Source organism: Benincasa hispida, chromosome 12, assembly GCF_009727055.1.
Source record: "Benincasa hispida cultivar B227 chromosome 12, ASM972705v1, whole genome shotgun sequence".
Lineage (NCBI taxonomy): Eukaryota > Viridiplantae > Streptophyta > Magnoliopsida > Cucurbitales > Cucurbitaceae > Benincasa > Benincasa hispida.
The window spans coordinates 57,704,210-57,776,298 of NC_052360.1; the positions used below are offsets into that span (position 1 = coordinate 57,704,210).

A 72,089-nucleotide genomic window follows, 5' to 3' on the forward strand; every position below is an offset into this window, starting at 1 on the left:
GAACTCGTCATAACATGAGGTAGTGGTTTATGCTTCTAACTCGAGTTCCTCCGCCTTGATAGGAAGATGTGGACTTAAGCAAAACTAACTCTTCCGATGATTAGCAGGTCATGCAGTCAGTAGAACCAGAGTTGCATCCAACATAAACTAGTAACATAAACGTAAAATTGGACTACAAGGGTGCAATCATACATACCCTACTAGCCCTGGAAGCATAACCTATACCCAAATAAAATTTGATCTTACCATAATCATAAACAAACATAATGCATGGAGTCCCTTATAGAGAAACATGCTCTTAAATATATAATGCAAAAAATAATAATAACGTAATAATGCAACATAACAAAGGTACACTACCATAAAACACTTAAAGAGAATATGAGATAAGCTACTTACCTTGATTATAATCTGATTTATTGCTAATTATTGCTTGTGGTTTGTTCCTATATATTACAAAGGAAGCACTACAATTGAAACTAATTCATATGTTTGCATGACATAATCTCATATATGTCTATGTTGATTGGAGTCTCGTAATTATGTGAAAAGATCCTCGATAAATTTAATTATGAAGTACCTAAAATTATATGAAAAGAGATTTGAATCTATACTTGGTGTTTCACTTGAAGTGTTTAATATAATTGAAAAGAAGAAAATAAAATACTGAAGTATAAAAACTTATTTAAGATAGCCAACACCTCAAGCAATTGGTCTCCAATTACTCTTCTTCCTTTAAAGACTTACCCCCCTTTACCTATTCATAGGTGATCTCCACCGCCTTAAATAGATGGTCTCCACTGCCTTAACCATTTATTTTATTTATTATTATTACTAATTCTTAGACATAACTGACTTTCCCCTCTTTTTCCTTCATCATTATCATCATCATCATCATCATTATTTACTTTACTTTCATACATATACACACTTATATTATTATCATTATCATTATCATTATTGTCATTTTTAGAGGTGGACAAAAAAATGACTCAAACCGAACCGATTTATAAGAAAAATCGAATTTTTCGGTTTGATGTGGTTAGTTGGGCGGTTGAAACCGAATTTAAACGGTTCGGTTCGATTCAAAGCTTGAAAATCGATTTCTAAACCGAACCGAACCGTTTATATATAAATATATATAAAATTATAAATATATATATATATATAATTATTTATATTTATTTAATAATAATATAACTTAATTTAAACTCAGCGACTCGAGCACTCCCTCTGCCTCCACCCTCCTCACGCATTCGCATTTCCATTTCGCAATCGCCTTCACCAATCAGATCTGTACCAACCAGGGTTTCTATCGCCGTTCTTTTTCGTCGACCAGACCGCCTTACGAAATCAGATTTGTACCTCACGGACGTCATTCACTTCTTCTTTCGTGAACTAGAGTTCTTCTTTCGTCTGGTTCTTCTTCATCGACCAGATCGTTTGGTCCTTCTTCGTTGACTAGGTCGTTCACTTCTTCTTTCATAGCATCATCGTGAACACTGAACACGAACAGAGGTAAATAACTAAATAAAACTCAAACCGATTCTTGAAACCGAATCGAACCGAATCACAAATGGTGCGGTTCGGTTTCATGTATAAACAAAAGCGGTTCAGTTCGGTTTGGCCATCAAACCTAACCGATTCCACCCTTAGTTATTTTCTTAACTGACATACTCCTATATATAATTTTTATTTTATTATTTACTTATTTTGTTTTCAAACGTACTAGATTTTTCTACTTAAACATCTTTCTATATCATCATTATTTTATTTCTTATATAGTTACGTACTTAGATATTTGCTTAATTAGTATTTTGTTTGCCAATTATTTAAAGGCTAATAAAATTTATAGCCAATTAATCATTTGTTGTTTTAAATTTCAAAAATTGTCTAGACTTAGAACAATTCAATTTTAATTTTGAACCTTAAATTCAACACGTAATTTCCTAATACATTTACATACAAATTTAGAATATTACAAGGATTGGTTCCGAGGGTTGAACAATGTGGCACCACATCCTCTCCTGGCCCGAGAGGGTTCGATTATAGTTGGACTATAACTAATTGTTCATTAGAGGGGTTCGATTATAGTTGGACTATAACTAATTGTTCATTAGAGAGGTCAATGGTACTTATGGATTTAGATGTAACTACAGCACAATACGTAATTTTGACCCGACTGTACTTACGGGCAATTTGTGAAGGGTCAACATGTAGTTGATAGTTATATCTAATGAACAAAGAAATATATTTATAGTGCAAAAAATGTAGCTACCAGTCTTTAGTGGAGTGACCGATAGTTAATGGAAGTTGATTAATTTAGTTAAAGAGTTTAATTAATTAATCAAGTACCATTAGAGCTTCAATTTATAGGTCCATAAGGTCCCTCGTTAGCTCAATTGGGATGAATGAGAATCGAATTAATTTTGGATTAATTTGAGTTGTTCAAATTAATTGAAGGGAATTAATTATATAAGATATAATTAATATGGTATATGTGATGCATCATAATATAAAGTTTTATTTGAGAGAAATAAATATAATATGGTTCAAATATTGATTATATAAATGTGATTCATATTAAAAACTATAAGTTAAAATTAATATGAATGTGACTCATATTAAATACTATAGATTAAATGAGAGAATAATAAACTATAAGTTATATTAAATGAGAGAATAATAAACTATAAGTTATATTATATGTGATATAATATAAACTACAAGTTATGTATTATATTAGATATAGCATATGGTTTAATATATGATATATATTAAATTAGTTATTATATATATATATACACTAAATTAAATTAAAACTGTTTTTTTATTTAATTAATACAATTATTAGGAGGGATAACTCCCCCCTCTTGTTTAACATGGATTGAGGTAGAGGATTTTTTTTTATCTTCTTCTTACTGTAGTTTCTCTCAAGAGAACACAGAGAACTCTCGGTCCAAAATTTATTGCTCTAACAAAAACCATCCTTCTCCATTTCAAAAATTAATTATTGAAGCCCACAAAACTCTCAATCGATTCTCAACCTTGAGAATGTCGAAGACTCTTCGTGATAATGTCTGAATTTGGGTTTTGCATTGTTGTGTCGTCAGTTCGAAGGGAAGTTTAAAGAGTTCGATTTGTTCATGACTTAGAGGGAATGTGAAGAATTTTGGTCTTCAAATGTAAGTATTCATAATCCTTTCTTCCTCTCTAAATTTATGAGAATTACACACTTAATTAGATTTGTGAATCCTAATTTTTGTCCTCTATTTATTTAGATGTTCTGTAAGATAAAAAATGGGAAATGATCCTTCTCCTGCGGGTAGTCACCTACTCATTTTGAGTCCCAATTTTTATTTCCAAACACTAATTAGAGTTATGGTGGGTTTTGGATTCTACATTAACAAATGATGAATGTGGTTTTGCACGTTTGGACATTTTCAGGATTTGGTTTTTTTTTAGAATTCTACTGTTTAATTTTGATTCAATTTGTAAGAGCCCATTGTTTTTTGGCATAATTATATTGCAATCAAGTTTGTAATTCATGTCTTGGTCGTTCATTAGCTTTTTTTCGGTTTCAATTTAGTGAAAAACCTGTGCAAAAATAGAGGATTTTGACTGATCGGGCGAGGCAGAGCAACCTTTCTGCCTTGGAGCGTAGGCTGCAATGTAACAACGCTCGCCTTAAGCTACAAGGCAGAGAGCGTAGTGTTGCTACACTCTAGACACTGTAGGGCAACGTAGCGTTATGCTACAGCAAGGAAAGCATCGTAATGACGCTGCTGTCGAGCGTCGTTACACTTTAGACGTGAGGCGTGAGTGGGAGGATTGGTCTTGACTGGTGCTTCGAGCTTTCCAGGTGGTTCAAGCAGCGATTTTCGTTGTATTTTTATTATTATTTGTAATAATTAAGAATTTTGTTGTTTTTTTTCATTAATTGGATTAATATAAAGTGTTATACTAATTTAACTAATGTTTTAGGAAACCAATCTCGGTCCAAATGTTTGCTTATAATTATACATGTGGAGTATGATTTTTTTATTATTATATGTCATATAGAAAAATCCCACCATAAGATAAACATTTATTCATGCATCATCTTAATATAATTGTTATATTATAAAGTTGTGTGATTTATTAAGCATGTTTATGCATCATATTGTTTAAATGTTATAAAGTATGATTGCATGCATAACTAACATTTCCATGCGTCATTTATATTATAAATGTTATAATATATAGTTTAGATATATGAATGTATGTTGTTTATTTTTTTATTACCTTATTATATAATTTCTATGTATATAACGTAATGAAAAAGGAAATGAATGATGCATAATACCATTTTAGTAAATTATAATTGTTGTTATAATTTTAAAGTATGTCATTAGATGCATGATTAGATTTTAATTGTTCCATTTAATGTTTATAATTGTTATAAATTAGATGAAATTAGAATTGAAATCTACAAACATAGCTTAAATCGGTTTTAAGTAGTTTAAAATTGGTTTCATATTAGCCTATGTTAAAAAAAAAATCTAATAAGATTAGAAATATGTTTAATCTTTTAATTCAATTTAATAGGATTAAATTGGATGTGCATAAAAGATTAAATTTATAACAAATTTATCTATAAGGAACCTTTTATCTTAGTATGGTTTAGTTTAGGCTGGGGTATTTAAGCTGACAAAAATGGAATACCCCTACCTGGAAACTAACCTGGAAGGTGAATTAGATAAATTTGTTATAAGCATGTAATGAGTGAATAAGGTTTATTAAAGTGTTTAATGAACATAAATCAACGTTGTTAAACTATCTAACGTAAATGTTATATTGGGCAAAGTTAACAAAAATTTAGTAAAAATTATTAGACGAATTTTTCTAAGTTAATCAACCCTAGGTAAAACACTCAGTGGGAGAAAAATGTTGTATATGATACTTCAATTTCCTCTTACGTTTCTTCTACTTCCTTCGACTTCTTTAGCCACTTCCGAATCTGTTGTATTCAAGAGAGCTCCAATTTGATTCGAAGTTTTTTAAGAAATCGATCTCTAAAAAGACTAGAGTTAGACAAATCTCGAGATCAACAAAGGAAGCTTGCTTAATCGTCCACTTGTAATTCCTCAGACATGACAATTGATCCCTCTTTCTTGATCCAACTTCATGACTCTGATCGACCTACTTACTGCTTGTGCTTGGCTCAGGATATCCTCCTTTTTTCAAATCAAAGATTTCTACTCAAGTGAATTTTTAGCACATTTATACAAATAAGTTTTTCTTTTTCTAAAAGCATAAGTAGTAAATTTGACTAGGGTTCCCATACATGCAAACATACAAAAGAAAACCAAACAAAGATAGTTATAGCTCACACTGTGAGATCTATGCTTGGTCTTGAGACACCTTTGCTTGTGTTTCCTTACATGTGGTGTTTGCGTAAGTCAATAACAAGGTGCATGAGGAGAGTGTTTATAGTAAGTGGAAGAGAGACGTATGTCAACACATTCCATGGTCTCCTTCATTAATTTGCAGTAAATTTTCATGCTTGGCCTCAAGACACTTTTTCATGTGTCCCCCTATGGATGGTGTTTGTATGAATTTTTACTCAAACTCCAGAAATGGATAGGATTACTTTAGTTTTTGACCCAATAAGTTTTTTCCTATGTTGGCTCATTGGGACGGAACTCTACAATTTAAAATGATGGGTTAAACTTACAAGAAAATGTTTAGTAAGTTAACAATTTCTGGACTAAACAATGGTGACTAATAGTTATAGGAATAAGAGTTATTCAGGTATAACTATTAGTTAAGATTGTCTCAATTCAGTGAAGGGGTAACTGATCACCCTACGATGGCTTTTATTCTAACTCACTGAAGCATCATTGCAAAATAGATGTCATATAAAGTACATTATAATTTTACTAAATTGATTGGTTGTTTAATTGGGTAATTCATATATAACTAATATAAATAATTGTATGGTTTCAACAATTTCATTATAATGAGCATTACACTTAACTTGCTTTCCGCTTATAAGCTTAATGGCAATAACTACACTAGATAGAAAAATACTATTAATACAATGCTTATTATCGATGACTTGAGATTCGTCCTGGTTGAAGAGTGTCCTCAAGTCCCAACTGCATATACAGCTCAAACTGTTCGAGAGGCATACGAGTGATGGGTCAAAGTGAATGAAAATGCCTGAGCGTATATCTTGGTCAGCTTATTTGAAGTTTTGGCCAAGAAGCATAAGCCCTACTCACAGCCAATGATCATGAAGTCCTTGAGGGGAATGTTTGGACAACCGTCCACACAGCTCAGATATGACACTCTTAAGTACATCTTCAATGCTCGTATGAACATTTTTTTTGTGAACAGTTTTGAACATGATGGTCCAATTTAGCACGGCAGAGATGAACGTGCTTGTCATCGATGAGGTCAGTCAGGTTAGCTTCATCTTGAAAACTTTACCTGAGAGTTTCCTCAAGTTTCGTAGCAACACTATTATGAACAAGTTTGACTACAACATCACCATTCTGCTCAATGAGTTACAGACATACCAATCCTTGATGAAAGTCAATGAACAAAAGGGTGATGCAAATATTGTCTCGCCCTCCAAGAAGTTCCACAGAGGTTCGACCTCTGAGACAAAGTCTGCACCTTCTTCTTCCGACATTAAAAAATGGAAAGAAGAATAAGGGAGGTCAAGAGAAAAGCTAACCCCGCGGCTACCGAAAAAGGCAAGAAGGACGAGGTTACAAAGGGAAATTTGTTTCCATTACAACTAGAAGGGACGTTGGAAGAAGAATTGTCTCAAGTATTCGGAAAAAAATAAGAAGGCCAAACAAGGTAAATATGATTTACTCGTATTCGAAACTTGCTTAGTGGAGAGTGATGATTCAGCCTGGATAATAGATTCAAGCGCCACTAATCATGTTTATTCTTCCTTCAGAGAATTAGTTCCTGACGACAGCTGAAGATTAGCGAGATGACAATGCGGGTTGGAACTGGGCACGTCATCTCGGCTACGACAGTGAGAGGACTTTGTTTAGTTTTACAGAAATCATACTTATTATTAGATAATGTGCATGTAGTTCCTGATTTGAAAATGAACTTGATTTCTGTAAAATGCATACTTGAACAAAACTATTCTTTAAATTTTAATGTAAATAAAGTGTTTATTTACAAGAATAGTGCTTTTATTTGTTTAGTTAATTTCAAAGATAACCTTTATGTGCTAAAGGCATTAGCATGTAAGGCCCTTCTTAATACTGCAATGTTCAAACTTGTGCAACTCAAAATAAAAGACAAAAAAATTCTCCTAAAAAAAATGCCCATCTTTGACACTTAAAATTATGTCACATTAATCTCAATAGGATTGATAGATTGATTAAGAATAGACTTTTAAATGAGTTAGAAGAAAATTCTTTACTAGTATGTGAACCATGCCTTGAAGGCAAAATAACTAAGAAACCTTTTACTGGAAAAGATCACAGAGCCAAAGAACCCTTAGAACTTGCGCATTCAGGCCTCTATGATCCTATGAATGTTAAAGCAAAGGGAGGGTTTGAATATTTCATCACCTTTACAGATGATTATTATTCAAGATACAATTATGTTTACCTAATGCAACATAAGTCTGAAGCCCTTGAAAAGTTCAAAGAATACAAGACTAAAGTTGAGAATTCATTAGGTAAAACAATAAAGACACTTTAATTTGATTGAGGTGGAGAATATATGGATTTGAAATTCTAGAACTATTTGATAAAACATGAAATTTTATCCCAACTTTCAGCACCTAGTACACCTCAGTAGAATAGTGTATCAGAGAGGAGAAATCAAATTTTTTGGACATGGTTCGGTCTATGATAAGTTACGCTCTTTTACCTAATATTTCCTAGAGTTATACAGTACAGGCTGCAACCTATACTTTGAACTGTATTCAATCCAGAATACCTTTAGAATTATGGAATGTCCGTAAAGGTAGTTTACGTCATTTTAGGATCTGGGATTGCCCAGCATATGTGCTTGAGGCTAATCCTAATAAATTGGAACCTTGTTCAAAACTATGCCTATTAGTAGGCTACCCCAAAGGAACAAGAGATGGTTACTTCTACGATCTTAAAGATAATAAAATGTTCGTGTCGACAAACGCTACATTTTTATAAGAGGACCATATCAAAGAGCACAAAACCGCGCAGTAAGATAATATTAAATGAGCTTTCCAATAAAACTACTAAACCTTCAACAAGAGTTGTTGAAGAGCCAAGAAGATCCATTTGAGGGAGTTATATCCAGGTTGTAGATAGAGATGAATGGTTATTTGTATATATACTATTAATTTGTATATTGTGTTGTCGTACTGTTATATCAAAACTTCGAATAGTACATTTCAAATATACTAACAAAACTTAATATATTTCATATACTGATTAGAATGTTTTCAAACACCTAACACAATATTTTAGGGTATATTTAAAAATAATCATGAATCCATGGGGAAAAAATGCTTCATACGTGAAAATAGAAAAAATAAATTATGAAATGTATGATATATATTGCGATTTATATTGAATATTGAGTCAATTTTTTATTTGCATATTGTGATATACTTCAAACACTTAATGCAATATTTTCAAACACTCGACGAAAAAATGTTGTCATATACGTATATTTTGATTTCAAACAAAATCTACCATTTTAATTTTGTTTTAAAAAATAATGTTAGATGTATTTTCTCTCTCCAATTAAATAAAGGAATAAAATCTCAATAAATAAATGAATTTTTTTTCTCCAACATTAAGGATGTTTAGTAAATATAGAAATTTTTTCCTAATGCCACATTCTCTCTCCAATTGCCCACCACAAGTCAAGGTTATTTTTGTCCGAAAAATCCATTAAATCTTATATACAAAAATATCAAGAAGTTGGACATTTATGAAAATAACTTTTGAAAAGGGATTGAATCTTTGAATATCTATTTTTTTTTCCCCTTTAAAAAGAAAAGAAAGGCCTTAAAAGAGTAAATTTGGGCTTAGATGGATGATGTCGCGTTGCTAGAATTTATGGGCCAAATCATGGGCGGACTAAATAAACTGTAGTACTGGGTCGAGCCTCTCACAAAAAAGTGGGCTGAGTATTTGGGCTTTTGGTTTATGGGCCATTTTGGTCCTAATTAACCGGCCCACAAATTCGAGTTGAAGGAAAGAAAAAAAAAAGGAACGTAAGGATCCAATTGAGAAGGTCCGAAATTTCACGCCTAAACTGGAGATCAAAGTGGAAGATTATTCCCTGCAAATCTTCGTTGTGAATTCAGAGGAAACTTACAGAGACAAAGAGTAGGTAATGGTGGGGGTAGTTAATTCTTGTTGTATTTTCCATTGATGGACGAAGATCAAGCATTGAATTCGATATTGAGATTCGACTGCAATTTTGTTTTTAATTTCGTTTTTCTAGTGGCAAAAACCTAGCCAGGAAATCTGGCAAACCTTGGAGGATTGAGGGCTCGGTTATCGTTGAAGCATTCCGTTTCTGATCACAACGACGACGAGGAAGAGTGCAGGCCTTGGCGTCGTAGGCTTTCTATGGCTTTCACATGGCGCTCCGCCCTCAAGATTACCGTCTTTCTTCTACTTCTTGCTGCTGCTGTAACTGCCTGTTTCACCCTCCCAATCGAGAAGGTATCAATTTCTTCTTTCCATCAATTCTCTCCACTGCATTCTTGTTACATTTCCGTTTCCGCGATTTTCATCTGTTCTTGAATTGTGTTTGGACTATCTGATCAAATTAATGCTCTGACGTAATTTCATTTTGAGGTCAAATTAAGGTATTTTGAGTTTAAATTTTGAGGTCTGGACCTACTGCACGTTGATTTTTTTCATATGTCATATCCATTTTCATCTGTTCTTGAATTGTGTTTTGAGTTTAAATTTTGAGGTCTGGACTATCTGATCAAATTAATGCTCTGAGGGAATTTCATTTTTCCTTCCACGAGAATTTATTGGTTTACGTGTTCGTGAATGTTTCAATGTTATATACCATGTTTACTTTGTGCAACTGATGAACTATGAGGCTGGAAGATTTATGAAGAATTACTCGTGTCTAATATGTAATTTAGTGTCAGAAGATTTGTATCGATCATATATTTGAAATTTAACACCGTTGCAGATTCTGAAGGACTTTTTACTATGGGTTCATGAAGATCTCGGTGCTTGGGGTCCACTTGTGCTGTAAGTCGGTGTAGCCTAATCCCTTGTAGAACCTTTCAAGTTGCTTTTAAATTATGTCTGTACTATCGCTTTCCCTTTCTCTCATTACGGGAGATATATTGTTAGGTCTGTTGCATACATTCCTTTGACAGTGCTGGTAGTTCCTGCCTCAATACTTACTGTAAGCATCAAATTTAATGCTTCTTATACCTGGAAAAGATATAATGTGTTGTGATGAATGCCACTGGAATGGACTTATTTGAATGACTTTGAGGTATGCATTTTGTCTGTCTTTCAGCTTGGTGGTGGCTATCTATTTGGGTTACCTGTGGGCTTTGTTGCTGATTCCATTGGTGCAACGGTTGGGGCTGGGGCAGCTTTCCTTCTTGGACGAACTGTATGATTCGAATCCTTCTGCTTGTCTGTAAATCATATTAATTCCGCGAAGCTTTGTATTTGAAAGTAGAATTATTATTTGCTAAGTTCATTATTTCATTTGTATTATATAATTATCATTATTAGATCAAATATGTATGACTGCTAGTTTGATAATCCTTTTCTGGCATTCCTTACAGATTGGAAAGTCTTTTGTTGTTTCCAAGCTGAAGGATTATCCACAGTTTCATTCGGTTGCAATTGCTATTAATCGGTCTGGATTTAAGGTTTGTCCATTTTGCTTTCAATTACCTTGTGTATTTACTGGTGTTTGCATCTTATATGGATTTGACGTTCGTCCATATGCTTCTTTCCTTTCTTCTTATTCAATCTAAAATCACTTGTTTCTTCTGTTCCAATGGAAGAGAAATAACACCTCGTATGTGTGGGTTTCAGTTCATTTTCTTCTTTACTTAATGTGAATGAACAGCATTGGATGTTTCGTTGATACCAGTTCTTGTTTATATCATACGTTTCCCCATGAGCATCATATATCTATGAAAAATGTCTCTCCTTACATTGCTTGATGAGAAGCATACAGAGCTGTAAATGAAACCATAAATTAAATTTTGAAATGGATTCCCGGAGGTGAGAGATGATTCCAAAATCCAATGCATTTATTGTGCTAAACTGAAATATATGATTCCTATAAATTGTGAGTAGGCAGCCCAGCTGGGCATTTGCCAATGAGTGGAAATTGATGTGAAATATTTGGCTATTTAGACTGTTTTTTTTATGCTTAGCAGAGAAGTTAATTTGCGTCTCAGTTCCTATGAAGAATGCTATTGATAAGAAATAAATTGTTATTTTGCTTTCATTTGATTGGCATCCCTGGTATTTGTATTTGAAACAACTGAGCATGGTATCTGTTCATACTTTACTCAATGTATATATATCTCTCTCACTTGGAAACGATGAGAAATAAGTTACACAGCTGTTAGTGATCTAAAGTTTTCACTTTTGCAGATCGTTTTGCTGCTCCGACTTGTACCTTTACTTCCGTTTAACATGTTGAATTACCTGTTGTCCGTGACTCCTGTTTCACTAGGGGAATACATGTTGGCTTCATGGTTGGGAATGATGGTACCTTCTTTGTCACGTTCTTATAATATCAATTCTGATCTTTTGTATTTCAGATCACAAATATGGCATAATTTGTATGTTTATGTGAGTGTTTTATCCGGCCAAGCACAAACTGTTGGTGACTTATGTTTCATTTGTGTAGTCACGCCTTGTTGCAAAATTTATTAAATTTGTCTCTCCAAATTTTAGTTGTTGTAGTGCTTGGATAGGCATATTTTTATGTTGCAAAGAGTGATAACTTTTAACTTCATTGATTTTTCTGAAATGATCAGCTAAATCAACATCGTAGTTTCCAGCCCTTTTGGCTCTTGTTAGTTCATGATGATAACTTCATTTATTATGAAGGCAAATATCATATAGGATTCTGGAGATAGTTTAAGAGGGCCGAAGAAGAAGTCTGTTAGGAAGAAAAATGGCAAGGTGCCAAGTAAAATTCAGATAGCCTTCTGAGAGGACAAGCTCAATCTAGCTTACTCTTAGTTTACCTCATATTGGCCACAATTTTGATCGGCAGAAATACCCTCCTAGTCATTACTAAATGTTGTTCTCATTCCCTAACATTAATCTCAGAAGGCCTGTTTGTCCTTCTAGATAGATATACCTTGCTCGTCCAATGGCCATATTCTGTGTTTTAGACTTCTTGGGTTAGCATTTAATATAGAGGAGGGGCCTAGCATAATGGTTATCAATGTGTGGTTTTTGTTGAATGCTACGATATCTTGGTAGACATTGTTCTTCATCCAGGAGGAAGATGGAAAATTTTCAAGTTAGCTATTCTTCGTTTTATTTCTTTTCTTCTGCATGTGAGCATGATTCAGAATCTCCATGCTCTAGAATCAAGGAATTATGTCTTTTCTTTTAAAATATCTAGATATATCAACCTTAGTTACTAATTTTAATTACAAATTTTGATCTTCACCGTCTCTGTTGCAGCCCATCACCCTTGCATTGGTATATGTTGGAACCACACTCAAAGATCTGTCGGATGTTACACATGGTTGGGGAGAACTTTCGAAGACTCGTTGGGTAAGTTTGTTTGTTCGTTTCATTTCCTCCTTTTCTCCTCCCTTCTTGTTGTTGTTTTAACAACAGATTTTATTTAGAATACAAGCAGTGGTGGATCTGGAAGTTAAAGTAAGGGGGCTTGGTATATTTTAATATTAGTTTTTTCATAGTTCAATAATTGCGGGATGGGAACTTAAACCATCTACATTTCAAATTGGTGTCTCATCCACAAACTATGCTCAGATTGACTATTTTGATATTAGCTTCTTTTTTTTTTTTTTTTTTAATAGAAATATTATGATGTTAGTTTGTTTAATGGATAATATGATTGAAAAACTTTTTGTTGGAGGACATGATATATTTTGATATTACTTTATTCATAAAAAATAGAACTGATAAAATTTATCTTACAAGAATTATAGTTTAGTTTTATTTTCTAACATTTAAAAATATTTTTATTCATTTTCATTTATATTTGATACCATGAAAAAAATCATATTGAAAAGAAAAGAAAACTATATATATGATATATTTATGAAATTTATCAACTACTGTAGAAGAAAAGTTTTAAAGATTTCCTATAAAAAAAATTTAATTTTTTTTTTAAACTTACATTTTATTCATTCTAAATTGTTTCTTTCAAATGGGAAAAAAACACAAAAAAAAAACAAAAAAACAAAAAAACAAATTTCTTAAGCAAAAATTCAGCAGCAAGAAATTTTGAAACTTTGAACTTGGGGAGACTTCGAACCTGGCGTTCCAATGTGGGGGGCCTTCAGGGCGTGAATGCCACTAGAGCTTGGTAAAATTTTGAATTATATGACATATTAAATTCAAACCCACAAAAATATGTTCCAACTAGATAAATGTTGCCTAAAGACTAATTATACAAAATTTGTTCGAAGTCGAAGTGCAAAGAAAAATATAGATCTCACCAAGGATTAAACATCACAAGGGTCCGTCTCCACACCTCTAAGAACTCAGTTATTTCAAGCCCCAAAGATCCCATGACAAAGTACACACCCCAATACATCATAAAAAATGGCCTTTCTTACTAAATGTCGGATGCAAGGTGAACTTCCTGATCAAAATGTTCTTTATCTCCTCTTTTATGGCCGTTGAGTATAAGGTTCTGATGGCATGTTTCATAGACAGTCTAAATCTAATCTCATGAACTATGAACATTCATTTATCAATGTGGAAGTACCACTGGTTTTTTGAAGAGCATCAATTTCAACAGTGTATAATATAACCTTTTGTTCTTTCTTGTCTGACACAAGTCCTTTCCTTTATTGTGGATGCAGGCATTCATAATATTAGGTCTTGTGGTATCTGGTAAGTTAATATTATCTGCAGAAACTTGTATCCTTTTGTTTTTGGGTTCTATTTTCTTGTTTTGTTTTCGGCAGGCAACTTTTCCATGAAGATCAAAAGTGGACAATAGTTCTAAGAACTTTTCGTTTTTGGGTTTTAAAAAATGGAAAAAGGTTCTTTTAGTCTTATCAAAATAAAGATTTGTGTCTTGTATGCAGCCATCTGCTACTCATCAGGAAAAATCATTGAGCATCTTTGTCGTCGTAATATATAATATGTCACTTAAAAATAATTAAAATAACATTGCATGTTTCAGGTGGAGGAAGGGAAGAGTACTCAAAAATTAAAACAACATTTGATAGTCGGCTTTAATTTTATAGTGAAGTGTGACATTTAGGCTTTTTCTGACATTGATTTGCATGCAGTGGTTCTGGCGTACTGCGTGACCAGGGTTGCTAAGGCTGCTTTAGAAAAAGCTTTGGCTGAGACTGGAGATGGTGCTGTTGATTATTTGGGTCTCTCCTCGCAGCTACCCATTGTAGCTGCTGAATCGCATGCTGTTGATCTTAACCAGCCTCTCATAATCAAGATTGACTCTCCTCAAGATGATGATCGTAAATGAAAACCAACTCTTTTCACATGTAAATTCTTCATTCTCCTCCTTCAATAGGCCAGGCTTCCCTAAAACATTGGAAAATTTTTATTTTTGATGTATGTACAATTCATAATCCTTAACATAGAATCTAGTTTTTTTATTCTAAATTAAAGCATGTATTAAAGTGTAGCTGCTTATGTTTTTTTTTTTTTTTTTTTTTTTTTTTTTTTTTTTTTTTTTTTTTTATAAAATTGACATTCCTATTGTTTTGCATTCTTTTAGTTTCTTTATGATCTAAAGTGATTTCTGGCACCGAGTCCAATTTATTAATCAGATCATCCTTGGTATATATATATTGAGTTCAACGTTTGGGGGTGAGATTTTGAATTTCAAACTAGTTTAGTTAATCTCATGCTGGCAAATCGTCATATGAGTATTGTGGTTGAACAACAAATAATGATCCCACTTCAAATTATGTAGTAATATTTTCCCGTCCTTGATTAGAAAAAGAAGAGAATGTCAATTAAACTAAACCCAAGGCGATAGCTTTTGATTCCCTACTTTCAGATTTCAGACGGCATTTGAAGACGTCAAGGTTTGGATTCACTGGTTGCTTGCGGCGGTGTTGCTGGCGTTGTTGTCCGTCAACTGCAGGCAAAGTGGCCTCATTATAGATGAGCTTATCCTAAGCATGGTTCAGTTGAATTTCTCTGTCTGCAATGATAAAAGGCAGATTGTTAAGCCATCAAACTTGATGATTGATTGAAACAGTTATTATTGTTCACTTGAATTCATAATTTTTAGGACAACCGCCTTTGAATGAATCACTAGTTGATTGGGGTGATTATTATTAGTTCACTTGAATTCTTAATTTTTCCGATAAAATCCTTTGAATGGATCGCAAATTGAATGGAGAACGAATGATTATTATTTGTTCACTTGAATATATTCTTATTTTTTTTGGATAATATCCTTTGAATGAATCACCAAGATTTGGAAAAGGGATTCAATTTTCAAATGATAGAAATTTGAAACATAACCTTTTTGTTCTGAAGTTGCAGTTTTGTATAGGTATGAACTTTACAGATTCATTAAGAATATTCAATGGCTTGGATTGTGGGCAACTAACTGGTAAGCAAGATGAGTTTAGAAGAAATATCTCTACATATTCTTTCTTACTTTGGATTCATTAAGCATTTTTTTAAAAAAATTTACTATTCCTTTCTTTACTTTTTTATTCGTCTCTAATTAATACTTTTGACTTCTCTTTCAGAAAATCATGAGCTTGGTTGGAGAGACTGCTTTTAAACAGTCTTCTGCTTTTGTTTTAAAGTGAAAATATGTTCAGGTAAATTTCTCAAAAGTTACTTCAATTATCTTTTAGAGACTGAGCTTGTTTTTTATTTTCATGTTCTAAGAAAACAAAATTAGAATAAGAAATTATATTGAGGAAACAAAACTGTAAGTCCATGATTGAAGTGAATGAATTATTAGAGTGCTTTTTGATAAAATTTAGGCATTGAAGCAGTAAATGGAAAGACCTTGTGTCTGTCAGAAACTTGTAATCCAAAATGTATTGTCTCATTGTTGTTTGTGGTGAAGAAGAAATTGACATGAAGGTGCTTCCAATATTGTTGATAATCTATCATAGGATATTATTCTTCAGATAGGTCTGTAGAATTCATTAGCTGCCATGGTAGGTGGATAGAACACACTGCATATGAGGACCACTCACAAATTAAGCCTTTTTATCCCTTTTTTTTTTCTCTTTTTTCCCCCTTACTGTCTAAATTTCAAAGTTCCTATAATACATTCATTATCTAATTACTTCTTTTGTGTGCTTTGTTAATCAGCTGCACAAATAAAGATCAGAAACCATGTGATTTGGGCATGCTTGTAGGTGAGAGATTTTAACCCTTATTGTTTTCGAGTTCAATAATTGGTTGGTGTAGAATTGAATTGTTGACCTCTGGAAATGGTAATTAGTGTCATATTCGCTAAGTTATGCTCATGTTTGACAATTTTAACTCTTAATATTTATTTCATCTTCTTATCTATCTCTTTCAAGTAGGGGTGTTCAAGGTTCGGTTCGATTTTAGATATATATATATATACACACATACAGACAGTTCGCTTTTATAATTCAATATTATATAAATGGTTTGGTTTTAATTTCGGTTTTCAAATTCTGATCCAAAAATTCAGTTTAAAAAAAAAAAAATAACTGAATCAAACCAAAACTTCGGTAAAAGTTGAATTTTTTGTTCGATTTCGTCGGTTTGAATAAAAACCCCTACTTTCAAGTTTGAAAACATAACATGTGGTGCTTATTGGCACCATCTGCACTTATAGAAATGCCTATAGAATTATTACGGAATCTCTTCTCTTTTTGTTACTCAAACAAAAGAGCACGCTTAATCAAACCCGAATCTAGGCAAGGTGAACTCCCTGGCTCAATCATATATAATAGGTTCATTAAGTGTAATTCTTTTTCATATTATTAGACTAGACAATGAAGTGTATGAATCAGCCGATTTGTTTGGATGTATGGATAGAGGAAGGAACATAGTTTTATGGGGTTAAATTTGGTTGAAATTTGGTTTGCAAACCAGGATACCATTGGTGATTAAAATAAGATTGGTCTTTTAGCTTAAATTAAGGGAAGAAAAGGCATTTTGTTTAGGTGTTTTGTCACCATTGAATTGGCTTTTTTACGGGTAAAGGGGGACCTCTTCAATGGAAGGGGGAAAGGGGAAGGTTTCAGACTTTTAAGGAGGTCAGAAAATGATTTGTTTAGGAAAGAATAGTATGTTGTTGGGGGAAAAAAGATAAATTTTGTTGCATGAACTTAGTCTTCTACATTCTTGCACGAGTTTAGGACGCTAATAGGAGCATAGTTCAACCGATTAAGTTATGTATTTTCGACCAATAGATCAGAAATTTGAATCTCTTTATCCACACTTATGAAGATTTGATTCTATCATACATACTAAAATTAATCATTAAAAACTCTAAAATTATTTTTAAGTTTGAAGAAAATGGATTAGATATTATGTTAAGATTTGAAAAAGATTACATACAATCTCGATATTTATCTTAGTCGGAGAGTCTAAAACAAACGATAGTTTGAAAGCTATTTATGACAATTTCCTCTAAAAAAGACTACTCTAGCTTGGGGGTATGGCTTTCACCCACCTAATTGTTGTTAAAAGCAAAAGCTTCATTAACACAAAAGAAAGGGCAAAAAATAACTTGATTGCATCAAAACTTCTTTCTACCCCTCTCTTTCTCTCTCTCGTGTCTAAGATGGTATGGTACACCAGAATTCTCCTCTCTCTCTCCCATGCAACATTGATTGGAGTCAATAATTCATTGTGAAATATCGTATAATTTAATGCATATACACATTCCAATACTTGTATACTTTAGATCCTATTGGTTAAGATCTTATTTGGTAATCATTTAGATTTTTTTTTAAAAAAATTAAATCTATTTCTTCCATGTTTCTTACACTGATTTGCATCTTTCTTAAATACAAAAGTTGAATTCTTGTCAAATTTCAAAAATAAAAAATAACTTTTTGAAAGGGTTGTTTTTAAATATAAAAAAATGAACCAAAATATTTATAAAATATAACAAAATTTTATAATTATCATTGATAGATCATGATAGGCTTCTATTAATGTCTATCACTGACATTGATAGACACGAATAAAAGTCTATCCGTGTCTATCAACGTCTATCATTGATAATTCTATAATTTTGCTATATTTTGTAAATATTTTCAACGGTTTTATCATTTGAAATAACTTCCCTTTTTGAAATCTACCTTTTTTAGTTCTCAAATTTTGGTTTGGTTTTTTAAACTATTGGTAACAATGAAAGAAATTTAGAAGTGGAAGTAGTGTCCATAGATTTAATTTTCAAAAACAAAAACCAAAATTGTTAACAAATAGGATCAAAATATTTGATTTTTTGTTTTTTATTTTAAAAAATTAAGTTTATCTTTTACCCACGAGTTTTTATGTTTGTGTCCACATTGTAATTTTTTTCAAAAACTAAGTTAAGGTTTAATATTTTTTTAAAAAAAAAAAAGACTAATTTTTAAAGGTTTTGTTTTCATTTTTAGAATTTGGTTAGGAATTCGAGTATTTTCTTATCAATGGTGAAAATCATAATTAGGAAAAATGAAAAAGAAAAACATAAATTTCAAAAATTAAAAATGGAATCATCATTACAAATGTGGGAAGAAAATTTACTCTTACGATAAAGATATCCACTAATACTTTAGCGGTTGTTTATATGAACACATTTTTTAAAAAACAAGATTGTAAAGGTCGCAATTCAAAATTTTCACCTCTAACGAAAATTGCTGGTTTTTAGACGTGTTAAGTTTTTCTCAAATTAACATTTATAAGCATGTACTTGGCTATTGTTCATTTAAGCTTAAGATTTGAGATTTTAGGGTGGAACTGATAATAGTATATATGATATAATTATGGCATGCTTATACTTATTTTATTTCAAAATTTGGGATAGAATTGATTGACCAACTATTTTTAAAATTAAAGCATAAACAATTAGATTTATGACACTTTAAAAGAAGTTGAGGGAGAAATCTCAGCCAAAATTTGTTCTAAAATTGCACCCTAAGTATTCTAAAATAGTTCATCTTACTTTTTAACACCAATTCCTCACTGTTTGACAGCTAAATCAACAATATTTAGAAGTACTTGAGAGTTTGTTTTTCCTTAAAATATTTGAAAGTTACTTTTTCTTTTGTCTTTTAAAAAATATTTTTAGACGAATTCTTCCCTCTATATATATTGTTACACTAAAAAAAGAAAAATTATTTTAAATGTTGAGTTACTGAAAATATTTTCAAATATAATAAAATGTTAAAGTTTATCAATGATAGACACTATATAAATGATAGAGGATAGTGATCAATGATATTTTATTATATTTATAATTTTTTTGTTTAAATCCTATTTTAGTCTCTGAATTTTGAATCTGGTTCTATTTTTGTCCATAAACTTAAAAAAAATATATATTGTTTTAGTCCCTAAGCTTTTAAACAATGTTTATTTTAGTCCTACTACTAAAATTATGTTAACTCTTCAACGGAAATGTGATAAAGCTTATATTTTTAGATGACTAGACTCAAGATCATGTATTGAGCAAGAGGAGAATCAAAATGCCAACAACCAATACGTCAAATTACTGAATGATCAAAATTTTGAATTAAAAATATCTTTTAAATTCTCTTGCTTTTCCATCTTATTCAAAAATTGAAGTTCTACCGTTTTTAGCGTAATTAACTTATTTGGTAGTATGGTCATCCAAAAATACAAATCACCTCGCCATTTTGTTAAATAGTTAACAAAATCTGACTATATCAACGACCAAAATAAGAATTTAAAAAAAACAAACATTTTTTAAAGTTTTAAAGATAAAAAAAAAAACCAATATTCAAAATTTAAGGACTAAAACATATATATTTTTTAAATTTAGAGACTAAAATATAATATTATCCAAAATTCACTTATCAAAATAAGTTTTTTTTTTTTTTTTTTTTTTCTATTTTCGATATTTGAAAACCGCTTTTAAAAAAATGTACTCGGTAGAAAAACACGGTTTCATATAATAATTACGAACAACTCAGAATAATTAAATTTGCGAAAAAAGGAATGACACAAAAAGGAAGTTCATTAAATAGGGTTATTAATGAACATAAATCCAAGTTTAGGGAGAGGAAATTCCGCACAAAAGCTGAATTTTACAGCCCACTGTTATATTATAACTTGTAAGAATTAATAAAAGTTAAAATTACCATTTTAGGCAATTTCATTCCCATTTTATTTTAGTCCTTTTACTTTCACAAACTTTCAAATCTAGTCCTTCTATTTTATCTTTAAATTAATAATACCAATTCCTATGTAATAAAAAATAATGTGAATATCTTTTTTTTTTTTTAAATAACGATAATGTGAATATATTTTCAAAATATATTAAGGTTAATAAAGTTTTTTTTAATTGGTAAAGTTGATATTATACCACATTGGTTAGGTTAAATTAGGAACTTCTAAAATTTTAAAATCGATGATTCTAAGAAAAATTAAAACTTTATTGATCTACTAAACTCAAAATTGAAATTTTAGCTTCACTCAACATAAAACTCAAATTTATACCTATACATCAATTAATTTTTTTTAAAATCTAAAATTGCCAGGAATTTATTATACGTCCAATTGAAAGTGCATATATCGATTAGACGTTTGTTAAAGTCCAATAATTAAATACAACGTCATTTTTAAAAAAGAAAACTTGATTTCATTAAAGCACCAACTAACGACAAACAAGGTCCTCATTAATAGCGAAGGACACCCAATTAGGGAAGCAAGAATCTCACAAAACGTCATGGTCTTCAATGCAAAAAAAGCTCGAGTATCAATAATAAAATTTTTAAAAAAAAAGTTAAAAATAACTCACGCGAGAAACTAACAACAGAATTACACGAACGATTTTATTTGTCATCACTCACTTGACTGATAATCTCAACGTACGTTTCAAAAAGATGAAGGACTAATCTTATAACTTAATCAAAGATATATTAAAAATACATGCATTAAAATAGAATGATATCAAAGTAGAAGGTCCAAGACGATAATATAAACCATTATTTAAAAAACTATAATAATGATTCAAAATGCCAAAAATCTGAATTCTCAGAATGAGTGAATGCATGTATGAGAGGCTTATCATGAAGCCGAGCCATATTCATGAACCGAAGCCGAGCCGAATGTGGTTGAAATTTTGGAGCATTCTTCACTTACTTTGATTTTTATATTATTTTTCATTTTCTTTGCCTTTCTTACTTTTTTTTTAAAAAAATTATTATTATTATTATTATAATTATTTTCCCTTCCAAACACTCACACTTCACTCCTCTGCTTCAACTAGAAATGGGAAGAAGCAATCTAAACTCAACAAAGTAGAAAATATATATATTGTTTGTAAAAAGCAATAAATATTGAATAAATAAATAAAGCCCCAAAAGAAGATAGACTGATAGAGTAAGCCTTTGGACAACCTCTCTCCTTCTTCCATTTCTCTCTCTCTCTGGTTTTTTTCTCAAGCATTTGATGACTGTGGTCCTCAAACAAGGTACCAAAATCAGACCCCTTTACAAATTTTTCTATGTAATTAACCTTTCTTCTTCTTCTTCTTCTTCTTCTTCTTCTTCTTCTTCTTCATCTTGTTTTGCTCTTTATTGTTCTGTCAGATCCACAACCATTCATTCCTCTCTTTTCTCCTCCATTATTATCACTCTGTACTCTCCTCTGTTTCTTCCTTCTGAGACCAAGCAATGAGTAAAGAAGAGTTCTTAAAGATCCAGGTAACCCTTTTTCTCTAACTCCATTTTTCCTTTGTGATTTTTTGCAAGAAATATGAAATCTCAGTTTGGATTTGTGTGGAGAAATATGATGTTTTTAGTTCTATATGATGATCATACTCGTGCTCTATTTTGGTGGGGTTTTTCTGTTTTGCTCCGTTTTTTCAGAAATGTGTTCTTAAAGTGAATATACACTGTGATGGGTGTAAGCAGAAGGTTAAGAAAATCTTGCAGAAAATTGATGGTGGGTTCTCTTTTTCTCTCTGTTTCGCTTTAATTTCTTGTTCTCTGTTTGTTTGTTTTTTTTTTTTTTAATTGTTTTGTTCTTTATTTTAGGGGTTTTCACTACGGAAATAGATGCAGAGCTAGGGAAGGTAACAGTTTCTGGAAATGTAGACGCGGCTACTCTGATTAAAAAACTCTCGAAATCAGGGAAATATGCAGAGCTTTGGGGAGCTCCGAAGGTTAATCCCAACAATAACAATGGCGGCCAACAAAACCATCTCGCGAATCAGATGAAAAATTTGCAGATTGAGAATGGTAAAAGTGGGAGTAATAACAAACAGGGGCCTCCAAAGGGTGGGAACAATCAGCCGAAATCGGGCGGCGGTGGCGGCGGCGGCGGCGGAGGTGGAGGTGGTGGTGGGGGTGGGCCACCGCAGATTCTGCCGCAGCAGCTTCAAACAGCTGCAGCAATTGCAGCAGCAGATGAATGGGTTTCCGTTTCAAGATCCGAAGATGTTGCCACCGCAGTTGAAGGGTGTGAAAATGCCGCCGTTTAAAGATCCGATTCCGGCAAATCAGAAGGCAGTGAAGTTCGATTTGCCGGAGGATGGTGATCTGACTGATGACGATGATTTGGATGATGAGTTATTTGATGATGACGAGTTTGATGATGATGAACTTGAAGATGATTTGGATGATATTCCTCTTCCTCCGAGTAAAATGAAGACGGTCATGGGTGGTGTCGGCGCTGGCGTCGTTGCCGGAGGTGGCGGAGGCGGAGGCGGAGGCGGTGGAGGTCAGATGCCAAACATGACGATGATAAATGGGAATATTAATATGCAGCAACTAATTAATGCTCAGAAGGCTGCTGCCAATGCAGCAGATAAGAAGGGCGGCGGTGGCGGAGCTATGCCAATGCCAATGCCCGTGAATGGAATGGGCGGTGGAAACGACGGTAAAGGCGGAAATGGAGGGAAAAAAGGTAGTGCCGGCGGTGGCGTGGTGGGGAGGCGGCGGTGCTGGCAAAAATGTGGGGGAAAAACGGTGAAGCCAGAATGGTAATAACAATGGTGGGTCTCAAAAGAACGGCGGCAATAGTGGCGGCGGCGGCGGTCCTATTAATAATGGCAACGGCGGAAAAAAGGCCGGTGGTGAAATTGCTCACGTAATGAACGGTGGTGGTCCCCATGGTTTTCCGGGCATGGGTGGTCCTCACGGGTTGTCAGCAGGAGGAATGGCCGCCGGGGTGCTGGCGGCCGGCCGATGAACATGAACGTGCCAATGGCACAAATGGGGAACATGCAAATGAGTCAAATGGGTTCCATTCCGGCCGTCCAAGGCCTCCCGGCGGCCGCCATGAACGGCGGCGGACCCGGCAGCCGTATTTTCAAGGAGCTCCCGGACCAGCGGAGGCAATGGGCGGCAACCCATACCAACAGCAACAGCAATATATGGCAGCAATGAATCACCAACGCGCCGCCATGGCAAACCAAGCAATGATGTACGCGCGGCCACCACCCGCCGTGAACTACCTGCCACCGTACCCATACCCGTATCACCAGCCGCCACCGGCCGGCGACAATTACACCCACTTTTTCAGCGATGAAAACACTGCAAGTTGCAATGTAATGTGAAAAAAGAAAAGGAAAAAAGGAAAAAAAAAAAACTCAGCCAGAATTTGAAGAGCTTTGCCACCATAATTAGAGCTCTAATATTATGGTGATGAAATTCTGGTTTCTGGTTTTCATGACAGATTAAAAATGTTCAGTTTATAGTTTTCATCAGGAGAGCTTAAAAAAAGAAAAAAAATTAGAAGTTTGATGATGTTGTTATCATAATATACTTGGGAATGGTTTTTAATTTTCAGTAAAATCTCTCCAATTAATCTGTTCTTTCTTTTTCTATATTTTCCTAAGTAGCCATTAGTGGGAGTTTCTCTTTTTTATGGGGTTGTGGTAATATGATAAATAATGGAAGTTGAGGGGGTTCTTTCACAATATGGTTAAAAAAAAAAAAAAAAAAAGAAGGTAGAATGCAAAATTAAGAAAATTACAGAAGTGCCCTCATAAACTATCCCAATTGCAAATGGTTCAGTGTTCCAATTGGGATTTACAATCATGATTATTATTATTATTATTATTATCTCTTTTGTTATTGCATTCCTTTGTGTGAGAAGTCTCATGTGCTTTTGCTTCCTCTCTTTTGTAGATTTCCCAAAAATTAAAAACCTTCACTGTTGGCTTCAATGCCCATGGAGTTTTGTGAGGTGGACCTCACACTATGAGTTGGGATCCTCTGTGGATTGTCCCACTTCTCCTTTTTCTCTCTACCATTTTCATTGGTTCCAAAACAATTCCCCATCTATGAATTTAGAGTCATTTCTATTCAATTCATACTTCATTTCCAAATTTACTACTTACATTACATCATTCTATTATTTCATTCATTTCATTCAACAAAATATAGTATGGGTTTCTCAAGTAGAGTTGTTTTTCCTTTAGGAGGCATTTGGCGCACTGAGTTGAGTTGGTAATTATTATAGGAGAAGAATAATTAGGAGAGTTGATGCGAATAACGAGGTGAAAAATGTGAGTTAATGTGAATAACGAGATAATAAACCTCTTTAATAATTGGTGAACCAAATGATGGGTGGGTTCTTTTTGCGCACCCAACTCAATCCAATTTGGGAAGAAATAGTTAAACTGATATTTTAACTAAAATATTATAAGGATTAAAATCGAACAAATTTCAAAATACAGTAGTCAAACTGATATTTTAACTAAAATATTATAGATATTACAATTGGAACATAAATGAGATACTATTGAAAAATTCCTATAGTTTGATTTGTATTAGAATTTTATTATTGAAAGTATAAGGGCTAAAATTGAAAAATTAATATATTTATTATTGTGTTGTATTATGACATAAAATAAAATGGGTTTCAAGAGGTTTTTTAATTTTTTAAGTGGAAGAAATAGTTAAAAACTATAGATGGATTTGAGGTGGACTTCTTATGACTTGATACAACCAGCCATTTGAGTTGATTCATAAGATGGATTGTATTGTTGACATTTATCATTTTGATGTTTTGAATTACTTTGTACAATGATTGTCAATGGAAATTGAATTGGATGACCAAATTTCTTCAAAACAAATAAAAAAAAATCTAAGACTTTAATCTTTACTTTGATTTTCAACTCTTAATGGTATTTCTTTAAAAAAAAAAAAAAAAAAATCGCAAAAGTAATATATATATCGTAAAAAAAGATGTAACTTTTAATATTACTAATATTTATAGACGGAATACTATCTAAGAAAATTGATCAAAGCTTAATTTAGTTAAAATAAAAGATTTGAACTCAACTTATATATAAATGAAGTTAAACATCACTCAGTTTAACATCATTTTCACACATCATAAATGAGTCTCCCATTATCATCAATTCAATTCAACAGAATCATTTCAACCTTTTTTTTTTATGGAAACGTCAATATCAAAAGGGTATATATGTTTTCATCTCCTTTAATAATTTTCAATATCACATAACTAAAAGATCCATTAATCTAAGGTTATTTTTAGAATGCAATGCATCCAAACAAGAAAATTCATTAGACCCTCCACAAAAAGATGAAAAAAATATATACCAAACTCGAGAGAAGAATTTTATTTATTTATTTTCAAATATAAATAAAACATGAAGATTCAAACCTTTAATCTTTTAATAGATAATATATATCTTAACTAGTTAAATTATTTTTAAATAAGTTGATTCATGATTGGGAAGGGGTCGGCAAAACCTCCTATATCTGACCCCAATCAACAAAATGGAAATAGAGTATAGATGCTAGAAATCTATCATCTTGTTCAATCACAAGCTCCAAAAACAAACTTCATAGTACATCTTTGATATTGACCACGTAACTAAACTCTCTCTCTCTCTTTCTTTAAAAAAAAGGAGTTTAAATAAAAATTTGGAAGATCCAACGGTGGAGATTGTTTGATGAAAATAGTCTAGTCTTGTCAAATGGAGCCCACCAATCAAAAGCCTCCCATCTGCTGATCATCATAACCAAAGATTAAACCCTTCACCCATGTGTCCAATCACAGGGCTTATTGATGTGGAGCCCTATGTGAGATAGGCAACACCTGATCATTTCCCAGTGGTTTTTGTTCTGTGTGACGCGGCAAAGCAGATCTACTGCGGACTCGGGTTCTGATCCGTTAGATAAAAGGAATATTTCGAGAAAGTCAATGATGTCAGGACTTTGTGATTTGTACGGTTGTCGACTCTAATGAAATAAATTTCACACAAACAAACAACCAACAATTTAAATTACTTCTCAAAATATTTTTTAAAAAACTCAATTTAATTTATGTTAATTCTCGTACTTCTATCTTGATCGTTTAAACTTTCAATGTCTACTTTATTTAACTTTTAAAATATCTGTTTTAATTTTTGAATTTTATAAAAACAACTAATTTGATCTTGATTATGTTATCTTTTCATCTAATAAATTTAGTAGGATTTGTGTTTATACTTGCAACTCGAGGAATTATTCAACAAAGTCGTCACAATATAGTGTCAAAACAATTTTTCACCAAGTTTAAATTTTGAGAGTATTTAACTAATATCTATCTACACTACACCCATTACGTAGTAAAAGTATATGGACTTTTATTTATATTTTACGAGAGAATATATTAGAAATTATTATGATCAGGAACGGAATAAGTGTCAAATAACTCAATATAGTTATTAGCATTCCTCAATCTATAAACCAGATGATGTTCTAATTAAATTTCGAGAAAATGATTATCAAAACTCGTTCCCTATATATTTCTTTTTTTAAAAAAATCAAACATAAAAATTATGTTTACACAATAAATACGATTGAATACAAAGGGGTGACAATATTATTGGAATGATTTATTAAGTGTAGTGTAGTATTAATGGGTGTGTTTGGCAATGAGTTTAAGGTAATCGGAGCGTGGATGGATATTTAATTAATATTAAAACGGGTTGGGAAAAAGATCCGAAAATGGAAACGGAGGATTGTGAGTTGTGCAAAGGTAAAAGAAAAAAGGAAAAAACAAAAAGGAAAAAAAAAAAAAAAAGAGAGAGAGAGAGAGAGATTCAAAATATACTGCTTACTCTTTGTAGCTTTCACTTTAATTCTTTGTTCTTCTTCGTTACTTGTTAAACAGGTTTCTCTTTTCACACCATTCCAATTTTACAATCAAAATTTTTCAATCATTTGTAGGACATGTGAGACAAACTCTTACCCATTTCCTCTCTCTCATCCTTTTGAGGTTAAATTATAAATTTTTTTTTTTAAAAAAAGAAAATTTTGAATTTATTTCTATTATATTCTACCTCTCTAACTTAATTTTGTTGGGTATTTATTGTCAACCTTACTTAGGTCTTGAATCACTAACTGACCTAAAAGTTAAAGCTGGTGAATAAAGTTTAATTTGATTTTATATAATCTAACAGTAGGTTTGATTAAATAGCACTTAATAATTTGATATGATGTGTTCTTGAAATTAGTTGAGATCTGTGAGAGGTTTCTTTACCCTCCATTAGACTTGTATGACTCTAACATTCATGTCAAGAAGGGAAAACATAGATAGGAGGGCCGATGCTACTCTAACTCATCTTAGTATCACTTCGGTTTAGGTAACTTCTTACTTGCATGACAATCAATCAATCTATTAGACAAATTCTCGCATCAACATTGACCATAATTCAATTGGTTAAGACATTGTAACTTCCACCAAAAAGTCAAAAATGTAAATTTTCCTCTCGTCCTATTGTGGTAAGGTTGCATATATACATTATTGAACTCATGTCCTAAATAATTATTCTCATTATTTGAATCCACAAGATTAGATTAATAGGAATGACTTTTAAAGCCATCCAAAATTTATGAACGTAGTTTTTGAACTAAATAGACACCAAAAGGGCATCATAAAGGTTGGAAAGATAATATTTAGGGTAAATATCAAATTTTATCCCTAAACTTTGGGAGTGGTGTCAATTTAAACCTTGAACTTTCACAAGTGTCTCAATTTGAACCACAAACTAATAATTATATTAATTTAAACCCTGGATTTTCATAAATATATTAATTTAAACCCTCTATTATATTTTATTTAAATACATTTATGAAAGATCGATGTTTAAATGGATATACTTATGAAAGTTTAATAATTAAAATGATTTACTTATGAAAGTTTAATATTTTAATTGATACAATTATTAGTTTGTGGTTGAAATTGATACACTTCTAAATTTCAAGATTTAAATTGATATAATTATTAGTTTAAAATTTAAAATGGTACAAACTCCAAAATTAAGACGTATAAATTGATATAAGTCCTAATATTTATAATTTAACCTAATAAATAAATAAGGGTTATTTTTTTGGGGGGGGACTAGACTTTAAAAATGAAGGAGCAATGAGAAAGTGAAAGTTGAAGTGGGGCCTGGTGTTTCCCTATTGGGTGGTACTGAAATGAATGTCATTTTGTGGTATCCAATCTCTCTTTGACACGTTGCCTCTTCCACTATTACTCTACTCTAATACTCGCCGCCGATTTTTCTTTTCCACTTTTTATCTTTTCTAGAAAACCCAATTTTTTGGTCGAAGTTTAGAAAATTTCTAATACTATTGTAGATACTACTCTTGTTAATTATTAATATGTCGAAAGTTTTTTTAATAATTACGTAGAGTTTAATAATATTAAATAATTATATATATATATATATATAAATTGATGTGAACACGAAGACTAAGTGTTATAGAAGTACTAGAAAATTTTCAAATTTACATAGTTTTAAACACTTTATTTTCAATTTTATTTTGGTATTCAAACTTTGAATCTTGTTCTATTTTGGTCCCTAGACTTTAAAAAACAGCCGTCATAGTCTCTAATTTTTTGAAAAGTGATTATTTTGGTTCTTGCGATTAAGATTATGTTAACTCTTTAAATATGAAATCTGTTTAAGATGAAATTGCATCTAGCACAGGTTGAGCAAGACAAAAATGAAATAAAATATCAACAACCAACATATCAAAATAGTGTACGGCCAAAAACTTGAAGGCAAAATGACTTGAGATCTCCTGTAGAAAATCGCTCTACCACATTCAAAATTAAAACCTTAAATTTTTTAGCATGGCTAATTATTTGGTAGCCCAGTAATCCAAAAATACAAGTCATCTCATCATTATGTTTAAGAGTTAAACTCAATCCTCAACCCTCGAACGGAACTAAAACATTACCACAAGAGTTACATTAGTATTCTCGGTGTGAGAATCCAGCAGTTGTGGCTCTATGTGACTTTGGATAGAGGAATAAAGGAGGTAGACGATCGTGTAAGTGGGAGATGGAAAAAATCTATCGCATACACTAGATACTCGATCGTGTAGTAAGAAGAAGCCTATCGTGTAGACTTGCTACTCGATTGTGTAGCAACGAGTAAATGAGTAACTATCGTATAATAAACTCAGTACTCGATCGTGTATGCTCTCTATGCTATCCTTTAGTAAAACACTTTTACTCGATAGACTTTTTGTGAGACCAATCCGAATGAATACATCAACTTCTGAATTTTGGAAAACTATTTTCCTTTTATCTCAAAGTTATCATAAAACTTCCAATAACCTCCCACTCAATTTGGTTATTAAAGAAAAAGATTAATTAATTATCACATAATAAATATATTATAAATAAATACAATAACCAACTTATCATATTATATTTATAACCTATAGTTTTAATATTTCATCATATGAAACATATAAATTATAATTCTTTTTCTATTTTATGGTATTTAAATTTTATTATGAATCATATTTATATTAATTCCTCCAATTAATGTATCTAATACATCAAATCAATTATATCACATATAATTGAATCAATTTAATTCTATCACATATAATCAAATTTTCTCTTATTAATTTGAACATTTCAAACTAACCCAAAATCTGATTTTCCATTGAGCTACCTAAGGGACCTTATGAACTTGTAGCTTGAAGCTCCAACGGTACGTGAATAATTGACTAAACTCTTTAATCACGAGATCCACCATCTGTTAACCGTTAATTACTACACTAAAGGTCGACAGTTGCATTCTTCACACTACAGATATATTTTTGTATCCATTGGATATAACCAATCAACAGTACGATGACCCTTCACAAGTTGCTCGTAAATACAACTGGGCCAATTTACCGGTTTGCCCCTATAGTTACATCTAACTCCTTAAGTACCACTGATTCCTCTAATGAACAATAAGTCATAGTCCTACTATGATCGAGTCCTCTCTTCCCAAGAGAGACCGTGACTACTATGTTCAAGACCCGGAATCAACCCTTAAGGGAGCAATTTATCTACTAACCCCTGCTTCTGGGAAGGAGTGAATTTCGTCTTGTGTAGTTAAGTTCCCAGCTCCCTAATCATAAAAATCCCCAAAATGGTAGGCTTGTTGAATTGACAATCTCACCACTCTTACCCATACAAATCAAAGGACCGCTCTCATGAACAGGAGTTCCCAACTCATATTGGATTAAGATCATATAACCTATGGCCATCCTAGTGAAATGTAAGTCACAATTATGGACGACGTTATATAAAGAGATGAATCATTTCATGGTCTGATCTTATACAAACCCTTTGTGTATGATACCACTGCTCGTATGTCTCCACATGAATGGTTAGGATCAAACCATTTGTAGCACTTTAAACACTTGTAACATCTACAAAGCCGACCGTATCCACAGTGTCACAAGGATAAGGTATTCCTCTTTTTACTTAAGACCATTTAGGTTATTACTTAAGGCATAATCTGAAGGATCTCTTACTGAAGAGTTTCATGAGCGCGTTCGGATCGCTCCAATTTCACAGTGACCAAAATACATCAAATATGTTCAAACGCACAATTATGCAAACGTACAGTCAATTAAAGGCATGCTTTGAACAAAAATAAATGAGGGAGAGAGTTTTCGTACCAGTTGAAGACGTTCTTCAAACTTCGAAACTCAACGCAGCGGAAACCTCTACCCGATCAACCAACCCCCAGCAGATGCGTCGACTGCAACAGCACGAACAACCGCAAACTCACGTACGGAACGGGGACGACACCACCAGAAAAGAGCCCCAGGTATTCTCGGAGTGAGAACCCAAAGCGTAGTCTTTGGTGAGTTTGGTAGAGAAAGGAGAAAGAACAGATCGTGTAAGCGATAAGCAAGTGGGAGGGAAAAAGATGTTATCGTATAACAAGATGCTTATTATTGAGGAGAAACTACACGATCGTGTAGATTTTACTGAACGATTTTTTAGGAAAAGGTATACGATCGTTTAACAAACACGACACATTATACGATCGTTTAGGACTTAGTGTGTGATCGTTTAGGTATGAGGTGGACGATCATTTAGGTGCAGAGCGACTATCGTATAGGCTCTCGATTTTAAGCGATCAATTACGATTTCACCAACGCACTCTTCTATCTCTTTTCGCACGAACGAACGATTCAAAATGAAACCAATTTCATTTTTAATTCATTGGTTACAATAACTGACGCATTCCTACTATGCACGTTTGAATGTGATTTTGGGTTAATTATCATATAATTAACCAATTAAAATATTAATAAATATAATCATATTATATTTTTAACCTATAGTTTGATATCACATATCTACTATAGTAATTTCTCCTCTACTTGATATAAATCATATTTATATCTAATTTTCTCCTTAATAATGTATCTCATACATTTAATCAATTATATCATATATAATTAACCAGTCCAATTATATCATATATAATCGAACTTCCTCTTGTCAATTTGAATATTTCAAATTAACATAAACACTGATTCTCAACTTTATCCAAGCTACCCAAGGGACCTAATGGACCTATGGCTCGAAGCCCCAACGGTTCTTGAATAGCTGACTAAACTCTTTAGCCACAAGATCCACCATCCGTTAACTGTCAGGCATTCCACTAAAGACCAATAGCTGAACTCTTCTTACCACAGATATATTTCTGTGTCCATCGGATATAACCAATCATGAGTACGATGACCCTTCACAGATGCTCGTATGTACAGCTAGGCCAAATTATCGTTTTGTCCCTGTAGTTACATCTCACTCCTTAAGTACCACTGATTTCTCTAATGAACAATACAACATAATCCAACTATGTGTGAACACCTCTTGGGCCAAGAGAAGGTGTGTGGTGCCACATCATTCAAGCCCCGGAATCAGCTCTTAAGGGAGCTATCTATTTACTTACCCCTGCCTCAAGGAAGAAGTGAATTCCATCTTGTGTAGCTGAGTTCCCAGCTATCCCCAAAATGGTAAGTTTTAACCGGCGACCTGGCCATTAGCACCCATACAAATCAAAGGACCGCCATCAATGGCAGGAGTTCCCAACTCACTCATGATTGAGATCATGTTACCTATGGTCATCCTAGTGAAATGAAGTCTCTGTCATGAATGGTGTTATATAACGAGACGTTAACACTTCGTGGTCAGGTTTTATACAAACTCTTTGTATAGGACGCCCCCGCTCGCATGTCCCCAACACGAATGATTAGGATTAGACCATCTGTGACAAGTCACAACATTTGTGACCATTCCACAAAGAGGGACGTATCCGTAGCGTTACCAGGATAAGGTTTCCCTCCTATATCCATATATTACAGACCATTTTGGTTATCACTCAAGACATAATCCACTTGTATGTCACCACATACATGCTTGAGTCACATACAGATAACCAGGGATTTTATGTTTATTAGTTTGTGGTAAAGCAAATAAAAAAGGCAACTGAGCAAAATACAAGATGTGAAATAAATAACATATATTATACAACACAAGTGTTCTTACAAGCTATTTACAAACAACAGGACACGAGACTTTAGGGCATCAACCCCAACATGATCCACTTGTATGTCTCCACATACATGCTTAACTTACATAAAATAACCTTGGATCTTAGTTTATTGGATTGAGTAAAAGCTTATAAAATAACACTTATTTTATTAATAACAATATGTTTACAGAATGTTTACAAACTACGAGACTACCATGAGAATTAGGACACCAATCCCAATAATCTCCCACTTGTCCTAATGCCTTGGGAGATTAATGTACAATACAAAATAGAAGAAAATACAATAAACGAGGGCATACCTATACATCAGTATAATCTCTCACTTGCCCTAGACAAGGTGCTGCATATCCCGTAGACCCAGACTCTCCAGATGACCTTCGAACATTTAGCCGTGAGAGCCTTTGTAAACAGATCAGCAACATTGTGCTCCGACGCGATCTTCATGACAATCATCATCACGATGCATAATCTCCCTGATTAAATGATACTTCCGTTCTATATGCTTGCCTCTTCGGTGACTCCGAGGTTTCTTAGAATTTGCCACAGCTCCGCTGTTATCACAATAAAGTGTAATCGGCAAAGACATATTTGGAACAACTTCCAAATTCGTAAGAAACTTCCTAAGCCAAAAAACCTCCTTAGCAGCTTCATAAGCGACTACATATTTGGCTTCCATAGTGGAGTCCGCGATGCATCCCTGCTTGATGTTTTGCCAAACTATAGCCCTTCCATTCAGAGTGAATATTGACCCTGATGTCGATTTTCGAGAATTTATCAGTTTGAAAGTCAGAATCTGTGTATCCTGTAAGAATCAAATCCTTATCTCCATACACGAGCATATAGTCCTTCGTTCTCCGAAGATACTTGAGGATTGTTTTGACCGCCGTCAAGTGATCTAATCTTGGATTGGACTAATATCGACTGATGATCCCTACTGCATAGCAAATGTTAGATCTAATACATAACATTGCACACATAAGGCTACCAACATCCGATGCATAGAGAATCCATCTCATTTCCTCAATCTCTTGAGGTATCTTAGGACACTGTTCCTTAGATAAAATAATTCCATGCCTGAAAGGTAATAAACCCCTCTTGGAATTTTGCATCGAGTACCTAATCAACATCTTGTCAATGTATGATGCCTGAGACAAGCCCAGCCTTTCGTTCTTACGATCCCTTATGATTTGGATCCCTAGAATAAACTGCGCCTCTCCCAAATCTTTCATTTGGAATTGGGTGGCTAGCCATTTCTTAATGTCTGTCAGAAAACCTACATCATTTCCAATGAGTAGGATATAATCCACATACAGCATATGGAAATCTATTGAGCTGTTGATGATTTTCTTGTAAACACAAGGCTCATTAACATTCTAATCATAGCCAAATGATTTGATCGCACTTCAAATCTAATGTTCCAAGATCTAGATGCTTGTTTTAGTCCATAAATGGACCTATTAAGCTTTCAAACCTTTTGCTCTTGATCTAGATCAATGAACCCTTCTGGTGGAGCCATGTAGATGGTCCTCTCAAGATTACCATTCAAAAAAGCAGTCTTAACGTCCATTTACCATATCTCATAATCATAAAATGTGGTTATGGACAGGAGATTCCTGATAGACTTCAACATGACAACAGGTGAGAAAGTTTCCTCATATTCGACTCCTTCAACCTAGGTATAACCCTTTACCACAAGCTTAGCCTTAAAGATCTGTATCTTACACCTCTTTTTCTCTTGTAGATCCACTTACAACCTATAGGTTTTACCTCATCAGGCTGATCCACAAGTTCCTAGACGGAATTGAAGTACATAGACTTCATTTCCTAATTCATGGCTTTAATCCACTCATCTTTGTCAACATCCCCCATTGCTTGCTTATAAGACAATGGATCTTAAATCCCGTCATAAGATATGATGTTTTGGGCTTCTGTTAAACCCATGTAGTATTCAGGTGGGTTCACAACCCTCCCATTATGTCGAGGCAATCTCAAATTTTGAGATGGTTGATGAGATGAACCAACATCAACTAATCTTGTTGATCTATCAGCTTGTTCAACAACTCTTGTTGAACTCTCAATAGTCTCATTAGAAATCTCATTTAAAACAAGCTTACTTCGTGGCTTATGATCCATGATGTGGTCTTCTTCCAAGAAGATAGCATTTATTGATACAAATATCTTATTTTCACTTGGATCATAGAAGTATCCACCCCTCGTTTCTTTGGGGTAACCTACAAATAGGCAAACTTTCGAACGAGGTTCCAACTTTTTTAGGTTAGCTACAAGCACGTAGGCTGGACATCCCCAAATTCTGAAGTGGCGTAAATTGCCTGTATGACCTTTCCATAACTCAAAAGGCGTTTTAGAAACATTCTTTAAAGGAACATTATTCAAAATGTAAACTGCAGTCTCTACTGCATATCCTCAAAACGAGTCTGGAAGATGAACATAACTCATCATAGACCAAACCATGTCCAATAGGGTTCTGTTTCTCCTTTCTGATACACCATTCTATTGAGGTGTACCTGGGGCTGAGAGTTGGGACGTGATTCCATGTTCTATCATATAGTTCTGAAACTCTAAGTCCATATGGTCTCTACCACGATCAAATCGTAGTGTTTTTATCTTTTTACCAAACAAGTTTTCAACTTCAGTCTTATACTCCTTGAACTTTTCAAGAGCATCAAACTTATGTTGCATTAGGTATAGATACCCATATCTTGAATAATCATCTATGAAAGAGATGAAATATTCATACACACCTCGTGCTCTAATACTCAACGGACCATAGAGGTCTGAATGTATAAGCTCCAAGGTTTCCTTGGCTCTATAACCTTTTCCAGTAAAAGGTCGTTTGGTCATTTTGCATTCAAGGTAAGATTTACATACTGACAAAGAGTTTTCTTCTAAACCATTTAGAAGTCCACATTTCACCAACTTCTCAATCCTATTGAGTTTGATGTGACCTAACCTTAGATGCCAAAGATGTTGTTTTCCTTAGGAGAAGCCCCTAGTCTTTTTGCAGTTGTTGCTGTTTTGAACATTTCAGTATTAAACAAGGCTTTTATGACTAACAACCTTAGTACATACAAGTTATTCTCCATTGAACCAAAACCAATCTCCATACCATTCTTAAAAATAAACACTTTATTCTCAAAAAAGGAGATGGAATATCTTTGTTCAATCAGACAAGAAATTGAAATTAAGTTCCTCTTGATATAAGGAACTACATAAACATTATCCAGTAACAGATAACGTTTCTTGTCCAAAAATAACTTTAGCCTGCTTACAGCAACAACTGAAACAACCTAACCAGTATCGACTCTAAGAGTCAAAACTCCAGCTTCCAACTGTTTTCAAGAACTAAATCCTTGATAGGAAGAACATATATGGTTAATAACACTCAAATCAAGTATCCAGGTAGAATCATCATTCTCTACCAAACACGTCTCCAAGACAAATAAGTTACATTTATCGTCTTTAGACTTCTTCCTCTTCTAGAGAGTAGTGGGATCAGTATCAAAACCTGCTCCAAGTTTCATTTCAGAGAACAATTCTTATTGATGAACTTTACCTGAGTCAGCAACAATTGCTTTCTCTTTTAGTCCCTTGACATTCAAGAAGGATTGAAGATTATCTTGGGAACTGATACGACTGGTTTCTTTATCATCAATCCCTTTTTGCTAAAAAAGTGAGAACTTACGTTCAAATAATTCTAGCAACGAGTCCATGATCTCACATTCAATGACCATGTTATCAACCCTTTTTGCCAATGCATCAGGTATGCTAGCCAAAATGTGAAGTCAGACCATCGAATTAGCCTTCATCCACACCTCATATACATTACGAACAATTCGCGGTGCATGAGGGTTTGGGACTTGAGGACATTCCTCAACCATGACAAACTCGAGATAGTTTACTACGAAATATGTTTTAATAGACTATTTTCAACGTATGAAATCAGTCAAATTAGAAAAGGAAACTAACGAAAAATCAAGCATTGGCATGTTGCTGAAAAAAAAAACATATTGATCTACATTAGATTTTTAGCAAATACTCTTTTAAAACAAAATCCAATCTGGTTTAGCAAAATCTAAATCCATAACACATCTAGTTTTGCAACGATGTTTAAGTGGTTTAGGACAAAAGCCACTGAAGGATAGTCAATTTATCCCTCCTCTGAATTGAGACACTCTCAACCAATCATTAGCACAGAACAACTCTTGTTCCTATAACGACTAGCCATCATTGATTTGATCAAGAAACCATTAACTTGCTTACCAATTTCCCGTAAGTGTGACATTTCATTTTAGATCCTAGAGTTTCCCCCAAGCACCCAATCCGAAGGGAAAAAGTTTGATTGGGGCAAAAACTAAAGCGACCCTATCCATTTCAAAAGTTTTCCTTGATATCGACCAATCGCACAAACCATCCGAAGGGGGACACATTCAGGGTGCCACAAGGTTATGTAAGAAAATCTCACGGTGCAAACCAATGAAGGAGACCGCAGGACATGTTGACACACATCATTCTCCCACATACTATAAATACTCTTTCCGTTGACCTTGATATTGACCCATACAAACACCATCTGAAGCGGGACGCTCCCAGTGCGCTTCGAGGCCAAGCATGAATCTAGGGTTTAGTTTACATGAGTGGAATTGACATATCATATATATTTTTTCCTCACGCTGAATATTTTAAGAACATAGGGTTTAGTTTATTTAGAAAAACACGACTAATTATTTTTACTAAGTGACCGTTTAGGTTTTCCCAAAAGTAACTCTTACTTTGGAAAGTTAAACAACTTTTGATCATCATTCATTGAACACTTTAATGAATTCTAATCAACTGTTGCATGCTTATAGCAAATCTATCTAATTCACATTTTTAGGTAGGTTCTTAGGTAGGGGTGTTCTGTTTCCATCAGCTTAAATACCCCAGCCTAGCTAAAACCCATCTTAGATAAAAGGTCCCTGATAGATAGATTTATTACAAATTTATTCTTTTATTCAAATCAATTTAATACTATTAAACCGATCTATGATTAAACTTAGGTTTCTAATCTCATTAGAACCATGAACTTAGGTCTATTTCAATCAATTTTTAAAACCCTTTTAAAACATGATTTTACCTAAGTTTGCATGCAACTCTTGGTTATTGATTTTAATTCTAATTTCTTTAATTATAACACTTATAAAAAATGAAACAATCAAAATCAACCACAATGTGAAGCAACACATCCACAAGGAATTTATAACTCTTATATTTAAACCTAAGTGTCATGCTTCATGCAATGTTCATTCATTACTACTTTATATAACTCTTATATAATTAAGTAATGAACCAAACATACATGCTCTTATACACCTTTATACTATAACACTTATAATATAAAGATGATACATAAATATGCTTAATGCATGCATAAATATAACTCTTATATTATATGATGCATGAGTATGCTTTAATGTAATTTAATCATGCAATCTACTATATTATAACACTTATAATATAAAGATGATGCATGAATAAATATATAACCTAAGGTGGGTTTTAAATCTATATGTCATACATTATGGCATATAAACTAACATACATCTCATGTACATTAAATAAAACATGATGGACTTGGATAATTTGCCTCAAAAAATGAAAAAAACAAAATGATAACTATTACATAGACCATTGAGTCAACCAGTTCAAACAAGCGAACCAGGTCTTGAACCACCCGGGCGAAGCTTCTTCAGGTCATCGTGTAGCAACTCCTTGTAATCTTTGAGTAAGTTGAGAGAGTAAACACGATCGTGTAGCATGGATCGAGTACCTTTGACTATGCGATGAATCATGAAGGCCACTCGATCGTGTAGCGCATGAGTATAATGCATGCCTAAATGATTGAGTAGACGACAACTATGCGATGAAGCATGATCGTCTAAACGATCGAGGAGTGATAACAGAAATTTTGATTACTAAATCATCGAGGACTTGATAACTAAAGTTCCATGGATGCAATATGCGATACATGTCTTAAGGTATGCATTGATTATCATGCGTCGGTGATCATGCGTTGGAATTCACTATGCGTTAATCGAATGTATGCGATGACCATGCATTCCGGTCAAAAGTTTTCTTGTGCTCATGCCAAGTATAATGCGAACGCAAGTTTCTCAGGTGATCTGAGGTCGAACTCAGGGACTTGTAGCTAGATGTATGTAGTAATGTGCATGCGGTGGTTGAATAAAAGAATGATGGAGGGTTTCTATGCTAACACTACTCCTACTCCTAACTAATAGACAACGCAATGAGAATACGAATGAGAGGTAGAGATACGACAACTATTGACGGGAAGTAAGTGGATGGAAAAATAGATAAAATGTGGAGATCTCTTCATCACAACCCTTAAGAGTGACCGTGAGGGCAACCTCAATCAACACAAGTCGTGTTGTCATGCTACACACACTTGAGCCTAGAGAAGCCTATGCCTGCCTAAACCTCCATAACCCGCTCACGTGCTCTCGCCGCATGAGCGTGATGGTCGCATACCACCGGATCCTACTTCCTGGACGCATGCAATATCTTATCTGTAGGATGCATATGCTGTGTTATAGTAAACAGAGCTTATTTCTAAGTTCCCCATTCTTGCTTATGCGTTCCAATATGCTCTCTCGAGTCTTAGATTTTGATTTTAGACTACTCTCTCATGTATGCCTAAATGATGAATGATGCGCTCATAAGACAAGGTAACTGCATGCACTTGGCTGACGCAAGATTTATTCCTATCTCTAGTGAACAATAACTTACATTGCTGAATACGACCAACCACTTACCCTCCCGGGCAGTTAGTTGTTGCTAACTTTACTCATAGACAAGCGTTGCATCCGCCTATAGACAGGCATTGCTACAGCTTCACACTAAGCAAATAAGGTTTTCTCCCACACTAACGCAACGCACACCTCTTGGTGGTTGGCTACATGCTTCATATCTCTAATCCACATGACTAAGTATGCGATACTCTAGCAATCTCACTAAGTGATGCAATGAAAGTTAAGGATGCTAAGTAAAGGAAGATGGAGATGGAATCGAAGGAAACACAGAAATGCATTGAACACATAATGTATTAATTCCTTAATTCCAAAATGTAATACAATACAATATAAGAAAAGAAGAGAAAATGAAATGACCAGCTGGAAGCAATGTCTTGCTTCCAGCAGATGCGTGTCAAGGCTGCCGATGGTTCCATGGAAGGGCGGTAGAGCTGACACTCCCGACATCTAGTTTCGGTCGAAGGCTCCAATCGTCACTCAGAATGGAGGAAGGACATGAAGAACTCTCAAGTTTTCTTCTCACGCATTTTTCTGGATCGTAGGGATAACCTTGGATAAGTGAAATTCTGCTTAGCGGCTTCTATATATAGAGCTTGATCGCCGACAGCATTAATGGATTGCTCTGATTCTGACATTCGCGACACGTTAGTCCTTTCTGAATCTCTACTGCTAACAACGTGGTAGGTGAAGTGTCAACATCATCTTTTGATTTTTTTCGAGTGATGCGTTGATGCATTCATTCCACCAACCTTGCGTTGATCTTACTAGTATGCATTATCATGTAGCTACAATCGTGCAGTGACCACATTCGCTTAATACCGCACTCACTTGACGATCGCAACTCCTATGCGATGGATGCATGCGACTGATCACCGCAACACCCATGTGTTGATCATATGCGTTCGCCTTTGCGATGGAGAGTTTCTCCGCTGTGGTCTTCTATGCGGTAGCCCGACTTCTGCTTTTGCATCAACTTCCTGCGTTAGCTACAAAAATGGACAATTAAACACATAATAACGCATAATAATGGGTTAGCCAAGATTCTTAATGTTGAACGCCGTAAGCTCATTTTCTCATGAATTCCTAACATAATTTTCGCATATACTGCTTAACAGCCGTTATAATTTTAAATAAAATGCCTAAGATGACATGTATTTCTGCATGTCATCAAGAAGCAAGCGGTGAGTATCACATACCGAGTGATCGAGCAGCCAGTGACTATGCGATGAAGCATGCTGGGCTATTCGATCGTTTAATGCACACGTCTACCATGCGAGTATCATATACTCAGTGATCGTTTACCTCCATTATTTACACGATCGAGTAGCCAACGCAAATTGATTGAGTAAACACTTTACTCATTCATTTAGCATCAGCCATACGATCGTTTAGTAAATGCTACACGATCAAGTTAGAACTTTTCTACTTGATCGTTTAGACAAATCTAAATGATCATTTAGTCTGGGCTACACGACACGACCAACGTTTGGTCTTCTTCCTTGAAGTGAACAACATCTCCATGCTTCTGTGAAACTTCATCACGAACGACTCAAAACACTCCAAACACTTTGAATACAAACTCGATAGCAAGTTAATTATGCCCAAAAACACAGAGGCTTACAAATTGACTTTGAAATGTAAAAGAAAGCATTAAAACAGAGGCAATCATCTCGAAACATCCATTAGACCATCCACAAACACACTTAACACTTAAATGCATTGTAGAAAACACTTAAAACCCACCAAGACTGTAAAATAAAGTTTAATACAACAATGAATTTGGAATATCAGGACAACCTGGCTCTGATACTAATTGAAGGAATTCTAAATAGAGATCCAGTGAGCGGAAGCAGATCGTTCCAAGTTCCATTGAGAAAGAACTCAAAACATTACGGTCTACAAGAACAGATTATGCATAAACAATAAATTACAACATGCTTCTTTAAATGAACAGACAAAGGATAAAGTATGCAAACCTTTGAAGAACCTTTCTTCAAGTATCCCTCAATCATTCAGCAACTCGTTCAACAGTACGAACTCGAACGCAACAATCAAAACTCGACCTCAACGAACGATTGGATGAACTTCAATCACAATCGAGTTCAACTCGATCCTCGATCCTCGAACGAAACTTGAACACTACCACAAGAGTTATCTTGGTGTGAGAATCCAAAAGTTGTGAGCTTTATGTGACTTTAGATAGAGAAATGAAGGAGGTAGACGATCAAGTAAGTGGGAGATGGAAAAAATCTATCGCATACACTAGATACTCGATCGTGTAGTAAGAAGAAGCCTATCGTATAGACTTGTTACTCGATCGTGTAACAACGAGTAAACGAGTAACTATCGTATAGTAAACTCGATACTCGATCTTGTATGCTCTCTATGCGATCGTTTAATAAAATACTTTTACTCGATAGACTTTCTGTGAGACCAATCCGAATAAATACATCAACTTCTGAATTTTGGAAAACCATTTTCCTTTTATCTCACAGTTACCATAAAACTTACAATAATCTCCCACTCAATTCGGTTATTAAAGAAAAAGATAAATTAATTATCAAATAATTAATATATTATAAATAAATACAATAACCAACTTATCATATTATATTTATAACCTATAGTTTTAATATTTCATCATATGAAACATATAAATTATAATTCTTTTTCTATTTTATGGTATTTAATATAAATCATATTTATATTAATTTTTCCAATTAATGTATCTAATATATCAAATCAATTATATCACATATAATTGAATCAATTTAATTATATCACATATAATCAAATTTCCTCTTGTTAATTTGAACACTTCAAACTAACCCAAAATGCAATTCTCCGTTGAGCTACCAAGGGGACCTTATGGACCTGTAGCTTGAAGCTCCAACGGTACGTCAATAACTGACTAAACTCTTTAATCACAAGATTCACCATCCATTAATTGTTGGTCACTCCACTAAAGGCCGACAGTTGCATTCTTCGCACTACAGATATATTTTTGTGTCATTGGATATAACCAATCAACAGTGCGATGACCTTTCACAAATTGCTCGTAGCTCCACGTGGTATGGTGGACATCCCAAACGCGTGTCGCCGTCTGGGCGGGCATGGGCATTATTATTATTATTTTACTTTTTATTTAATTTCATTCAATAGCTCCACGTGTTGTAAGAAAGGGCGCCATCAAGTGTTCCGCACGTTTCGCATGTGCCTGCATGTTTAAGGATTGTGAACGGAAAAGCCGAAAAGAAAAATAAAACTTTAGTTGAGTTAGTAGTTGCTGAAGGATTTTGAGATCCATAGCGGAAGCGGGGATCGTTCCCAATTTTAAAATTTTCGCAGAAATTAAAATAAGCAGAGAACTAATTATGCATATCATATATATTTTACAACATGCTTTTGAATTAAGAAAGAAGATTAAGGTTAGAATTTTACTAACCTTTGAAGCAAGATCTTCGCAAATTTCCTCCTAATCGATCACGAACTCTTCGTACAGTAACAAACCTTAACGTGGACACCACAACAATAGAATCTTCTGTATTCTTCTTAGGGGTTGAGAATTACAGAAAGAGTCGTGGGCTTCTCTGATTTTTGAAAGAGGGAAAGAGGAGACCTCCTATGATCCTCTACTGTGAAAAAGATGAAGCAATCGTAAAACCACTCCCCACATACCATAATTTTTTTAGAGAAAATTAAGGGGAGGGAAGTTGTAACTCCCTCCCTTTAATTTTAAAAATAAAATTAATTTAATTTCATAAATAAATAAATATATATACATACACACACATAATAACTAACTTATCATATATTTATATAACTATATGTTATATAAAGCATAACACATAACCTATAGTTTTTATATTGTATCAAATAAAATATAACCTATAGTTTTTATTTCTCTCAACAATGCATGGTATTTAATATAAATCCAATTGATATTAATTTTAATTATATGAGTTTCATCCATACAATTAGTATTTGAATCATATTCAAATATTTAATTCCTATCAAAATAAGGTTCATATGATAATGTATCAAATACATTATATTAATTATATTACATATAAGTAATTTAAATTAATTATATCATATATAATTAATTCCCTCAATTAATTTGAACAATTCAAATTAATCCAAAATTAATTCTCAATAATCTATGTTGAGCTACATAGGAGACCTTATGAACCTGTAGATTAAAGCTCCAATGGTAATTGAATAATTAATTAGACTCCTTTAATTATTCAACATCCATTAACTGTTGATCACTCCACTAAAAACCAACAACTGCACTCTTCGCACTACATATATATATTTTTATGTTCATTGGATATAACCATTAACACTGCGATGACCCTTCACAAATTGCTCGTAAGTACAATTGGGCCAAAATTATAGTTTTTCCCCTATATTTATATCTAACTTCTTAAGTACCACTAATCCCTCTAATGAGCAATAAGTCATAGTCCAACTATGACCAAACCCTTCTCAAGAAAAGAGAGAGTGTGACACCACATTATTCAAGCCCCGGAATCAACCCTTAAGGGAACAATTTATCTACTTACCCCGACATTAAGGAATGAGTAAATTTCGTCTTGTGTAGCTGTGCTCCCGGCTCCCCAATCAAACGAACCCCTAAAATGGTAGGCTTATTGAATCGACGATCTAGCACTCTCACTCATACAAATCAAAGGACCGCCTTCATAGACAGAAGTTCATAACTCATTCAGGATTCAGGCCATGTCACCTATGGTTATCCTAGTGAAATGTAAGTCTCTATTATTAATGGTGTTATATAATGAGAATAACCATTTCATGGTCCGATCTTATATAAACTCCTTTGTATAGAACACCTATGCTTACATATCTTTATATGAATGATCAGGATCGTATCATCTATAAAACTTTACAACTGTAACATCTACAAAGCAGACCGTAATCATAGTGTCACCAGAATAAGGTGATAATGGGCAGAAATGTACGTTATCATGGTGTTAAGTTCTTAAACAATGTTAGCTTGCCTTGATAAAATATGTTAAATTGCGTCCATTAAGCATCAATTTCATAATATTGCAGTCGCATGCGTTCATCGCATAGGAACAGTTGATTTTTGTATTTTTATGTAGAATATGTGTTGACGCAATGCAAGAATTGAAATCAAAGGAAATCATTGGTCAAGTGCAACTTCACCACAAGGCTTTGCGATGATCGTGTTCGCAAACATTCGCCTGAGAAGGATCGCCGCAACTTGATCAGTGCAACATGGTGGACGCATCTGGGTGAAAGGCTAATTAATCTCGATGGGACAAAAACCTGATGACAGTCGAATGCGAATTAAGTTGACAGACGATAACCACCACAAGTCCATTCAGCTTTTCGGTGACCATTATTCGGCGCATCAGTCAGGAATTAAAGCCATCCCATCTGTAAAATCATGAGAGAGAAGCCGCCTTTCACTATGGATGCTCTATAAATACCAAGGGCATTCTTCAGAAAAGGGGTTCACGAGTTCAACTATCTTTTATTCCACAAGCTACGAATCTGTTCATAGTTTTCCTTTCATTTTATGGCGGAGTAAGAGAAGAGTGGTGACGTCGGAAATCACTTAGGGCAACTCGAGAGAGAACCTTGAGGCAAAGAAGTAAAGAGCGGGCCGACTCTCGGGAGAGCGAGATTATCTTTTAAGCACGAGTAGAAGACAGTGTAAAAGCCTGGGCAGCAAGAGATTACTACCAGGGCCTTTATTCTATACTTGCATTGTTATTTTGTACTTCATCTTTATATTTATACTATGGAAGTTCTATTTCTCTATTTGCTCACTCTCTTAGCACGCATGAGTAGCTAAACTAGTCGAATGGGTTGAGAAGAACTAAGCTAACATGACCTAGGAAGTTCATTGCTTGTGATTGTGTTGTTTTCTGCTGTGCAAAATACCCTTTAGAGTTACTCGAGAGAGAATCTAAAGAAAGAACCTAATATCTCGAGAGAGCTAGGTTAGAATCTGGACTCGAGAGAACAAGATTAGAATTGCATAAACAAGAGATAGGGACTTAGAGATAAGCTCTGTTTGTCAACCTGCATCGCATGCATCCTAGATATGGAAATGATATTATGTGGTCGCCTTATTTGTGTGCGTGCTATCCTGTCATCGTATAAATAAGAATAGAGACTTATGTGTAGGTTCTATAGACTTATCGTATATATCACATGCGTTCTAGCATTAGAAGTCGTAGCATTCACATCGGGAGGTGGTTTACTATTGTATGCATGTTGCATGATTGCAAAGCATGAACGCATTCTAGGAAGTGTTAGTCGAAACCCTTCTCAACCCGTTCACCGCATACTCATCGCATCTTTCGTTTACCAACTCTTTTTAAACTCCGCCGAATTTGTTTATCTTTCATCATCACAAACAATAGCCTCAACAACAATTTATTTATTTGGTTACCGCAAGGTTTTCATAAAAATTATCAACGCAACCTGTTTTCACAAGTCCCTGAGTTCGACCTTAGACTTACTAGGAAACACAGTAGAATTTACACTTAGATTCCGCTGAGGAAACTTGAGTGCACAACGCAATTTCGTCAATGCATAGCATCTACATTTCCACTTCATAAAAATAAGCATCAAGTTTTTGCGCCGTTGCCAGAGACTTCGGCAAAATAGTGTGCTAACGGTAAATTTTATGATTTCTTTGCAGACCTTCAATCTCTGGCGAATTACGACCCAGAGATTGAGAGGACGTTTAAATGAAGACTGAGAGACAGCCAACAGCAACCACAGTCAGATAAAGAAGAGATGGCAGAGCAGCTTAAAAATGGAGCACCAAATGATAACAATGTCATGGCGAATTCAATCTTGTTGGTAAACGATCGCAATAGACCCATTAGGGACTATGCATCGCCAAACCTCTATGATTTCTCTCCAAGAATCATGAGGCCTGCCCTCGACGGAAGCAGATTCGAGATGAAACCGGTGATGATGCAGATGATCCAAACTACAGGATAATTCGGTGGAAGGCGTGGCGAGGACCCGCCCACCTCCGAAGCTTTATTGAAATCTGTAATACTTTTGTGTTCCCGAAGAACTCTGCCGAAGAAGTTTGACTAATTTTGTTCCCATTTTCTCTCTGTGATCAGGCTAGGAAATGGGCGTATTCTCTCGAGCTGGGAGAGATCACTTCTTGGGCATAGGTCGGGGAGAAATTTATGAAGAAGTATTTTCCACCTATCGAGAATGCCAGACGAAGGAAACTGATTACAAATTTTGAACAAGACATGGACGAATCACTCAGTGATGCCTGGGCGAGGTTTAAGATATTGGTCCGGGACTGTCCACATAATGGGTTGCCAGACTGCCTCCAGATGGAAATTTTTTTATCATGGTTTGAATCCCGCTTCACAGACCGCTACCAATGCGACAGCCGCTGGTGGTCTATTGATAAGACATATGACGAGGCGAAGAATATCTTGGATCGCGTCTTTAAGAATCATGAAGATTGGAGAGAGAGTGACCGGCGATTGAGACTCAAAGACACTGACGCAAGTAATCGTGCTATTGCTTCACTACAAAACCAGATGACCGCAATGATGAACTTAATCAGGGAATTGCAATAAGCAGGCCAACACCGCAAAACGGGCAAATCAACGCAATCAGTCAAAACATCGCAAGGTGTGCGACTTGCGGTGATGGGCATGTGATGGAAGATTGCCCTTAAAATCTACCATCCGTCTACTTTGTAAAGAATAAACCTTTTTCGAATACCTACAACCCCAGGTGGAGAAACCACCCGAATTTTTCTTGGACGAATCAGCAACAGAATTTCCAACCTGTGCCGTAGAAGGAAGGGCCACCAGGATTCTTCCCACGCAATAACGGTCAACCGAGCAATCAAGCAAGTAGCTCACAACCACCGTAATCCTCTTCTTTGGAGAGTCTATTGAAGCAATATATAGAGAAAAATGAAACTATGCTTCAAAGTCAAGCTACGTCCATCTGCAATCTCGAATTACAGATGGGCCAGATTGCGAGTGAGCTGAAGAGTAGACCGCAAGGGGCTTTGTCGAGTTCAACTGAACTTCCACGCAACCCGGGGGGATCAGGTAAAGAGCTGTCTCTTATACACATCTAGATGTGTATAAGAGACAGGTGTGACCTGGGAGCTAGCATAAATTTGATGCCTCTGTCGATCTTTAGGCAACTGAATGTGGGGCAACTTGTGCCCACAACAGTGACTCTCCAACTGGCCCATAGATCTCTGGTGCATTCAGAGGGAAGAGTGAAGGATGTGCTGATAACCATTGACAAATTTATCCCGCCAGCTGACTTCATCATTTTAGACTACGAGGCCGACAAAGATGTGCTCATCATTCTGAGGCAACCCTTTTTATCAACGGGTCATGCTCAGATTGATGTATATAAAGGAGAGATCACTTTGAGCATCAACAGATAGAAGCTCAAGTTTAACATAATTCGTGTCATGAAGTTTCCGAATGAAGAAGACCTGCATGACTCAGATGATGATCAGAATTCGATTGAAGAAGAAAAGTTTGATGAAGAGAATAAAGAAGAGGTGTCAGCGCATCCGTTGCTGCCTGTAATGCGATCATAATAAAAACAAACAAGGAAGAATAAATGATCACAAATCAAGGAGAAGAGCCAACAGGAAAGGAAGAAAGAAAAACAACGCAACCTTCCCTAGTAGAACCACCAACACTTGAATTAAAGACCCTACCAACCCATTTAAAGTACGCATTTTTGGGAAAGCATGAGAAGTTTCCAGTTATCATCTTTTTTGCGCTCAATAAAGACTAGGAGAATGCATTGATGAGCATTCTAACGAAGCATGTGCGAGCAATTGGTTGGACGTTCGCCTACATTAGAGGAATTAACCCTGCGTACTACATGCACCGCATTCTTCTTGAAGAGGACCACAAAGCAACGATTGAACATCAACGAAGACTCAACCCTGCGATGAAAATGGTCGTCAAGAAGGAGATCATTAAATGGCTAGATGCGAACATTATTTATCCTATAGTAGATAGCACGTGAGTCAGCCCCCGTGCAGTGTGTGCCGAAGAAGGGCGGTATGGCGGTAGTCCCGAATGAAAATAATGAATTAATACCGCAAAGGACCATCACTGGATGGCGCATTTGCATGGACTACCTCAAGCTGAAATGCGACCACAAAGAAAGATCATTTCCTTCTATCATTCATTGACCAAATACTAGACCGACTAGCAAGGAATGACTTCTACTGCTTCCTGGATGGTTATGCCGAATACAACCAAATTATGATAGCTCCAGAAGATCAAGAAAAGACCACATTCACCTGCCCATATGGGACATTTTCTTTTCATCGCATGCCGTTTGGCCTCTGCAATGCGCCAAGCACGTTCCAAAGGTGCATGATGACCATCTTTTCAGATTATCTCGAGGACTCCGTGGAAATATTTATGGATGACTTCTCGATTTATGGGAACATTTATGAATTCTGTTTAGCCAATTTGGAGAAGATACTGAAAATATGCAAAGAGATGAATTTAGTGCTTAATTGGGAAAAATGTCATTTCATGGTGAAGGGGGGCATAGTGTTGGGACATAAGATTTATCGGGATGGGTTGGAGGTGGACAAAGCAAAAATCGAAGCAATTAAAAAACCTCCACCTCCAACTAGCATGAAGGGATCTAGCACCCTCACCCATACAAATCAAAGGACCGCCTTCATAGGCAGAAGTTCACAACTCATTCAGGATTCAGGTCATGTCACCTATGGTAATCCTGGTGAAATGTAAGTCTCTATTATTAACGGTATTATATAATGAGAATAATCATTTCATGGTCCGATCTTATATAAACTCCTTTGTATCATCTGTAGAACTTTACAACTATAACATCTACAAAGCAGACCGTAATCTTAGTGTCATAGGATAAAGCATCTAGCCTTATCCATCTACTACAAACCATTTAGGTTATCACTTAAACACGATCCACCAGCATGTCTCTACATACATCTTTAAGCTATAGAATATAACCTCAGATGTTAGTTTTGAAGGAACTCTTATCAAAGAGAACCCATGAGCGGAAGTACGATCCATCCAAATTCATTGTGACAAAATTACAAGCATTCACAAATATATAAACTAGTTATGCATCTTCTAACAAATTACGACATTCTTTAGAAATTAAATACATAAGGAGCGAGAGACTTACCTTTGAAGAACACTTCTTCCATTGATCTCTCACTCTCATGAAGACCTTCGACAGCAATATTTCGCTCTCGCCCAGATCGTTTACCCAATTGTCCAGTAGTCACGAACAATCTTTTCCCTGAACAAAAACCTCTCGGACACCACAACTCAGTAGCCTTGGTACTCTCGTAGTGATAATTGAGGAGGTGTGGGCTCTGTTATGAATTTGGTAAAGGGTTGGAGGAAACTACGATCGTACTATACGACCAAGCAATTGGGAGAAGGATACTTTCTATCGTATAGACTTTGTGCTTGATCGCTTAGTCAAAGTCAGCAGGTACACAATCATTTAGGAAAAAACAGCTACATGATCGTTTAATGAAACTCGCTAGCCATGTGATCATTTCATAAAATGTTACACGATCGTTTAGGGAATGGCACGTGTACACGGTCGTTTAGACAAATACTTGAAGGCTGTCGTGTAGTCTCTCGTGAGCTAAACGATTGGTTGTGTACTTAATGAATCGATACCTTTACAAAATGAAAATATTTTCATTTTATCCTTCACTTATGAAAATTGAAAACAACCTCCTACTTTCATGCACAATTAAAGGAGAAACCACCCACAATTATCTCATAATTTTTTTAATTATATATAAATATAATAACTAATTTATCATATTATATTTATAACCTATAGTTTTTAATATCACATCATATGTAACATTTAAACTATAATCCTTTTCTCCTTTACTTGATATCAATCATATTTATATCAAATTCCTCCAATTAATGTACTTCATACATCATATCAATTATATCATATACAATTGAACCAGTTTAATCATATCATATATAATCAAACTCCCTCTTGTCAATTTCAAAACTTCAAATTGACCCAAAAACTGATTCTCAACTTGAATTCATTGAGATACCAAGGGGACCTTATGAACATGTAGCTTGAAGCTCCAACGGTACGTGAATAGCTTACTAAACTCTTTAGTCACGAGATCACCATCCGTTAACTTCCAGGCACTCCACTAAAGACCGACAACTGCACTCTTCTCACTATAGATATCTTTCTATGTCCATCGGATATAACTAGTCAACAGTACGATAACCCTTCATAGATGCTCGTAAGTATAGTTGGGCCAGTTTACCATTTTTCCCATGTAGTTACATCATAGTCCTTCTATGAATGGACATCTCTTGGGCCTTGAGATGGTGTGTGGGGCGACATCATTCAAGCCCCGGAATCAGCCCTTAAGAGAGCAATCTATCTACTTACCCCTGCTTTGGGGATGGAGTGAATTCCATCTTGTGTAGCTTAGTTTTCAGCTCCCCAATCAGACAAATCGCCAAAGTCGTAGGTTTGAGTTAGCAATCTGGCCACTCGAACCCATGCAAATTAAAGGACCGCCCTCATAGGTAGGAGTTCCTCACTCAGGATTAAGGTCAGATTTCCTATGGTCATTCTAATGAAATGAAGTCTCTGTTATGAACGATGTTATATGACGAGAGTAAACATTTCGTGGTTCAATCTTATACAAACTCCTTTGTATAGGACACCCCCGCTCACATGTCTCCTCAATAATGATCAGGATTAGACCATCTGTAGCACGTCACAACACTTGTAACTATCTACAAAGTGGGTCGCATCCGTAACGTCACCAGGATTAGGTTTCCCTTCTATATCCATATACGACAGACCATTTAGGTTATCACTTAAGACATGATCCACTTGTATGTGTCCACATACATGCTTAAGTTACAATGACAATAAGGAATCTTAGTTTATTGGTTTGTGGTAAATGCAAATAAAACATCTCATGTTTCATAGACAATAATGAAGAAAATATCTCATATTATTACATCATAAACGTTTGTTCATAAAGGTGTTTACAAACTACAGGACCCTACGAGAGTTTTGAGCATCATCCCCAACAAAATTCTCTCACTTGCCCTAATCCAGCCGCGGGTAGTCCCGTAGACCCATGCTTTGAAGGTGACCCTAAAAACTGTAGCCGTGAAAGCCTTCATAAACGAGTCAGCAACGTTGTGCTTCGAAGCGATCTTCATGACTATCACGTCCCCTTGATGCACTATCTCACAGATGAAATGATACTTATGATCTACATGTTTGTCGCACTTGTGACTCCTAGGCTCCCTAGAGTTCGCCACAACACCACTATTGTCACAATAAAGGGTGATGGGTCTATACATGTCTAGAATAACTTCCAGATCAATCAGGAACTTCCTGAGGCCAAACGGCCTCCTTAGCAGCCTTACAAGCCGCTACATACTCGGCCCCTATCGTGGAGTCGGCGACATACCCCTGCTTAGTGCTTTTCCACATTACAACTCCTCCGTTAAGAATGAACATTGAGCATGAAGTAGATTTTCGAGAATCCTTATCAGTCCATAAGTCAGAGTCCGTGATCCAGTAAGGATCAAATCCTTAGATCCATACACGAGTACGTAGTCCCTCGTTCTCTGAAGATACTTGAGGATGTTCTTGACTGCGGTTCAGTGACCCTATCCTGGATTAGATTGATATCTACTGACTATCCCTACAACGTAGCATATGTTCGGTCTAGTACAAAATATCTCATATATCAAACTGCCAACAGCAGATGCATAGGGGACCCGTCTCATCTCCTCAACCTCTTGAGATGTCTTAGGACACATTTCTTTAGACAATGTAACTCCATGCCTAAAAGCCACTAGGCCTTTTTTGGAGTTTTGCATCGAGAGAAATATCTTGTCAATATATAATGCCTGAGACAGTGCTAGCACTTTGTTCTTTCGATCCCAAAAGATCTGAATACCAAGAAAAAATTGAGCCTTTTCCAAATTTTTCATTCGGAATTGGGTCGCTAGCCAGTTCTTAACTGATATAAGTATACCTACATCATTCCAAATGAGTAGGATACTGTTTACATACAACACTAGGAAAACTACTAAACTGTTCATGATTTTATTGTAGACACAAGGCTCATCAACGTTTTGGTTAAAGCCGTACGAATTGATCGCAGTATCAAACCGAATGTTTCAAGATTGAGACGCCTGTTTCAGCCCATAAATGGATCGATTCAGTTTGCAAACCTTTTGCTCTTGACAAGCTATGAATCCCTCGGACTGCACCATATAAATAGTCTCCTCAAGATTACCATTCAAAAAGGCAGTCTTGACGTCCATTTGCCATATCTCATAGTCATAATATGAGACAATGGACAGGAGGATGTGGATAGACTTCAAGATGGCAACAGGCGAGAAATTCTCCTCATAGTCAACTCCCTCCACCTGAGTATAACCCTTTGTCACAAGTCTAGCCTTGAAGGTTTGCACCTTCCTATTAGCACCCCGTTTCCTCCTGTAGATCTATTTATAACCTATAGGTTTTACCCCATCATGTTGATCTACAAGATCGTATACTGAGTTGAAGTACATCAACTCTATCTCGAGATCTATGGCTTTGACCCATTCATCCCGGTAAACATCCTTCACTGCCTTCTGATAAGACAACAGATCCTCAACCTCGCCATCAGCTACCATAGCCAGGATTTCAGTGAAAGCCATATAGCAAGCATGTGGGTTCATAACCCTCCCACTATGTCGAGGTTCCCTCAACTCTAAAGGTGGAACTGACCTACCAGATGAACTTCCATCAACAACTCTTGCTGATGGAGCAGGCCCTTCAACAACTCTAGTTGAAGTTTCAGTAGTTTCGTTGGAAAGTTCATGCAACACGATATTATTACGTCGACACAAATACTCTATTTTACTTAGGATTATAAAAGTAACCCCCTCGTGTACCTTTGAGGTAGCCTACAAATAGGCACAACGTCGAACGTGGTTCCAGTTTTTTTGGATTAGCCTCAAGCACATGTGTTGGGCAACCCCATATGCAGAAGTGACGGAAACTAGCTTTACGCCCGTTTCACAACTACAAAGGTGTTCTGGCAAGACTTTTGAAAGGACAATAGTTGAGGATATAAACTGTAGCTCCACTGCAAAACCCTAAAATGAGTCCGGTAAGGAAGGGGTAACTCATCATCGATCGAACCATGTCCAACAAGATTTTGTTTCTCCTCTCCGCTACACAATTTTGCTAAAGTGTACCTGAGGCTGAGAGTTGGGAAACGATTCCATGTTCTATAGTATAGTTCTAGAACTCTGAATCCAAAAACTCTCCACCCCGATCCGATCGAAGTGTTTTAATTCTTCTATCCAATGAATTTTCAAGTTTAGCCTTGAACTCTCTAAACTTTTCAAAAGATTCAGACTTCCGTTACATCAAATAAACATACCGATAACGAGAGTAATCATCAGTAAAAGTGATGAAATACTCATAGCTTCCCCTGGCTAGCACATTCATCGGACAGCAAAGGTTTGAATGTACTAACTCTAGAGGCTCTTTGGCACGATAACTTTTTCCAGTAAAAGGTCTTTTAGTCATATTGCCTTCAAGGCATGATTCGCACATAGGTAAATAATTTTTCTCTAACTCGCTTAGAAGTCCATTCTTCACCAACCTCTCAATCTTATTGAGATTGATGTGTCCTAATCGAAGATGCCAAAAAATGGACATTTTCATTTTGAGAAACCTTAAGTCGTTTATTTTTAGTTAAGACAGTTTTAAACATCTCTATGTTATGGAGGGAATTTGTTGCTAATGGCCTTAGCACATACAAATTTTTTTTTCCAGTTTTGCTCAACAAATCTCAACACCATCTTTAAGAATAAACACTTTATCTAATTAGAAGTGAAGAGTATATTTACATTCTATCAGATACTTTACAGAAACTAAGTTCTGCTTTAACTAAAGAATACATACACATCATTCAAAATGATAAATTTCTTCTGTAAAGTCAACTAGAGTCCTCCCACTACCACAGCTGAGACGTCGTGCCCGGTGCCTACTTGCATTGTCATCTCCCCAACCTCAAGCTTGCGCCGGGATCTAATCCCCTGAAAAAAAGAACAAACATGATTAGTGGCCCCAGAATTAATAATCCAGACAGAATCATCATTTTCCACTAAACATATTTCCAAAACTAGTAAATCAAATTTACCTTGTTTTGCCTTGGCCTTAGCCTTCTTCTTCTCCTTTATCTAGCGAGATCAATTCTACTTCCAGTTCCCATCCTAGTTGCAATGGAAATACTTTCCTTTGTTAACTGGCACTGGTCGCCTACCTCACTGTGCGACAGGTTGTGGGTTAGTAGGTGTCTTCCTCTTCCCCTTACCACCCTTCTTATTCTTCCACTTGGAAGTGTTAGAAGTAGAAGGTGCACTCTTAGTCCTTGAGGTCGAACCTCGATGGAACTTCTTCAAAGATAAAGCAACATTTGCGTCACCTACCTTCTTTTCCTTACTTTTCAACAAGGATTAGAATGTTTGCAACTCGTTGAGGAGAGTTGTAAGGGTATTGTCAACTTTGTTTAGTATCGCGTTACTGATAAAGTGCAGGAAGCTATCTGGCAATGAGTGCAGAATGATGCTAACCTGGCTACCCTCATCGATGCGTGACCCATTCATCTCTTCCACATTGAAATGGACCATCATGTTCAGAACATGTTCACGAACAGATGTACATTCCTCCATTTTAGAGTTGAAGATGCATTTAAGAGCTTCGTGCTGGAGCTGTCCAGATGGTTGTCCGAACATTCCCCCCAGGGACTCCATGATCTCATGTGCTGAGACCATATGCTCATGCTTCTTGGCCAAATCGTCATTAAGGCTGGCCAAGATGTAAGCTTGGGCCTTCTCGTTCCCCCATGTTCATTGCTCATAAGCCTCCCGAGCATTTCAAGTGGCGTTCTGAGTCGGAATAGAAGGACACTCCTTTGTAAGGATGAACCTAAGGTCATCGATGATCAGTATTGTAGTTATCGTGTGTTTTCAACTAGCGTAATTCTCGCCAGTCAACTTATCAACGCTTAATAGAGCTAATGCGGCTGTAGCCATTTTTACGTTGCTGAAAAATGAACAAACTTAATGAGTCTATGAAATATTTCTTTTAACACAAATTTTAGTTAGCAAAATAGTTTCCATGTACCCTAAGTGAAAAAGGCATCTATTTCGCAATGATGCCCTAGCGAGGCAGAGAAAAAGTCACCGGTAGGGTGATCAAATGCCCTTCACTATGATGAGACCTTTTCAACCATTAGGCAGAAATAGCTTTTGTAACTGACACTAACAGTCACCATTTTTCGGTCCAAAACTGTTAACCTTTAATAATTCTACATAAGTGTAACCCCTCATTTTCGGCCCTAGTGTCCCGCCCTAATACGCCCATCATAGAGAAATAGCAGATTAGGATAAGAGACTAAAGCGACCTTATCCTATACAGGAGATCAAATAAAGAGTCGTGCAAAACTGCCGTCCTGTAGGGGGACATTCCCAGGGTGCTTCGAGACGATGCACAGAAACGTTATCAAACCTAATAAGAGAGACTGTGGGATATAATATCACACGTCCCACTCCACTTACTATGAACATTCTCTCCATTCACCTTGATACTGACCTACCCAAACACCATCATTTAGGGGGACACTCCAAGGGTGCCTCGAGGCCGAGGATAGATCTCACGGTGTGAATATTAAGGGAGCAACGTGAAGAGGTTTAAATAAAGTATCATATACCTCAAGTACCTCCCATTGAATGTTCTACTTAGGGGTTCAATATTTTAGATCATCTGGCTACTGATTTTATCTAAGTGTGTTTAATTTGCTAAAACACAACTCTTGTCTTCGAAATTAACAAGTTCAAGTCAAGTCTCATTAAACTCTTTAATGGACTATCCTCAATTTTGCATGCATGCATCAAATCTATCTAATTCACCTTTCCAGGTAGGTTCCTAGGTAGGCCTATTCTGTTTCCATTAGTTTAAGTACCCCAGCCTAGACAGAACCTGCCTTAGATAAAAGGTCTCTTATAGATAGATTTGCTACATATTTAATCTTTTATTAGTCAATTTAATCCTATTAAACTGATTAAAAGAGTAAACCTTAGGTTGTTAATCTCATTAGAACCGTGATCTTAAGTCTATCTCCACCAAGTTTTAAAACTCTTTTAAAACCATAATTCAAGCCTAAAGTCGCATACATGTCTTTCTTATTGATTTTCGTTCTAATTTCCCTTATAACACTTTAAAAGAAACAACCAAAACCAGTCCCATTGCTATGCATAACTAGGTATTTATAACTCTTATAAATTTAGCCCATGTTTCATGCTTCATGCAATGTTCATTCATTACTATATATAACTCTTATATACTTGGTAATGAACTAAGCATACATGCTTCCATATACCTTTATACTTTAATACTTATAATATAAAGATGATGCATGAATATGCTTGATGCATGATAAATATAACTGTTATGTTATATGATGCATGAGCATGCTCTTATGTAATTTAAGTCATACAAACTACTATATCATAACTCTTATAATATAGAGATGATGCATGACCAATGCATAACCTAAGATGGGATTTCTACTATATGGCATATAATAAAACATACATCTCATGTACATTCACAAAATTAATGGACCAAGATGATTAGCCTAAAAAAACCAAAAATAAATTCTATCTATTACATAAAACTATCGAGCAAACCGGTTCACAAGCGAACTGGGTCTTGAACCGTCCGAGCGAAGCCTCCCTGATTATTTAGTAAATTAGGTGAGTAACCACGATCCCTTAGCTACGATCAAGTACCATTTACAATGCGATGAAGCATGAGGCCACTCAATCATTTAATACACTAAATTGAAACACGCAAGTCTAAACGATCGTTTAGACAATTGTGTTGCTATGAAGCACGATCGTCTATACGATCATAGAACAGGCGCTAAGTAACTTTTACTATGCGATCGTGTAGTTACTGACTAAACAATGAAGCTTGTTGAGCTACACGATCATTTAGTGCACGCGCATCTACCTTGCAGCTAAGTATCACATACTCAATGATCACTTACCCCCCATCGTTTACACGATCTGACCAACGTTTGGTCTTCTCTTCCTCGAAGTAATGTGCAACTTCTTTCTTTGAAGCTTCATCATGAGCGACTCACACTAACTCAAACACTTTGAATTACAGACTCGATAGCAAGTTAATATGCCCAAAAACATAGGGGCCCTTACAATTAACTCTTGAATGTAATAGAATTCAAGAACCAGAGGCAATCATTCCAGAAACTCCATTAATCCACATCCACAAACATTTAACACTTAAACAGAATGCAAATATGCTTACACCCACCAAAAATGTAAATGTTATTCTATACATCTATAGATTTGGAATATCATAAACTGACTCTAATACCAATTGAAGGAACTCTTATCAAAGTGAACCCATGAGCGGAAGCACGATCGATCCAAATTCATTGTAACAGAATTACAAGCATTCACAAATATACAAACTATTTATGCATCTTCTAACAAAATACGACATGCTTTAGAAATTAAATACATAAGGAGTGAGAGACTTACCTTTGAAAAACACTTCTTCCACTAATCTCTCGCCCTCATGAAGACCTTGGACAAAAATATCTCGCTCTCGCCCAGATTGTCTACCTAATCGTCCAGTAGTCACGAGCAATCTTCTCCACGAACAAACAACCTCTCGGACACCACCACTCAGTAACCTTGGTATTCTCGGAGTGAGAATCCAGGAAGTGGGTTATGAATTTGGTAGAGGGTTAGAGGAAACTACGATCTCACTATACGACCAAGCAAGTAGGAGAAGGATATTGTCTATCGTATAGACTTTGTGCTTGATCGTTTAGTCAAAATCAGTAGGTACATGACCCTTTAGGAAAAAGTAGCTTGATCGTTTAGTGAAACTCGCTAGCCCCTAAATAAATCGTTTGTACTTTATAATTACAAACTACAAAACCCACGAGATTTAGGGATCAACCTTAACAATCTCTCACTTGTCCTAAAGCTATTGGGGTGTACATAAAAAAAAACATACTAATACAAAAGTACACAAAACAAGAAACTATGGCATAAAACACGGCCAGTATAAAATCTCTCACTTGCCCTAGGCTAGTTCTGGCATGTCTCGTAGATTCATACTCTGCAGGTAACCTTTAAACACCTTACCTGTGAGAGCCTTTGTAAATGGATCGGCAATGTTGTTCATCATTGCTATCTGCGTGACGATCACGTCCCCTTGATATGCAATCTCTCAAATGAGATGATACTTCTGCTCTATGTGCTTCTTGCATTTGTGATTCCTAGACTCTCAGGAATTAGCCACAACACCAATATTATCACAATAAAGGGTGATGGATTTTGACATGTCTGGGACCACTTCCAAATCAGTCAGAAATTTTCTAAGCCACACAACTTCCTTGGCAGCTTCACAAGCTATTACATACTCAGCTTCCATAATGGAGTCAGCTATGTGACTACAACCCCTATGTCAAGAATGAACACAGATCCTAAAGTTGATTTCCTGGTATACTTATCTGTGTGGAAATTAGAGTCTGTGTATCCTGTAAGAATCAAATCCTTAGAACCATACACGAGCATGTATTCGTTCTCCGAAGATACTTGAGGATATTCTTAATGGCAGTCTAATGATCAAATCATGAATTAGACTGATATCTACGAACTATCCCCACTGCCTAGTAGATGTCAAATATAATATATAACATTGCATACATCAGGCTACCAACAGCCGATGCATAAAGGATCCGTCTCAATTTCTCGACCTCTTGAGGTCTCTTAGGACATTGTTCCTTAGACAAAATAACTCCATGCTTGAAAGGGAGCAAACCTCTCTTGAAGTTCTGCATCAAAAAATTGACAAGCATCTTGTCAATGTATGATGCCCGAGACAGAGCAACGTTTTATTCTTTTGATCCCTAAAGATTTGAATGCCCAGAATAAATTGCTTCTCTCTCAAATCATTCATTTTGAATTGGGTTGCTAGCCAATTTTTAATTTCAGTCAGTAGACCTACAACATTCCCAATGTGCAAGATATCGTCTACATACAGCATAATAAAACTTACTGAACTATTGATGATTCTCTTGTAAACACAAGGCTCAGCAATATTCTGATCAAAGCCATCATATTTTATCGCAATATCAAATCTTATATTCTAAGATTGAGAAGCTTATTTCAATCCATAAATGGATCGATTAAGCCTGAAAACCTTTTGCTCTTGACCTTGGATTATGAATCCCCCAAATTACTCCATATATATGGTCTCCTCAAGATTGCCATTCAGAAAAGCAATCGTGACATCCAGTTTCCAAAACTTATATTCATAATATGAGGTAATGGATAGGAATATTCGAATAAACTTCAACATGGCAACAAGTGAGAAAATCTCCTCATAGTCGACTCCCTCAATTTGGTTATAACCCTTTGCCATAAGTCTAGCCTAGAAGGTTTGCACCTTCGCATTAGAACCCCATTTTCTCTTGTAGATCCATTTATAACCTATAAGTTTAACGCCATAAGGTTGATCAATGACGGACCCATTCATCTCCACCACGTTGAAGTGGACCATCATGTTGAGAACATGTTCTCAAACAGATTCCACTTCTTGCATACGGGCATTGAAGATGTGTTTGAGAGCGTCGTGCTTGAGCTGTGCGGACGGTTGTCCAAACATTCCCATCAAGGACTCTATAATCTCACGAGCCGTGAGTATGGGCTCATGCTTCTTGGCTAAGACTTCGGAAAAACCTTCTTATTTGCTGTGCGGACGTCGTGCCTGACCTTCTTATTTGTTCGTGTTCATCGCTCGTATGCTTCTCGAACATTTCGAGCAGCATTTGGAGCTGGAATGGGAGGACAGTCCTCCATTAGAACAAAATGGAGGTTATCAATGATTAGGATTGTGTTGGTCTTATTTTATCCAAGACGTTTAATTTTCACCCATTAATTTGTCAGTGGCGAGTAAATTAAGAGTTGTGGAAGTCATTATGAATAAGTTTGCTGAAACCATACAAATTATTTATATTAGTCTATTTGTATTATACCATTTAAAAATATAAATCAATTTTAGGAAAATAATCTAATGCACCCTAAGTGATATCTATTTTGCAATGATTTTTCAATGAGGTAGGACAAAAGCCACTGTAGGGTGATCAAGTGCCCCTTCACTTGAATGAGATAATCTCAACCAATAGACAGAACAACTTCTTGTTACTTTAACTATCAATCATCATTGTTCGGTCTAGAAATTGTTAAACTCGCTTAACATTTCTTGTAAGTGTAACTCCTCATTTTAGATTCTAAAGTTCCACCCCAATGAGCTAACCATAGGGAAAAAATCGATTGGGCAATGAAACTAAAGTAATCTTATCCGTTTCTGGAGTTTGAATAAAGCATTATATGCAAAAATGACATCCGTAGGGGGACACTCAAAGTGCCATGAGGCCATGTATGAAACTTTACTTCTAACTAATTAGAGGGACCTAGGGATGTGTTGTCACACATCTTATTCCCACTTACTATAACACTCTTTCCATTCATCTTGATATTGATCTATATAAATATAATCTGTAGGGGGACACTCAAGGTGCCTTGAGGCCAAGTATAGATCTCACGGTGTGAACTTCTAAGGAGAAACATGAAGAGGAAAAATGAAGTATCATATACCCAATTTTTTTCCAACTCAACATTTTACCTAGGGTTAGTTTGAATGAATTCTTAAACAAGAGAGCCATTGAGCGGAAGCAGATCGTTCCAAACCCATTGTGAAAGAACAAAGCATTTACAAACAAACAACAACAGTTATGCATCATCAAGTAAATTATAGCATGCTTTTAAGTTACCTACACAGGGAATTGAGTGACATACCTTTGAAGAACTCTTCTTCGAGTATTCCCTCGACCAATACCAGCTAAGTGTCCAAGCAAACTCGATCAAGTGCACAAATGCAACGAACAACTAGTGAAAATCACGAGCTGTCAGATCCTCGAACACAATCGAGTAACACTGGATCCTCGACCTTCAAATAGCAACTCGACACTACCAAGAGGCTACCTTCGTATCCTTGGTGTGAGAATCCAGGAGGTGTGGGATCTATGTGGATTTGGTAAAGGGAAGGATGAACTATACGATCGAGTAAGTGGGAGAATGAGAAAGTCTATCGCATAGACTTGGTACTCGATCATTGGGTAACGAGGAACTATCATCTAGCAAACTTGATGCCGCGATGCTTGATCATTCACTCTCATAAAGGCTATCGTATAACGATTTTCTTCACCTGATCGAAATGAGTTGCATCATGTAAAAAAAATTAGAACGATTTTTCTTTTTATCCACCAGTTATTAAAACTGATAATAACCTCCCACTCAATCGATTAATAGAGAAAAATAACCAACCACAATTATCTCATAATTGTTTTTGTTATAAATAAATATAATAACTAATTTATCATATTATATTTATAATCTATAGTTTTAATATCACATCATATGTAATATTTAAACCATAGTTCTTTTTCGCCTTTATGACATTTAATATAAATCATTATTATATTGTATCTAGGGGTATTCATGGATTGGGTTTGGTTGGGTTGAAAGACTTTTTAGACCCAACCCAATTGTTCGGATTGTAAATTTTTTCAACTCAAATAACCCTTATTAAAAAATGAACCCAACCCAACCCAACCATGAAATATTTGGGTTGGGTTGGTTTGGGTTAATCGGGTCATTTATTTAGAATTTTGTTCTAAAAAGAAGCAAAATATAAATATGTAAAAATCTAATTTAATTATTTTCATATATTGAAGTAAGATTAACTACTCAATTTCATTTAGTGAAAATTTTCTTTCTAAAGTGCAAAGAAACTACTTTTAAGAGTTGTTGAAGAATAAAGGAATTTAATCAAATTAAAATCAATACATGCATAAATAATTGTATTATAAGTATCAAAAATGTATATTTTAAAGTTAATAATAAATTCGGATTGGTTCAGGTTGGTTTGGGTTATATTAGTTGAACCCATGAACCAACCCAACCCATAAAATTTTCAATATTTGAACCCAACCCAACCCAAATGATTTGATAACCCAACCCAAACCGCACGGGTTGGGTGGGGTTTAATGGTTTTTTCGTGTCATCGGGTTTTCTGAACACTTCTAATTTTATCTAATACATCAAATCAGTTGTATCACATATAATTGAATTAATTTAATTATATCATATATTATCATATTTCCTCTTGTTAATTTGAACACTTCAAACTAATCCAAAAACTGATTCTCAACATGAATCCATTGAGCTACCAAGGGGACATTATGGACCTGTAGCTTGAAGCTCGAACGGTAGTGAATGACTGACTAAACTCTTTAATCACGATATCTGCCATCCGTTAACTGTCAGACACTCCACTAAAGACCGACAGTTGCACTCTTTGCACTATAGATATATTTCTGTGTCCATTGGATATAACCAATCAACAGTATGATGACCCTGCACAAATCACTCGTAAGTAAAGTTAGGCTAGTTTACCGTTTTGCCGCTGTAGTTACATCTAACTCCCTAAGTACCACTGATTCTTCTAATGAATAATACATCATAGTTCTACTATGAGTAATCACTTTTCGGGCCAAGAGAAGGTGTGGCGTCACATTGTTCAAGCCCCGAAATCAGCCCTTAAGGGAACAATTTATCTAAAGCGGGTCGTATCCGTAGTGTCATCAGGATAAGGTTTCCCTCCTTTATCCATATACTACAGACCACTTAGGTTATCACTTAAGTCACGATCCACTTGTACGTCTCCGCATACATAAGTTACAACGATAACCAGGGATCTTAGTTTATTGGTTTGTGGTTAATGCAACTAAAATTCTCATATTTTATAGATAGTAGTGAATAAAATATCTCATATTATTACATCACAAATGTTTGTTCATACACATATTTACAAACTACAAGACCCTACAAGATTTAGGGCATCAAACCCAACATAATTAACTTAGGAAAATTCGGCTACTGATTTTAACTAAGTGATTGCTTAGTTTACCTAGAAACAACACTTGCTTTGGATAGTTAAACGATTTTAATTAAGGTTTATTAACACTTTAACAAACTTTAATCAAACATTGCATGCTTGTAACAAATCTATCTAATTCACCTTACCAGGTAAGTTCCCAAGTAGGGGTGTTACATTTCCACATGCATGAAATTAAATGCATAACCTATGGTGGGATTTTATACTATATGACATATATTATGGCATATAATAATAAACTATAAATCATGCATCACATGCATCATTTAAAATCAATTAATGGACCGGGATCTGACACCTGAAAGAAATTAAAACTAACTATTATAAGATAATAGCCATTCCGTTCAAAACAGCTGAACTGGGTCTTGAACTGCTCGAACTGATAGGATATACAAGCATACAATGAAAGCAAACAGAATCAATAAGTACTCTAATTACATTTAATTTGAGTTCTAAAGTATGTTTTTGCAGAAAAATTAAGTGGGTTTCATTTTCAACATACCTTTGATAACTTTCCCAAATCCAAGCTGCTCTTCACATCAATTCAGCTCCAAATTGTTAGTGAACCACCAAGAGATCTGCTTTACTATTCTCAGCATTGAATTTAAGTGGTGGAACTCGATATTGAGTGAATTTTTGAAGTAATTTTTCTGGGTTTTTTAGTGTGAAGAAGATGAACGCTCAGAACCCATTCTCAATTTAATCAACCTCTATAGCTTCTTCAAATCAAAGTGTTTTATCACTCAGCAGCTGATGCTTGATTTTATGAAGTGAATTATGGATGATATGCGATGGTGAAATTATGTTGTATACTCAAGTTTCCTCAGCGGAATCCAAGTGTAAATTCCACTGAGTTTCCTGGTAAGTCCAGGGTCGAACTCAGGGACTTGTGAAAATAGGTTGCGTTGGTAATTTTTATGAAAACTTTGCGGTAACCGGACAAATAAATAAATTTTTGGGTTTGTTGTTTGCGTTAATGAAAAATAAACAAATGTGGCGGATTTGAGAAAAGTCAGTTGTGGGATAGATGCACTGAGTATGCAGTGAACGGGTTGAGAAGGTCTTTAGCTATCGTTACCTGGGAATGTGTCAGACTATTCGATCATGCTACAACCATGCCCAACAAGTCATTTTCCAATGTAAATGTGATGCTCTTAAGTCTAGGACGCATGTGTTGAATGCAAAAATGTCCATAGTTCTTATTCCTAAGACTCTACTCTTGTCCTATGCGATGATGCGAGATGCATGAAGGCAAGGTGACTGTACACAATCATATCCTATCTCTAGGATGCATGCGATGCATTAATAGCAAATAGAGCTTATTTCTAAGTGCCTATCTCTTGATTATGCGTTCTAATCTGACTCTCCTGAACCTAGATTCTAACCTAACTTTCCCAAGCCTAGATCATGTCCACAGACTACCCTCTCGAGTATCTCTAATGGACGAATGAAGCATACATAATACAAGATAATCGCATAGAATGAAGATTCCGAATAAAACTAGCTAAATACTTCTCAACCCATTCAACAGATTTAGATACTCATGCGCAAATAATAGAGAGTGAACAGATATAGAGAAGGAAATTCCATTTTTATAAATGAGTTTGAATACAAAATAACAATGGAAGATAAAGATAGAGAGCCTGGTAGCAATTCCTTGCTGACCGAGGCTTTTACACTGTCGATCTCTATTCGGTTCCAAAGATATTCCTGCTTCTCTCTCTAATCTGGCAGCTTTCGACGCTCTCCCAAGTTTACCGGAACGATCTGTCGGCACAACCTTCTTCTCTCGCGTCTGCCTTGAAGTAAAAGAAAATCTAAGAACTAAGCTAAACTCGTAAGATGGTGAACTCGTTAACTCGTTAACACCATTTCTGAAGGATGACTTTGGTATTTATAGAATTTTCAGGGTGAAAGACAACTTCTCTCTCATGATTGTACAGATGGGACGGCTTTAATTCCTGACTGATGTGCCGAATATTTGTCACCGAAAAGCTGAATGTACTTGTTCGTTAGCGGCTATCAACTTAATTCGGATTCGACTTTCATCAGCTTTCTATCCCATCGTGTCCTAATTCTCCTAGAGTCTCGTAGTTTGCAAACTGTACACGTTGTTATAAATAAAATAAGAGTTATTTTATTTGGCATTTACTCATATTTAATAAACAAAGCTCCATGGTTATTGTATGTAAACTTAAGCATGTATATGAGATATACAAGTGGATCATGTCTTAAGTAATAACCTAAATAGGTCTGTAGTATAAGAATTAAGGAGAGATACCTAATCCTGGTGACACTACGGCTACGACCCGCTTTGTAGAAGTTTACAAATGTTGTGAACAACTACAAATGGTAGATCTTGACCATTCATGTGGAGACATGCGAGCAGGGGTATCCTATACAACGAGTTTGTATAAGATCGGACCACGAGATGACTAGTCTTTGTATATAACGGTGTTGATACTTGAGACTTACATCTCACCTTAATGACCATAGGTGACATGACCTCAATCCTGAGTGTTTTGGGAACTCCTTCCTTTGAGGGCTGGTCCTTTGATTAGTGTGGGTGAGAGTGACCAGATTGCCAACTCAACATGCTACCTTTTTGGGGACTTGTCTGATTTGGGAGCTGGAAACCATTTACACAAGATGGAATTACTCTTCCCCGAACATGGGTAAATAAGATAGATTGCTCCCTTAAGGGCTGATTCTGGGGCTTGAACATAATGGCCACAACTTCTCTTTAAGAAAAAGAGGACTCAGTCATAGTAGGACTATGATTTATGTTCATTAGAGGATTCAGTGGTACTTAAGGAGTTAAATGTAACTATAGGGCATAACGGTTATTGGCCGAGCTGTACTTACGAGCGGACTGTGAAGCGTTGTCGCACTGATGATTGGTTAAGATGGACACATAATATATCTGTGGTAAGAAGTTCTTCAATGGAGTGTCTGGTAGTTAACGGATGGTAGATCCTGTAACTAAAGAGTTTAGTCAGTTATTCATTTACCGTTAGAGCTCGAGCTTACAGGTCCATAAGATCCCCTTGGTATCTCAATGGATTCAAGTTGAGAATCGTTTTTGGTGTTGATTTGAAATGTTCAAATTGACAAGAGGTAATTCGATTTATATAGATATGATCTGTGTGATATATGAGATAATGAGTGGAGGATTAATGTAAATGAGATTTACATTAAGTACCATGAAATAAAAAAAGAAATATGGTTTATATGTTTCATGAGATGAAATATTAAAACTATAGGTTTAAAAATATACTATGGTAAGTTGGTTATCATAATATTTATAATAATATAATTATTGGATAATTATATCTTTTCTTTAATAACCAATTGAGTGGGAGGTTATTATTGGTTTCATGGTAACCATGAGATAAAAGGAAAATATTTTCCTAATTTTAGTAATTTTTTTTAGATTTTCTATTCTCGGAAGGAATCACTCACAAAATTTCTGTTAAGTGAATAGGATTCACTAAACGATAGCTGAGAGAGACTAAACGATCGTCAAGTGACACTATACAATAGTTCACTCAGTTGGCCATTAGCTAAACGATCACAGAGCATTTGTTTAAACAGTTGGGCATTTGATCTATACGATAGATTTTGGTCATCTCCCACTTGCTTAATCGTTTACACGATTGTTATTGCTCCGGTCTCTTCCTCTAACCAATCCACAACAGAATCCCACACTTCTGGATTCTCACACCGAGAATACCAAGGTAGCTATTGTGGTGGTATTGTACTTAACTCGACTGAGGTCGAGGGTTTTGGAAGTCGTTCATTGTGTTCATGATCTTGGAGATCGCTCTGTTCGAGTTCGCTGTTGATCGTGTTATGTTCGAGTGTTCGTGTGTTGCTAGCTTTGAGTTGGAATGAGCATTCATGATCAAGGGAGTTTGAAGATGAGTCTTCAAAGGCATGATAATCTTTTCCTTGATCTTATTGAAAGCATGCTGTAATTTTGTATTGTGCATGACCGATTAGTTTCAGTTTCTTGATTGTAATTGTGTATATTCAAATACGAGTGGAATTTGGAACGATCATTTCACTGCTCATGGAAATCTTCATGTCACCAATTACGTTTAATTTCAACAAATTAAACATTTAATTATACAAACCTTAATTCAAATTTGAACTTATTCAAATTCAAACTCTAATTTCAACTAGAACATTTTCAATTTGAAATTCAATTTGAACAATTCAAATTGATATTATTCCAAATTCACTCAATTTATTAATTCAAGGTGTTCATGTTTTACGAGTTAGTAGAGGGACCTTATAGATCTACAGATCATGAGCTCTAACGATTAAGATTAATTGGCAAACTATTTAGACCAAATTAAACAGTATTCATTAACTATCAAGTCACACCACTATAGCTCGATAATTGCACTCTCTTCATTATAGATATATTTGTGTTCACATGATTTAACCATAACCAGTAAGTCGACCCTTCACAGGTTGTTCATAATACGATTGGGTCAATATGTTGTTTTATTCTCGATATTACGTCTTGCTCCTTAAGTTCCTACCGATCCTCTAATGAACAAATCGTTTATAATCCAATCATTAAATCAGATCCCTCTCAAGCCAGTGAGAGGGTAGGGCTTCTTGTTCAAGACCTGGATTCGGTACTTAAGAGAACAACCTTTCTTCTATCCCTAAATCGGGTAGGCATGAATTCCATCTTGCACCTATATCCTCCAGCTATCTACCCGATCTTACCTCTGAAATGGGAGGCTTATTGAGTCGGCGTTGTTGAGCCAACCCTCACCCATGCAAATCTAAGGATAATCCCGAATAAATTGGAGTTCATAGTTAGCTCAGGATTAAGATCGAGTTACCTAGGTCATCTAACTGAAATAGTCAATCTTAAACAGTAAATAACGTTATAAAGTAAGAATGACTTATTTCTTGGTCCGATCTTATGCAAACTCATTACATAGGACGCCCTCACTCCTCATGTCATGACATGAACAAATCAAGATTACTTCGTCTGTAGCATCTTTACAATAACTTGTAAATGCTATAGAGTAGGCCGCATCCAATAGTGTTACCAAAATAAGGCACCCTTCTTTGTATACTATAGACAATTTTAGCTATTTACTCAAACTTGATCCATCTTTATGTCTCTACATAAAGTTCAAGTATTCATGTAATAGCCATGGATCTTAGTTTATTGGATTTAGACTTTACGAGTGCAATTTAAAGATTCAATAACAACTTTATTGAAGAAATGTTGAATAACATCTTTTATTGATAATAGAATGTGTTTAACTTTACAAACTGCGAGTTTTAGGACAAACAACCCAACAACCGGTCCAGATGAACCCAACAATCTCAAACCAAAGAACCCAAAATTGAATCGAACCAGCAGATCACGAACCACCCGCGAACCGGAGCTGAACCGCATGAATTCTCCATCTCAGAGCATCACGATGCTACAAAGAATTTCTTTGTCTGCCACATCGCAGTGTCGCAACGCTAGGGCACAACATGGCAATAGGTGAGAAAGTCTCCTCATTTTCGACTCCCTCAACTTGAGTATAACCCTTTACCACAAGTCAAGCCTTGAAGGTTTGCACTTTCCTATCAGCACCCCATTTTCTCTTGTAGATCCATTTGCAACCTATAGGTTTAACCCTATCAGGTTGATCTACAAGATTCCATACAGAATTGAAGTACATAGACTCCATTTCGAGATCCATAACTTTGATACATTCATCTTTGTCAATATTCTCTATTGTCTTCTTCTAAGACAATGGATCCTTAACATTTCCGTCAGTTACAATAGCTAGGGTTTTTGTTAAACCCATATAATGAATAGACGGATTCACGACCCTCCCACTACGTCGAGGCTTCCTCAACGTTTGAGGTAGATGTGACCTACTAGATGAACAAACTTCAACAACTCTTGTTGAGGTATTGGATTCTTCAACAACTCTTGTTGAAGGTTAGTTTCACTAGAAAGATCATTTAACACTATCTTACTACGGGGCTTATGCTCCCTAGGTCCTCTTCTAAAAAGGTAATGTTTGTCAACACGAACACTTTATTATCTTTAGGATTGTAGAAGTAACTGAAGGAACCCGATAAAGGTCCTTGAGCGAAAGCTGATCGTCCTAATTTCCCAATTTTTACAGAACTTAGAATGTACAGAAAACATACAGAAGATTATACATTTGATTTAGAAATTAAAACATGCTAAAAGATATTTAAAAAAAAAACATAATAAAAATTGGGTTCAAGAACCCTTACCTTTGAAGACCGCTTTTCAATGGCTTCCATCGTATGATGGACACTACCATAATGGCTACCTCGGTATTCTCTGGGATGAGAACCCAAGAGTTGTGGATTTTGACTATTTTGGTAGAGAGGGAGATAGAGTAGAAAGGAGATGGAGAGGGGGATCCAATTTTTTCTGGGGAAAAAAACTTTTTCTCGTTCTTCTCTATAAAACACACACTGGAGAAGAAGAACCAAAAACTGACCCACTATCATGTAGTAGTTGAGAGAGAATAAGGGAGGGAAGTTATTACCCTCCCATCAAATTTTACAAAAATAAAATTAAAATAAAAAATGAATTAATTTTAATTTATAATTAGAACTATAATATATATATATATATATATATCTATATGTTATATCATATATAACATATAACCTATAGTTTAATATTACATCATATACAATATAACTTACGGTTTTAATTCTCTCATCAATGCATTTGATATAAATCCCATTTATATTAAATTAAATTATAGGAATTAAATTTACATAATTAATATTTGAATCATATTCAAATATTTATTTCCTCTCAAGTAAACTTTATATCATAATGTATCAAATACAATATAGTAATTATATCATATATAATTAGATTAAATTAATTATATCACATATAATTAATTCTCTCAATTAATTTTAACAATTCAAATTAATCCAAAATTTGATTCTCATTAATTCCCGTTGAGCTACAGAGGGGAGCTTCATGGATCTGTAGTTTGAAATTCCAATAGTATGTGAATAGTTAATAAAACTCTACGATTAAATTATTCACCATCTGTTAACTATCAGGCACTCCACTAAAGATCGACAGCTGCACTCTTCACACTATAAATATATTTCTGTGTCCATTGGATATAACCAATCAACAGTACGATTACCCTTCACAAATTGGTCGTAAGTACAGTTGGACCAAAATTACCACCAATCCTTCTAATGAACAATAAATTATAGTCTAACTATGATCAAACCCCTCCCTAGCCAAAAGAGAGTGTGGCGCCACATTGTTCAAGCCTCAAAATCAGCTTTTAAGGGAGCAATTTATCTGCTTACCCCGACGTGGGAATGAGTGAATTTCTTCTTGTGTAGTTGTGTTCCCAGCTCCCCAATCAGACAAATCCTTAAATGGTAAGCTTATTGAATCAGCAATCTTGCCACTCTTACCCATACAAATCAAAGAACCGCCTTCATAGGTAGGAGTTCATACCTCACTCAGTATTTAGATCATATTACCTATGGTCATTCTAGTGAAATGTAAGTCTATATTAAGAACGGTGTTATATATTGAGACTAAACATTTCGTGGTCTGGTCTTATATAAACTCCTTTCTATAGAATATCCCCGCTCACATGTCTCCACATGAATGATCAGGATTAAACCATTTGTAGCACTTTACAACGATTATAACATCTACAAAACGGACTATACTTGTAGTGTCACTAGGATAAGGTATCCATTTTATCCATTTACTACAGACCATTTAGGTAGGGTTGGCAAAAATCCCTACGGGGTCGGGTCCCCGGTCGGGGACAGGGAGGGTATCCCCGCCCTATTTCAATTTTTTTATTTTTTTACAATATATTATATTATATAATA

The 72,089-nt window shown here is 35.3% G+C and overlaps 2 protein-coding genes and 1 non-coding gene across 8 annotated transcripts; 2 read left to right on the forward strand and 1 right to left on the reverse strand.

Moving 5' to 3' along the window:
* The first annotated feature begins 9,219 nt into the window (after nucleotides 1-9,219).
* Nucleotides 9,220-15,507, forward strand: LOC120092514 (TVP38/TMEM64 family membrane protein slr0305-like). 6 transcript variants are annotated; one of them, XM_039050615.1, is made up of 11 exons: nucleotides 9,220-9,345; nucleotides 9,460-9,683; nucleotides 10,171-10,232; nucleotides 10,338-10,392; nucleotides 10,510-10,608; nucleotides 10,787-10,873; nucleotides 11,613-11,729; nucleotides 12,663-12,755; nucleotides 14,039-14,069; nucleotides 14,474-14,689; nucleotides 15,190-15,507. In XM_039050615.1, exons 2-10 carry the CDS (start codon nucleotides 9,588-9,590, stop codon nucleotides 14,668-14,670), a joined length of 837 nt encoding a protein of 278 aa, XP_038906543.1. In that variant the 5' UTR covers nucleotides 9,220-9,345; nucleotides 9,460-9,587; the 3' UTR covers nucleotides 14,671-14,689; nucleotides 15,190-15,507. The 6 variants fall into 6 exon arrangements, with proteins under 6 accessions (XP_038906543.1, XP_038906541.1, XP_038906542.1 ...); XM_039050613.1 differs by having other exon boundaries at nucleotides 15,211-15,507; XM_039050614.1 differs by having other exon boundaries at nucleotides 15,218-15,507.
* Nucleotides 15,508-21,637: 6,130 nt separating this feature from the next.
* LOC120067157 (heavy metal-associated isoprenylated plant protein 33-like) lies at nucleotides 21,638-24,162 on the forward strand. Its single transcript, XM_039018609.1, is given in 5 exon segments — nucleotides 21,638-21,810; nucleotides 21,929-22,042; nucleotides 22,208-22,283; nucleotides 22,376-22,722; nucleotides 22,724-24,162. Coding segments are annotated over 4 exon segments (1,056 nt in total). The 5' UTR covers nucleotides 21,638-21,810; nucleotides 21,929-22,012; the 3' UTR covers nucleotides 23,327-24,162.
* Nucleotides 24,163-47,245: 23,083 nt separating this feature from the next.
* On the reverse strand, nucleotides 47,246-47,352 carry LOC120068637. Its single transcript, XR_005479274.1, has one exon. It is a non-coding gene; the product is annotated as a small nucleolar RNA R71 (small nucleolar RNA).
* Nucleotides 47,353-72,089: the final 24,737 nt, after the last annotated feature.

Coding starts and splice junctions, on each gene's coding strand:
- LOC120092514 (XM_039050615.1), top strand. CDS start 9,588: ATGGCTTTCACATGGCGCTCCGCCCTCAAGATTACCGTCTTTCTTCTA. Junction 10,233..10,337: donor GCTTGGGGTCCACTTGTGCT/GTAAGTCGGTGT, acceptor ATATATTGTTAG/GTCTGTTGCATACATTCCTT. Junction 10,393..10,509: donor TTCCTGCCTCAATACTTACT/GTAAGCATCAAA, acceptor TCTGTCTTTCAG/CTTGGTGGTGGCTATCTATT.